Genomic DNA, 56176 nt, shown 5'->3' on the forward strand with positions numbered 1-56176 from the left:
CCCCTTGGACCCCAAAATCCACCTGTGTGACCCCAAAATCCCCCCGTTTCACCCCAAAATCCCCCCTTGGACCCCAATATCCACCTGTTTCACCCCAAAATTCCCCCGTGTCACCCCCAAATCCACTTGTTTTGCTCCAAAATCCACGTTTTGGAGCCCAAAATCCACTTGTTTCACCCCTAAATTCCCCCTTGGACCCCAAAATCCACCGGTTTCACCCCAAAAATTTCCTGTTTCACCCCTAAATCCCCCCTTGGACCCCAAAATCCACTCATGTCGCTCCAAAATCCACGCTTTGGACCCCAAAATCCCCCCATTTCCCCCCCAAATCCATCTGTTTCACCTCAAAATCCCCCCGTTGCACCCCAAATTCCCCTGTTTCACCCCAAAATTCCTCCTCAGACCCCAAAATCCACTCGTTTCGCTCCAAAATCCCCCCGTTTCACCCCTAAATCCCCCCCTGGACCCCCAAATCCACCTGTTTCACCCCAAAAATTTCCTGTTTCACCCCAAAATTCCCCCTCAGACCCCAAAATCCACCTGTTTCACCCCCAAATCCCCCAATTTCACCCCAAAATTCCCCCTTGGACCCCAAAATCCCCCCGTTTCATCTCTTAACTCCCCCCTTGGACCCCAAAATCCACCTGTTTCACCCCAAAATTCCCCCGTGTCACCCCCAAATCCACTCATTTTGCTCCAAAATCCACGTTTTGGACCCCAAAATCCACCTGTTTCACCCCAAAATTCCTCCTTGGACCCCAAAATCCACCTGTTTCACCCCAAAAATTTCCTGTTTCACCCCAAAATTCCCCCTCAGACCCCAAAATCCCCCCGTTTCACCCCTAAATTCCCCCTTGGACCCCAAAATCCACTCATTTCGCTCCAAAATCCACTCGTTTCACTCCAAAATCCACGCTTTGGACCCCAAAATCCCCCCATTTCCCCCCAAAATCCATCTGTTTCACCTCAAAATCCCCCCGTTGCACCCCAAATTCCCCCGTTTCACCCCAGAATTCCTCCTCAGACCCCAAAATCCACTCGTTTCGCTCCAAAATCCCCCCGTTTCACCCCTAAATCCCCCCTTGGACCCCAAAATCCACCTGTTTCACCCCTAAAGTCCCCCTTGGACCCCAAAATTCCCACATTTCACCCCAAAATTCCCCCTTGGACCCCAAAATCCACCTGTTTCACCCCAAAATCCCCCCATTTCATGCCAAAATCCCCCCTTGGACCCCCAAATCCCCACGTTTCACCCCCAAATCCTCCCGTTTCACCCCAAAATTCCCTGTTGGACCCCAAAATCCACCTGTTTCACCTCTAAATTCGCTCTTGGACCCCAAAATCCACCTGTTTCACCCCAAAATCCCCCCGTTTCACCCCTAAATTCCCCCTTGGACCCCAAAATCCCCCTGTTTCATTTCTAAATCCCCCCTTGGACCCCAAAATCCACCTGTTTCACCCCAAAATTCCCCTGTGTCACCCCCAAATCCACTCATTTTGCTCCAAAATCCACATTTTGGAGCCCCAAATCCCCCTGTTTCACCCCAAAATCCCCCCTTGGACCCCAAAATCCCCCCATTTCATGCCAAAATTCCCCCTTGGACCCCAAAATCCCCACGTTTCACCCCCAAATCCTCCTGTTTCACCCCAAAATTCCCTGTTGGACCCCAAAATCCACCTGTTTCACCCCTAAATTCGCCCTTGGACCCCAAAATCCACCTGTTTCACCCCAAAATCCCCCCATTTCCCCCCTATTTCCCCTCTTGGACCCCAAAATCCCCACGTTTCACCCCAAAATTCCCCCTTGGACCCCAAAATCTACCCGTTTCACCTCTAAACCCCCCCATTTCACCCCTAAATCCCCCCTTGGACCCCAAAATCCACTTGTTTCACCCCAAAATTCCCCCTTGGACCCCAAAATCTACCTGTTTCACCCCTAAATCCCCCCTGGAACCCCAAATCCACCTGTTTCACCCCTAAATCCTCCCGTTTCACCCCAAAATTGCTCCTTGGACCCCAAAATCCCCCCGTTTCATCTCTAAATCCCCCCTTGGACCCCAAAATCCACCTGTTTCACCCCAAAATTCCCGTGTCACCCCCAAATCCACTCATTTTGCTCCAAAATCCACATTTTGGAGCCCCAAATCCCCCTGTTTCACCCCAAAATCCCCCCTTGGACCCCAAAATCCACCTGTTTCACCCCAAAATCCCCCCATTTCATGCCAAAATCCCCCCTTGGACCCCAAAATCCACCTGTGTGACCCCAAAATCCCCCCGTTTCACCCCAAAAATCCCCCCTTGGACCCCAAAATCCACCTGTTTCACCCCAAAATCCCCCCTTGGACCCCAAAATCCACCTGTTTCACCCCAAAATCCCCCCATTTCACGCCAAAATCCCCCCTTGGACCCCAAAATCCCCACGTTTCACCCCCAAATCCTCCCGTTTCACCCCAAAATTCCCTGTTGGACCCCAAAATCCACCTGTTTCACCCCAATATCCCCCCATTTCCCCCCTATTTCCCCCCTTGGACCCCAAAATCCACTTGTTTCACCCCAAAATTCCCCCTTGGACCCCAAAATCTACCTGTTTCACCTCTAAATCCCCCCTGGAACCCCAAATCCACCTGTTTCACCCCTAAATCCTCCCGTTTCACCCCAAAATTCCTCCTTGGACCCCAAAATCCACTCGTTTTGCTCCAAAATCCACGCTTTGGACCCCAAAATCCACCCTTTTCACCCCAAAATCCCTCCTCGGACCCCCGAATCCCCCCGTTTCACCCCAAAACTCACACCTGGGGGCAGTGGAGCTGCTTGGGGGGCACTGGGAGGAGGGACGCAGAGTACTGGGAGCACTGGGGGGATACTGGGATGGAGAACGGGGTTACTGGGAGCACTGGGAGGCAGTTGGGGGGATACTGGGATGGAGAACGGGGTTACTGGGAGCACTGGGAGGCAGTTGGGGGGATACTGGGATGGAGAACGGGGTTACTGGGAGCACTGGGAGGCAGTTGGGGGGATACTGGGATGGAGAATGGGAGTAGGGCTGGAGGCACCGCCCGGACTACATTTCCCGGCAGACCCTGCAGGCCCGTGACGTCATCAGGCGGCGACAGCACGCGGCTTCCACGTGGTCCTAGCGCTCCCCCCGCGCGCCCAGTCCCGGGTCCCAATGGCCTCCGAGAGCCTCCCCCGGGCCCCTATAACCCCCATAGCTCCCCTGTATTTTATGCTATACGTCCCCCTATAGGCCCCTAGAGACCCCTATAAGCCTGTAGTTCCTCCTATAGGTTCTATATAGGCCTCCATAGACCCTATAATTCCTGCTGTAGGCCTTATATAGGTCTTTGTGAGACCTTATAGGCCTGTGTTTCATTATATACATCCCCATAAATCTATACTTTCTTCTTAGAGTTTTATATAGGTGCTTATAGGCTGCTATGGTGCTTCACAGTTCCTGCTGTAGGCCCGATACAGGTCCCCATAAGCCCCTATAGGCCTGTATTTCATTCTATAGATCTCCGTAAGCCTGTTTTCCCTCGTATAGGTCCTATACAGGTCCTTATAGACCCCTATGGCGCCCCGTAATTTTTGCTATAGGTCCAATAAAGCTTCTCATGAGCTTCTATACATATTTATTTCGTTCTATGGACTCTCACAAGTCTATAGCTCTTTTCAGGGCTTCTATATAGGTCACTATAGGCCCCTATGGTTCTCCATAGCACTCTGTAACTCTCTCTATAGGCCCTGTATAAGTTCTCTTAAGTGCCTATAGACTTATATATCGTTGTATACATACCTATGCGGCTATAGATCTTCCTATAGATTCTGTATAGGCCCCTATAGCACTCCATAATTCCTGCTATAAGCCCGATACAGCTTCTCATGAACCCCTGTAGGTGTATATTTCGTTCTATAGATTCTCATAAGCCTATAATTCCTTCTATAGGTTCTATACACGTCGCTATAGGCCCTTATGGCTCCCCACAGCACCTTATAACTGCTGTTATAAGCCCTACATAGGTCTCTATAAGCCTCTATACATCTATACTTTTTCCTATAGGTCCCCATAAGGCTACATTTTCTCCTATAGGTTCCCTATAGGTCCCTATAGGCCCCTACGGCGCCCTATAGGCTCCCATTACCCCCCCCCACCCATTGCGCCCTCAGCCCCGTGTCCCCTCGCGGCCGCCGTCGCCTCCGCGCTGTGTCACGAGGCCCCGCCCCTTGCGCCGCATCCGGGTCTTTTGGCTCCCCCTCCCCTCCCGCCTTCCCGCTCCAGCCAATCAGCGCGCGTCGCCGGGCAGCGAGGGGGAGGGGCGCTCCCCGGAGGGGGCGTGGCCAGAGGCCCCTCCAGCCAATCAGCGCGCGTCTCCGGGCGGCGGCGGCCAATGGGGAGCGGCGGGGGGCGGGGCCCGGAGTGGGGGGGCGGGGCCCGCGGGGAGGGGGCGGCGGGGAGGCAGCGGGCGCGGCCGCCATCTTGTCGCCGAGGAGCCGAGCGGAGCGGGCGGGACCCGGCGGCGGGGCCTGGACAGCATCATTGGTGAGGGGGGAACGGGGGGCACCGCGACCGGGACCGGCGAGGAAAGGGCGGGGAGGGGAACCGGGACCGGTGAGGGAATTGGGGGGGGGAGCCGGGACCGGTGAGGAAAGGGGCGGGGGGGGAACCGGGGCCGGTGAGGAAATGAGGGGGGAGTGGGGACTGGGATTTGTAAGGGAATGAGGGGAAAACTGGGACCAGTATAGGAACGGGGGGGGAACTGGGATTTGTAAGGGAATAAGGGACCGGGACCAGTAAGGGAATGAGGGGGGGTACTGGGACCAGTAAGGGAATGAGGGGGGAATGGGACCAGTAAGGGAATGAGGGGGGAATGGGACCAGTAAGGGAATGAGGGGGGATTGAGGACTGGGACCAGTATAGAAATGGGGCGTGTACTGGGACCAGTAAGGAAATGGGGAGGGGGAAACTGGGATTTGTAAGGGAATGGGGGACTGGGACCAGTAAGGAAATGGGGGGGGAATGGGGACTGGAGTGGACATGGGGGACTGGGACCAGTAAGGAAATGGGGGGGAAAACTGGGACCAGTAAGAAAAGAGAAGGGAACTGGGACGAGTAAGGAAATGGGGAGGGGGAACTGGGATTTGTAAGGGAATGAGGGGGACTGGGACCAGTAAGGAAATGAGGGGGGAACTGGGGCCAGTAAGGAAATGAGGGGGGAATGGGGACCAGTAAGGGAATGGGGGACTGGGGCCAGTAAGGAAATGGGGGGGATATTGGGACCAGTAAGGAAATGGGGAGGGGGAAACTGGGACCAGTAAGGAAATGAGGAGGGAATGGGGACTGGTGTGGACATGGGGGACTGGGACCAGTATAGAGATGGGGGGGGCCTGGGACCAGTAAGGAAATGAGGGGAAAACTGGGATCAGTATAGGAACGGGGAGGGAACTGGGATTTGTAAGGGAATAAGGGGGACTGGGACCAGTAAGGAAATGAGGGGGGGGAACTGGGACGAGTAAGGAAATGAGAGGGGAATGAGACCAGTAAGGAAATGGGGAGGGGGGACTGGGCCAGTAAGGAAATGAGGGGGGAACTGGGATTTGTAAGGGAATGGGTTACTGGGACCAGTAAGGAAGTGGGGGGGGAACTGGGATTTGTAAGGGAATGGGGAGTACTGGGACCAGTAAGGAAATGGGGGGGGTATGGGGACTGGTGTGGACATGGGGGACTGGGACCAGTATAGAGATGGGGGGGGACTGGGATCAGTAAGGAAAGAGAAGGGAACTGGGATGAGTAAGGAAATGAGGGGGGAAAACTGGGACCAGTATAGGAACAGGGGCGGAACTGGGAGTGGTAAGGGAATAAGGGGGACTGGGACCAGTAAGGAAATGAGGGGGGGAATGGGGACTGGAGTGGAAATGGGGGACTGGGACCAGTGTAGAGATGGGAGGGAACTGGGAGTGGTAAGGAAATGGGGGACTGGGACCAGTATAGGGATTGGGGGGGAACTGGGACCTGTAGGGAAATGGGGGGAGGAACTGGAGTCAGTAAAGGGGGGGGGGGAACGGGGACACACGCCTCCATTGTCCCCAACCGTCCTCCCAATGTCCCCTAGTGCCACCTCCGTGTCACTCAGTGTCCCCCAGTGTCCCCCAGTGACCCCTAGTGCCACCCCAGTGTCCCCCGATGTCCCCTAGTGCCACCCCAGTGCCACTCAGTGTCCCCCGATGACCCCTAGTGCCACCCCAGTGACCCCCAATGTCCCCTAGTGCCACCCCAGTGTCCCCCAGTGACCCCTAGTGCCACCCCAGTGTCCCCTAATGCCGCCCCAGTGACCCCTAGTGCCACCCCAGTGTCCCCCGAGGTCCCCTAGTGCCACCCCAGTGTCCCCTAATGCCACCCCAGTGTCCCCCGATGTCCCCTAGTGCCACCCCAGTGTCCCCTAATGCCACCCCAGTGTCCCCCGATGTCCCCTAGTGCCACCCCAGTGTCCCCTAATGCCACCCCAGTGTCCCCCAACGTCCCCTAGTGCCACCCCAGTGTCCCCCAGTGTCCCCTAGTGCCACCCCAGTGTCCCCTAATGCCACCCCAGTGTCCCCCAGTGACCCCTAGTGCCACCCCAGTGTCCCCCAATGTCCCCTAGTGCCACCCCAGTGCCACTCAGTGTCCCCCGATGTCCCCTAGTGCCACCGCAGTGTCCCCCGATGTCCCCTAGTGCCACCCCAGTGTCCCCCAGTGACCCCTAGTGCCACCCCAGTGTCCCCTGATGTCCCCTAGTGCCACCCCAGTGACCCCTAGTGCCACCTTAGTGCCACCCCAGTGACCCCTAGTGCCACCCCAGTGTCCCCCGATGTCCCCTAGTGCCACCCCAGTGTCCCCTAATGTCCCCTAGTGCCACCCCAGTGTCACTCAGTGTCCCCCAGTGTCCCCTAGAGCCACCCCAGTGTCCCCCGATGTCCGCTAGTGCCCCCCCAGTGTCCCCTCCCTTGTCCCTTCCCATCCTGCTCCCTCCCTCGTTGTCCCCCGTGTCCCCCGGTGTCCCCGGTGTCCCCTGACGTGTCCCCCCGCAGATGTCCAGCTCCCCGCTGTCCAAGAAGCGCCGCGTCTCCGGGTCCGAGGCACCGCCGGGCGCCCCCCGCGCCCCCCCTCCCGCCGCGTCCCCCGCTGTCACCCCCGCCAACGTGAGTGCCACCTCGGGGACACCCAGGGCCGCTTCGGGGTCACCTGCTGCCACTTTGGGGTCACATAGTATCACCTGCTGCCACTTTGGGGTCACCCAATGTCAGCTATTGGTGCTTTGGTGTCACCTGCTGTCACTTTGGTGGCACCCGGTGTCACCTACTGGTGCTTTGGTGTCACCTGCTGCCACTTTGGTGTCACCCAATGTTACCTACTGGTGCTTTGGTGTCACCTGCTGCCACTTTGGTGTCACCTGATGTCACCTACTGGTACTTTGGTGTCACCTGCTGCCACTTTGGTGTCACCCAATGTCACCTATTGGTGTTTTGGTGTCACCTGCTGTCATTTTGATGGCACCTGGTGTCACCAACTGCCACTTTGGTGTCACGTGATGTCACCTACTGGTGTTTTGGTGTCACCTGCTGTCACTTTGGTGTCACCTGATGTCACCTACTGGTGTTTTGGTGTCACCTGCTGTCACTTTGGTGGCACCCGGTGTCACCGACTGCCACTTTGGTGTCACCCAATGTCACCTACTGCCACTTTGGTGTCACCTGGTGTCACCTACTGCCACGTTGGTGCCACCCAGTGTTGCCTGATGTCACTTACTGCCACTTCGGTGTCACCCAGTGTCACCTGGTGCCACTTTGGTGCCACCTGGTGTCACCTATAGGTGCTTTGGTGTCACCAAGTGTTGCCTGATGTCACTTGGTGGCACCTGCTGCCACTTTGGTGGCACCTGGCATCACCTACTGCCACTTTGGTGCCACCTGGTGTCACCGAGTGCTGCTTTGGTGTCACCCAGTGTTGCCTGATGTCACTTGGTGTCACCTGCTGCCACTTTGGTGACACCTGGTGTCACCTACTGCCACTTTGGTGTCACCCAATGTCACCGACTGCCACTTTGGTGTCACCCAATGTCACCGACTGCCACTTTGGTGTCACCTGGTGTCATCTTCTGCCACTTTGGTGTCACCCAGTGTTGCCTGATGTCTCTTACTGCCACTTTGGTGTCACCCAATGTCACCTGTTGCCATTTTGGTGTCACCTGCTGCCACTTTGGTGCCACCTGGTGTCACCTATTGGTGCTTTGGTGTCACCCAGTGTTGTCTGATGTCACTTGGTGTCACCTGCTGCCACTTTGGTGCCACCTGGTGTCACCTACTGGCACTTTGGTGTCACCCAATGTCACCTACTGCCACTTTGGTGGCACCTGGTATCACCTGCTGCCACTTTGGTGTCAGCTGCTGCCACTTTGGTGTCACACAATGTCACCTACTGCCACTTTGGTGTCACCTACTGGTGCTTTGGTGTCACCCAATGTCACCGATTGCCACTTTGGTGGCACCTGGTGTCACCTACTGGTGCTTTGGTGTCACCCAGTGTCACCTGTTGCCACTTTGGTGTCACCTGGTGTCACTTACTGCCACTTTGGTGTCACCCAGTGTCACCTGCTGTCACTTTGATGTCTCTTGGTGTCACCTATTGCCACTTCGGTGTCACCCAATGTCACCTGCTGCCACGTTGGTGTCACCCAGTGCCATTTTGGTGTCACCTGGTGATCCCTCCTGCCACTTAGGTGGGACTTGGTGTCACCTACTTGTCCTTTGGTGTCACCTGCTGTCACTTTGGTGTCACCTGGTGCCCTTTGTTGTGCGCAGGGCATGGCGAAGAACGGGGGCGAGGCCGAGATCGATGAGGGGCTCTACTCCCGACAGCTGTGAGACACCCCCGGGGGACCCTATAGAGCGGGGGGGGACCCTATAGACCGGGGGGGGACCCTATAGACCGGGGGGGGCACCTATAGACCGGGGGGGGGACCCTATAGACCAGGGGGGACCGTATAGACTGGGGGGGACCGTATAGACCGGGGGGGAACCTATAGACCAGGGGACCCTATAGACCGGGGGGGGACCCTATAGACCGGGGGGGATCCTATAGATTGGGGGGATTCATGGAGCTGGGGGGGGGATCCTATAGACCTCAGAGGGCCCTATAGATCTGGGGGGGCCCTATAGATCTGGGGGGGGGGATTCTATGGCTCTGAGGGAGTCCCTATGAGTTTGAGAGGTTCCTATAGATTTGAGGGGTCTCTATGGCTTTAGGGGGCATCCCTATGGCTTTGGGGGGGATCCTATGGCTTTGGGGGGGTCCCTATGGATTTTGGGGGGGTCCCTATGGCTTTGGGGGGGCTCCCAGGTTGCTTGGGTCCCTCCTGGGGCTCCCTATGGACCTGAAATGTCTCCATGGGTTTGGGGGGGCTCCTATGGCTTTGAGGGCTCCCTATGAAATCGAGGAGCTCCTTATAGATTCAGGGGGGTCCCTATGGATTGGGGGGGGCTCCCTATGGCTTGGGGGGGGCTCCTATGGATTATGGGGGGGTCTCTATGGATTTGGGGGGGCTCCCAGGGCGCTTGGATCCCCACATCTCCATGCACTCGAGGAGCTCCCTGTGGACTCGAGGAGCTCCCTATGGATTCAGGGGGGTCCCTATGAATTCGAGGGGCTCCCTATGGATTGGGGGGGGTCCCTATGGATTGGGGGGGGTCCCTATGGATTTGGGGGGGCTCCCCATGGACGTGGGGGGCCCCCCCAGGTACGTGCTGGGCCACGAGGCCATGAAGCGGATGCAGACGTCCAACGTGCTGGTGTCGGGGCTGCGCGGCCTCGGGGTGGAGGTGGCCAAGAACCTGGTGCTGGGGGGGGTCAAATCCGTCACCCTCCACGACCCCCAGCCCGCCGCCTGGGCCGACCTGGCCTCCCAGGTGAGCTCGTTAGCGCCCGGCCTCGTTAACCCGCCCCCGCGGCTAATTAAGCGCCCCCCGCCACGAGCCTGAGCGGCTCGAAGTGCAGCAAAACCCCCTCTTGAGGCGCTGAATTCACCCTCAGAGTCGTTATTATGGGTCGTTAGGGTTGATAAACACACCCCTGAGTTATTAATTAAGCTGGGGTGGGCTTGATTAGTTAATTAATGAGTCTAGAGAATGATTAGCCCTCATTGGGTTTTGGGGTGCGAGCCTGAGCGGCTCAAAAAGCAGCAAAACCCCTTCTTGAGGCGCTGAATTCATCCTCAGAGTCGTTATTATGGGTCGTTAGGGTTGATAAACACGCTCCTGAGTTATTAATTAAGCTGGGGTGGGCTTAATTAGCTAATTAATGAGTCTAGAGAATGATTAGCCTTGATTGGGTTTTGGGGTGTGAGCCTGAGCGGCTCAAAAAGCAGCAAAACCCCCTCTTGAGGCGCTGAATTCGTCCTCAGAGTCGTTATCAGGGCTCGTTAGGGTTGATAAACGTGCTCCTCAGTTATTAATTAAGGTGGGGTGGGCTTAATTAGCTAATTAATGAGTCTAGAGAATGATCAGCCCTCATTGGGTTTTGGGGTGCGAGCCTGAGTGGCTCAAAAAGCAGCAAAACCCCTTCTTGAGGCGCTGAATTCGTTCTCAGAGTTGTTATCAGGGCTCGTTAGGGTTGATAAACATGCCCTGGAATTATTAATTAAGGTGGGGTGGGCTTAATTAGCTAATTAATGAGTCTAGAGAATGATTAGCCCTCATTGGGTTTTGGGGTGTGAGCCTGAGCAGCTCAAAAAGCAGCAAAACCCCTTCTTGAGGCGCTGAATTCATCCTCAGAGTCGTTATTATGGGTCGTTAGGGTTGATAAACACACCCCTGAGTTATTAATTAAGCTGGGGTGGGTTTGATTAGTTAATTAATGAGTCTAGAGAATGATTAGCCTTGATTGGGTTTTGGGGTGTGAGCCTGAGCGGCTCAAAAAGCAGCAAAACCCCTTCTTGAGGCGCTGAATTTAGTTTCAGAGTCGTTATCAGGGCTCGTTAGGGTTGATAAACGTGCTCCTCAGTTATTAATTAAGCTGGGGTGGGCTTAATTAGCTAATTAATGAGTCTAGAGAATGATTAGCCCTCATTGGGTTTTGGGGTGCGAGCCTGAGCGGCTCAAAAAGTAGCAAAACCCCTTCTTGAGGCGCTGAAATCGTTCTCAGAGTCGTTATCGGGGCTCATTAGGGTTGATAAACTTGCCTTTGAGTTATTAATTAGGCTTGGGTGGCATTAATTAGTTAATTAATGAGTCTAGAAAGCGATTAGTTCTCATAGGAAGTTGGTTTTTTTCACTCAAGGGAGTGAAATGCCCCCCTTGGGGTAATTAACCCACCCTCGTAATCGTTATTGGGGTTTGTTATGGGAAATAAACATCTTCCATGGGTTAATTAATTAGTCTAGAGCACAATTAATTAATTGAGGGGGGTAATTAAGCCTGGGGGGGGGGTTGATGGGGTTCCTCGGGGGGGCGCGACACCCTTTTTGGGGTGATTAACGCCATCGCGGCGTCGGAGCCGGGGAGGAAGCGGGGTGGTTCGTTAGCCGTGGGGTCATTAACGAGGGCGGGGATTAATTAAGGGGGGTTTCCCTCTCTAGTTCTACCTGCGGGAGGAGGACGTGGGGCAGAACCGGGCGGAGGCGACGCTGCCGCGTCTGGCCGAGCTCAACGCCTACGTGGCCGTCAGCAGCGCCCGGCAGCCGCTCTCCGAGGACTTCCTGGCGCCCTTCCAGGTAACCCCGACAGCTGGAGGGGGTCCCCAACAGCTGGAGGGGGTCCCCACAACATCTGGAGGGGGTCCCCAAAACAGCTGGAGGGGGTCCCCAAACTCGTACGGGGCCCCGGAGGCGCCTGGGCCCAACGGAGCTGGTTGAGGCTCTCGGGTCTTCAAGCATTTGTCTCCGTGGCCGACGTCTGGATGGGGGTCCACCACATCTGGAGGGGGTTCCACAGCATCTGGAGGGGGTCCCCAGCATCTGGAGGGGGTCCACCACATCTGGAGGGGGTCCCCAGCATCTGGAGGGGGTTAACAACATCTGGAGGGGGGGGTCCACCACATTTGGCTGATGGTGATGGGTGGATGAAGGAGAGGTGGATGATGGATGATGATGAAGGACAGATGGATGAGAATGATAAGTGGAAGATGATGATTAATGGAAAATGATGACAGATAAGGAGTCAAAGATGATGATGGTGATGATGAGTGGAAGATGATGGTAAATAACGATTGGAAGATGATGATGGATCGAAGTCGATAAATGGAAGATGGTGGTGGTAACGAATGGAGGATGATGACGATGATGATGGATAATGAGTAGAAGATGATGATGATGAATGCAAGATGGTGATGGTGAAGGTGGTGTTGGAGAACGGGTGGAAGATGATGATGGGTGGAAGATGACGATGATGGATGGAAGATGATGATGGATGGAAGATGAGGGGGGATGGAAGTTGATAAATGGGAGATGATGACGATAACGAATGGAAATAATGATAACGATGGTGGTTAATGGGTGGAAGATGATGATGGTGGCGATGATGAGTGGAAGATAACAAATGGAAGATGATGATGGATGGAAGGTGATGATGATGATGAATGGAAGGTGGTAATGATGAAGGGGAGATAACGACCGGAAGGTGATGAGGATGGATGTTGAGTGGAAGATGATGATAGCGATGAGTGGAAGGTGATGATGATGATGGAAAGTGATGGTGATGATGGTGGACGGACAACGTTCGGATGATGGAGCAGGGATGGATGGATGGATGGAGGATGATGACGTTAGAGAGTGAAAAACAATGATGAACAACGGGTGGAAGATGATGGTGATGGGAGGATGAAGGACAGATGGACGATGGATGGATAGTGATGGATGGAAGATGATGGTGATGGATGGATGAAGGACGATGGATGGAAGATGATGGTGATGGATGAAGGACAGATGGACGATGGATGGAGGATGATGATGGATGGAAGGTGATGGTGATGGATGGATGAAGGACAGATGGACAACGATGATGGATGGAAGATGATGGTGATGGGTGGATGAAGGACAGACGGACAATGGATGGATGATGAGGATGGATGGAAGATGATGATGATGGATGGATGAAGGACAGATGGATGGATGATGATGGATGGAAGATGATGGATGGAAGATGATGGTGATGGATGAAGGACAGATGGACGATGGATGGAAGGTGATGATGGATGGAAGGTGATGGTGATGGATGGAAGATGGATGGATGATGATGGGTGGAAAATGATGGTGATGGGAGGATGAAGGACAGGCGGACGATGGGTGGATAATGATGATGGTTGGATGAAGGATGGATGGACGATGGATGGAGAACGATGGTGGTGGTGATGATGATGGACGATGTATGGATGATGGATCAGGGATGGATAGAGGGATGGTGAGGATGGATGGATGAAGGACAGCAGGACAAGGGGCTTGACGTTGCGGTGTCCCCCCCCGGCAGGTGGTGGTGCTGACCAACTCCCCGCTGGAGGAGCAGCTCTGGGTGGGCGACTTCTGCCACAGCCGCGGCATCAAGCTGGTGGTGGCCGACACGCGGGGCCTCTTCGGGTGAGACGAGGCCACCGGCCGGCGCCCCTCCCCGCCCCGAGAGCCTGCGGAAGGGCCCCCATCTTCTCAACCCCCCGAAACCCTCGTCTTTAGGCAGCTCTTCTGCGACTTCGGGGATGACCTGGTGGTGACGGACCCCAACGGGGAACAGCCGCTCAGCGCCATGGTCTCCATGGTCACCAAGGTTGGGGGCTCCTCAGCTTCATCTCTGGGTTGGGGGCTCCTCAAGTTCATCTCTGGGTTGGGGTCTCCTGGACTTTATCTCTGGGTTGGGGTCTCCTCAGATTCTTCTCTGGGTTGGGGTCTCCTCAGCTTCATCTCTGGGTTGGGGGCTCCTCAAATTCTTCTCTGGGTTGGGGTCTTCTGGGCTTCATCTCTGGGTTGGGATCTTCTGGGGTTCCTCACGCTCTGGGGTCTCCTGGGGTCCCTCACGCTCTGGGGTCTCCGGGTTGGGGTCTCCTGGGGTTCCCCACACTCTGGGGTCTCTGGGTTGGGGTCCCTCACGCTCTGGGGTCTCTGGGTTGGGGTCTCCTGGGGTCCCTCACGCTCTGGGGTCTCTGGGTTGGGGTCTCCTGGGGTTCCTCACGCTCTGGGGTCTCTGGGTTGGGGTCTCCTGGGGTCCCTCACGCTCTGGGGTCTCTGGGTTGGGGTCTCCTGGGGTCCCTCACGCTCTGGGGTCTCTGGGTTGGGGTCTCCTGGGGTTCCCCACGCTCTGGGGTCTCTGGGTTGGGGTCTCCTGGGGTTCCTCACGCTCTGGGGTCTCTGGGTTGGGGTCCCTCAGGCTCTGGGGTCTCTGGGTTGGGGTCTCCTGGGGTCCCTCACACTCTGGGGTCTCTGGGTTGGGGTCTCCTGGGGTTCCTCACGCTCTGGGGTCTCTGGGTTGGGGTCCCTCACACTCTGGGGTCTCTGGGTTGGGGTCTCCTGGGGTTCCTCACGCTCTGGGGTCTCTGGGTTGGGGTCTCCTGGGGTCCCTCACGCTCTGGGGTCTCCGGGTTGGGGTCTCCTGGGGTCCCTCACACTCTGGGGTCTCTGGGTTGGGGTCCCTCACACTCTGGGGTCTCTGGGTTGGGGTCTCCTGGGGTTCCTCACGCTCTGGGGTCTCTGGGTTGGGGTCCCTCACACTCTGGGGTCTCTGGGTTGGGGTCCCTCATGCTCTGGGGTCTCTGGGTTGGGGTCTCCTGGGGTCCCTCACGCTCTGGGGTCTCTGGGTTGGGGTCCCTCACACTCTGGGGTCTCTGGGTTGGGGTCTCCTGGGGTTCCTCACGCTCTGGGGTCTCTGGGTTGGGGTCCCTCACACTCTGGGGTCTCTGGGTTGGGGTCCCTCATGCTCTGGGGTCTCTGGGTTGGGGTTCCCCACGCTCTGGGGTCTCTGGGTTGGAGTTCCTCACGCTCTGGGATCTCTGGGTTGGGGTCTCCTGGGGTTCCTCACGCTCTGGGGTCTCTGGGTTGGGGTCCCTCACACTCTGGGGTCTCTGGGTTGGGGTCTCCTGGGGTTCCTCACGCTCTGGGGTCTCTGGGTTGGGGTCTCCTGGGGTCCCTCACGCTCTGGGGTCTCCGGGTTGGGGTCTCCTGGGGTTCCTCACGCTCTGGGGTGTCTGGGTTGGGGTCTCCTGGGGTCCCTCACGCTCTGGGGTCTCTGGGTTGGGGTCTCCTGGGGTCCCTCAGGCTCTGGGGTCTCTGGGTTGGGGTCTCCTGGGGTCCCTCAGGCTCTGGGGTCTCTGGGTTGGGGTCTCCTGGGGTTCCTCACGCTCTGGGGTCTCTGGGTTGGGGTCCCTCACACTCTGGGGTCTCTGGGTTGGGGTCTCCTGGGGTCCCTCAGGCTCTGGGGTGTCTGGGTTGGGGTCTCCTGGGGTTCCCCACGCTCTGGGGTCTCCGGGTTGGGGTCTGCTGGGGTTCCCCACGCTCTGGGGTCTCTGGGTTGGGGTCCCTCACGCTCTGGGGTCTCTGGGTTGGGGTCTCCTGGGGTTCCTCACGCTCTGGGGTCTCTGGGTTGGGGTCCCTCATGCTCTGGGGTCTCTGGGTTGGGGTCTCCTGGGGTTCCTCACGCTCTGGGGTCTCTGGGTTGGGGTCCCTCATGCTCTGGGGTCTCTGGGTTGGGGTCTCCTGGGGTTCCTCACGCTCTGGGGTCTCTGGGTTGGGGTTCCTCACGCTCTGGGGTCTCTGGGTTGGGGTCCCCCACGTTTCGGGGTCTCTGGGTCGGGGTCCCTGATGTTTCGGGGTCCCCCAGGGCTGTCCCGGGGAGGTGACGTGTCTGGACGAGGCTCGTCACGGCTTCGAGACCGGGGACTTCGTCACCTTCACCGAGGTGGAGGGGATGGACGAGCTCAACAAGTGCGGCCCCATGGAGATCCGCGTCCTCGGTCAGAGCGGGACTGGGGGCACCGGGAGGGACCTCGGGGGCACCGGGAGGGACCTGGGGGGCACCGGGAGGAGCTGGGAGGGAGCTGGAGGGCACTGGGATGGACTGGGAGGGACTGGGAGGGACCTGGGGGGCACTGGGATGGACTGGGAGGGACTGGGGGGGCACTGGGAAGGACCTGGGGGGCACTGGGATGGACTGGGAGGAACCTGAGGGGGACTGGGATGGACTGAGAAGAACTGGGAGGGACCTGAGGGGGACTGGGATGGACTGAGAAGAACTGGGAGGGACCTGAGGGGGACTGGGATGGACTGAGAAGAACTGGGAGGGACCTGAGGGGGACTGGGATGGACTGAGAAGAACTGGGAGGGACCTAGGGGGCACTGGGAGGAACTTGGAGGGAGCTGGGGGGCACTGGGAGGGACTGGGAGGAGCTGGGAGGGACCTGGGAGGGACTGGAAGGGACCTGGGGGGCACTGGGATGGACTGGGAGGGACCTGAGGGTCACGGGGAGGGATCTGGGTGGAACTGGGAGGGACCTAGGGGGCACTGGGATGGACTGGGAGGAACCTGGGGGGCACTGGGAGGGACCTGGGATGGACTGGGAGGGACTGGGAGGAACTGGGAGGGACCTGAGGGGGACTGGGAGGAACTGGGAGGCACCTGAGTGTCACTGGGAGGAACCTGAGAGGCACTGGGATGGACTGGGAGGGAGCTGGGGGGCACTGGGAGGGACCTGGGGGGCACTGGGATGGACTGGGAGGGAGCTGGGGGGAACTGGGAGGGAACTGGGGGGCACTGGGATGGACTGGGAGCACTGGGAGGGACCTGGGAGGCACTGGGATGGACTGGGAGGGACCTTGGGGGCACTGGGAGGCACTGGGAGGCACTGGGAATGATCTAGGGGGCACTGGGATGGACTGGGAGGGACCTGGGGGGTACTGGGATGGACTGGGGGGCACTGGGATGGACTGGGAGCTGCCCCCCCGCAGGCCCCTACACCTTCAGCATCGGCGACACGAGCAGCTTCGGGGACTACGTGAGGGGGGGGATCGTCACCCAGGTCAAGATGCCCAAACACGTCCGCTTCGTGAGTCACTGGGAGCACTGGGAGGGGACTGGGAGGGGACTGGGAGGGACTGGGAGGGACTGGGGGGGACTGGGAGGGACTGGGAGGGGATTGGGAGCACTGGAGGGACTGGAGGTGTGTTGGGAGGGACTGGGAGGGGACTGGGAGCACTGGGAGGGGACTGGGAGGGACTGGGAGGGGACTGGGAGCACTGGGAGGGACTGGAGGTGCAGTGGGAGGAGACTGGGAGCACTGGGAAGGGACTGAGAGCACTGGGAGGGGACTGGGAGGGACTGGAGGTGGATTGGGAGGAGACTGGGAGTGGACTGGGAGCACTGGGAGGGACTGGAGATGGGTTGAGAGGGGGCTGGGAGGAGACTGGGAGCACTGGGAAGGGACTAGGAGCACTGGGAGGGACTGGAGATGGATTGGGAGGCACTGGGAGCACTGGGAGGGGACTGGGAGGGTCTGGAGATGGATTGAGAGGGACTGGGAGGGGACTGGGAGCACTGGGAGGGGACTGGGAGCACTGGGAGGGGACTGGGGGGCACTGGGAGGGGACTGGGAAGGGACTGGGAGCACTGGGAAGGGACTGGGAGGGACTGGAGATGGATTGGGAGGGACTGGAGGTGGACTGGGAGGGGACTGGGAGCACTGGGAGGGGACTGGGAGGGACTGGAGATGGATTGGGAGGGGACTGGGAGGGGACTGGGAGCACTGGGAAGGGACTGGAGGTGGATTGAGAGGGACTGGGAGGGGACTGGGAGGGACTGGAGGTGGATTGAGAGGGACTGGGAGGGGACTGGGAGCACTGGGAAGGGACTGGGAGCACTGGGAGGGGACTGGGAGGGACTGGAGATGGGTTGAGAGGGGGCTGGGAGGAGACTGGGAGCACTGGGAGGGACTGGAGGTGGATTGGGAGGGGACTGGGAGCACTGGGAGGGGACTGGGAGGGACTGGAGATGGATTGGGAGGGACTGGAGGTGGACTGGGAGGGGACTGGGAGCACTGGGAGGGGACTGGGAAGGGACTGGAGATGGATTGGGAGGGGACTGGGAGCACTGGGAGGGGACTGGGAAGGGACTGGAGATGGATTGGGAGGGGACTGGGAGCACTGGGAGGGGACTGGGAGGGTCTGGAGGTGGACTGGGAAGGGACTGGGAGCACTGGGAGGGGACTGGGAGCACTGGGAAGGGACTGGGAGGGACTGGAGGTGGATTGGGAGGGACTGGGAGCACTGGGAGGGACTGGAGATGGACTGGGAGGGGACTGGGAGCACTGGGAGGGGACTAGGAGGGACTGGGAGCACTGGAGGTGGGTTGGGAGGGGTCCGTACTGGTCTGTACTGGCCCATACTGGTCTGTACTGGGGGCCGGCGCGGCTGCAGGAGGCGCTGGGGGGGACATTACCGATCTGTACTAGGCCATGCTGGTCCGTACCGGCCCGTACTGGTCCATACTGGTCTGTACTGACCCGTACTGGTCCATACTGGTCCGTACTGGTCCTGACTGGTCTGTCCTGGCGTCAGGCACGGCTGCGGGAGGCGCTGCAGGAGCCGCGGGTGGTGCTGACGGACTTTGCGAAGGCGTCGCGGCCGCGGCAGCTGCACCGGGGCTGGCAGGGGCTGCACCGCTTCCTGCAGCAGCACGGCCGCCCGCCCCGGCCCCGCAACCAGGTGGGGACACCGCGGGGACAGGGGGGGACAGCGGGGACGCGGGGGACATCGAGGCCTAGTTCATCATGGCCGCCCCGCGGGGCCTAGTTCATCATGGCCGCCCCGCGGGGCCTAGATCAACATGGCCGCCCCACAGGGCCTAGTTCATCATGGCCGCCCCACGGGGCCTAGTTCATCATGGCCGCCCCGCGGTGCTTGGTTCATCATGGCCGCCCCGCGGGGCCTAGTTCATCATGGCTGCCCCGCGGGGCCTAGTTCATCATGGCCGCCCCACGGGGCCTAGATCAACATGGCCGCCCCGCGGGGCCTAGTTCATCGTGGCTGCCCCGCGGGGCCTAGTTCATCATGGCCGCCCCACGGGGCCTAGTTCATCATGGCCGCCCCGCGGGGCCTAGATCAACATGGCCGCCCCACGGGGCCTACATCAACATGGCCGCCCCACGGGGCCTAGTTCATCGTGGCCGCCCCGCGGGGCCTAGTTCATCATGGCCGCCCCACAGGGCCTAGTTCATCATGGCCGCCCCACGGGGCCTAGTTCATCATGGCCGCCCCACGGGGCCTAGTTCATCATGGCCGCCCCGCGGGGCCTAGATCAACATGGCCGCCCCACAGGGCCTGGTTCATCATGGCCGCCCCACGGGGCCTAGTTCATCATGGCCGCCCCGCGGGGCCTAGTTCATCATGGCCGCCCCGCGGGGCCTAGTTCATCATGGCCACCCCACGGGGCCTAGTTCATCGTGGCCGCCCCGCAGGGCCTAGTTCATCGTGGCCGCCCCATGGGGCCTAGTTCATCATGGCCGCCCCGCGGGGCCTAGTTCATTATGGCCGCCCCACGGGGCCTAGATCAACATGGCCACCCCGTGGGGCCTAGTTCATCGTGGCCGCCCCACGGGGCCTAGTTCATCATGGCCGCCCCGCGGGGCCTAGTTCATCATGGCCGCCCTGTGGAGCCTAGGCCATAATGGCCGCCAGTCGAGGTCCCCCTCCTGTGTCCCTCGATGTTCCCTCAGGCCCAGGTGGTGGCCCTGGAGGCCTCAGGTTCCCCTCACGTGTGACACGGTGGCCCTGGAGGCCTCAGGTCCCCTTGACGTGTCCCCTCAGGCCAAGGTGGTGGCCCTGGAGGCCTCAGGTTCCCCTCAGGTGTCCCTTGTGTCCCCTCAGGCCAAGGTGGTGGCCCTGGAGGCCTCAGGCTTCTCTCCTGTGTCCCTTTATGTCCCCTTAGGGTGACACGGTGGCCCTGGAGGCCCCAGGTTCCCTTCATGTGTCCCCTCAGGGTGACGTGGTGGCCGTGGAGGCCTCAGGTTCCCCTCAGGTGTCCCCTCAGGCCCAGGTGGTGGCCCCGGGTCCCCCTGACATGTCCCTCGTGTCCCCTCAGGCCCAGGTGGTGGCCCCAGGTCCCTCTCCTGTGTCCCTCGATGTCCCCTCAGGGTGACATGGTGGCCCTGGAGGCCTCAGGTTCCCTTGACGTGTTCCCCATGTCCCCTCAGGCCCAGGTGGTGGCCCTGGAGGCCCCAGGTTCCCCTCAGATGTCCCCTCAGGGTGACGTGGAGGCCCCAGGTCCCCCTCCTGTGTCCCTCAGATGTCCCCTCAGGGTGAGGTGGTGGCCCCAGGTCCCCCTGAGGTGTCCCTGATGTCCCCTGAGGTGGCAGTGGTGTCCCCGCAGGGTGACGCGGCCCAGGTGGTGGCCCTGGCGCGCGAGGCGGCTCCGGGCGAGGAGCTGGACGAGGAGCTGCTGCGGGAACTCGCCTTCCAGGCCACCGGGGACCTGGCGCCCGTCAACGCCTTCATCGGGGGCCTCGCCGCGCAGGAGGTCATGAAGGTAGTGCCCGCCGGGTCCCACCTGGGTGTCACCTGGACATCAAGGTCAACCTTGAGCCCCTGGGTTCCCTCTTAATGATCTGGGTTCCCTCTTGATCACCTGGGTCCCAGCTGGTCACCTGGGTCCTACCTGATCTCCTGGTCCCACCTGGATCCTCGGGTTCCTCCTGGTCCCACCTGGATCCTTGGGTTCCTCCTGGGTTCCTCCTGGGTTCGTCCTGGGTTCTTCCTGGTCCTCCCTGGATCCTTGGGTTCCTCCTTGTCCCACCTGGATCCCTGGGTTCCTCCTGGTCCCACCTGGATCCTTGGGTTCCTCCTGGTCCCACCTGGATCCTTGGGTTCCTCCTGGTCCCACCTGGATCCTCAGGTTCCTCCTGGTCCCACCTGGATCCTTGGGTTCCTCCTGGTCCCACCTGGATCCTCAGGTTCCTCCTGGTCCCACCTGGATCCCTGGGTTCCTCCTGGTCCCACCTGGATCCCTGGGTTCCTCCTGGTCCCACCTGGATCCCTGGGTTCCTCCTTGTCCCACCTGGATCCTTGGGTTCCTCCTGGTCCCACCTGGATCCTCAGGTTCCTCCTCATCTCCTGGTCCCACCTGGATCCTGGGTTCCTCCTGGTCCCTTGTGGATCCTGGGTTCCTCCTGGGTTCCTCCTGGATCCTTGGGTTCCTCCTGGGTTCCTCCTGATCCCCCCTGGATCCCTGGGTTCCTCCTGGTCCCACCTGGATCCTTGGGTTCCTCCTTGTCCCACCTGGATCCCTGGGTTCCTCCTGGTCCCACCTGGATCCCTGGGTTCCTCCTTGTCCCACCTGGATCCTTGGGTTCCTCCTGATCCCCCCTGGATCCCTGGGTTCCTCCTGGTCCCACCTGGATCCTTGGGTTCCTCCTGGTCCCACCTGGATCCTCAGGTTCCTCCTCATCTCCTGATCCCCCTGGGTTCTTTTTGGGTTCCTCCTGATCCCCCCTGGATCCTTGGGTTCCTCCTGGGTTCCTCCTGATCCCCCTGGGTTCCTCCTGGATCCTTGGGTTCCTCCTGATCCCACCTGGATCCTTGGGTTCCTCCTGGTCCCTTGTGGATCCTTGGGTTCCTCCTGGGTTCCTCCTGGTCCCACCTGGATCCTCAGGTTCCTCCTGGTCTCCCTGGATCCTGGGTTTCTCCTCATGTCCTGATCTCCCTGGGTTCTTCTTGGGTTCCTCCTGATCCCCCTGGGTTCCTCCTGGGTTCCTCCTGGATCCTTGGGTTCCTCCTGGGTTCCTCCTGGATCCTTGGGTTCCTCCTGGGTTCCTCCTGGGTTCCTCCTGATCCCCCTGGGTTCCTCCTGGATCCTTGGGTTCCTCCTGGTCCCACCTGGATCCTCAGGTTCCTCCTCATCTCCTGATCCCCCTGGGTTCCTCCTGGGTTCCTCCTGGGTTCCTCCTGATCCCCCTGGGTTCCTCCTGGATCCTTGGGTTCCTCCTGATCCCACCTGGATCCTTGGGTTCCTCCTGGTCCCTTGTGGATCCTTGGGTTCCTCCTGGGTTCCTCCTGGGTTCCTCCTGATCCCCCTGGGTTCCTCCTGGATCCTTGGGTTCCTCCTGGTCCCACCTGGATCCCTGGGTTCCTCCTGGTCCCACCTGGATCCTCAGGTTCCTCCTCATCTCCTGATCCCCCTGGGTTCTTTTTGGGTTCCTCCTGATCCCCCCTGGATCCTTGGGTTCCTCCTGGGTTCCTCCTGGATCCTTGGGTTCCTCCTGATCCCCCTGGGTTCCTCCTGGTCCCACCTGGATCCTCAGGTTCCTCCTGGTCCCACCTGGATCCTTGGGTTCCTCCTGGGTTCCTCCTGATCTCCTGGCTCCCACCTGGATCCTGGGGTTCCTCCTGGGTCCCCGTTGGGTGCTGTCCCCCCCGTGACGGGCGCTGTCCCCAGGCGGTGTCGGGGAAGTTCACGCCCATCACCCAGTGGCTTTACTTCGACGCCCTCGAGTGTCTCCCCGAGGAGGACAAGGACTCGCTTCTCACCGAGGAGCAGTGTCGCCCGGTCAGCAGCCGCCCCCGGGACCTCCTGGCCTTGGGGTCTTCTCGGGGTCCCCCGGGGGTTGGGATCATCTCAGGATCTCTTAGGGCTTGGGATCTTCTCAGGTTGGGATCTTCTCGAGGTTCCTCGCGGGTTGGGATCATCTCAGGATCTCTTAGGGCTTGGGATCTTCTCGGGTTGGGGTCTTCTCAAGGTTCCCCATGGGTTGAGGTCATCTCAGGATCTCTTAAGGGTTGGGATCTTCTCGGGTTGGGATCTTCTCAAGGTTCCCCTGGGCTGGGAGCTCATTGGAGTCTCTTAGGGGTCACGATCTCCTTGGGTTGGGATCTTCTCGAGGTTCCTCATGGGTTGGGGTCATCTTAGGATCTCTTAGGGTTTGGGATCTTCTCGGGTTGGGATCTTCTCGAGGTTCCCCTGGGCTGGGATCTCCTGGGGGTCTCCTGGGGGTCGGGATCTCCATGGGTCGGGGTCTCCTGGGGTTCTCCATGGGTCGGGATCTCCTGGGGTTGTGGTGTCGGTGACGGGGCCGTGTCCGTGTGTCCCCAGCGCAACAGCCGCTACGACGGGCAGGTGGCCGTCTTCGGGGCGGAGCTGCAGGCCAAGCTGGGCGCCCAGAAGTATTTTGTGGTCAGTGACCCTCGCGCGGCCCCAAGACTCCATGGTCACCTCAGGCTTCAGCCTGGAGTGGCCCCAGGTGGCCCTCAGGTGGCCCCAGGCATCTCCAGGTCTCCAAGGCCACCCCAGGCTCCATCCTGGGGTGTCCTCGGGTGGCTCTAGGTGTTCCTCAGGTGGCCCCAAGATTCTTCAGGTGTCCCTCAGGTGTCCCTCAGGTGTCCCCAAGCATCTCCAGGTCTCCATGGCCACCTCAGGCTTCGTCCTGGAGTGTCCCCAGGTGTCCCCAGATCTCCATGGCCACCTCGGGTTCCATCTTGGAGCATCCTTAGGTGTCCCCAAGCGTCCCTAGGTGTCCCCAAGCATCTCAAAGTCTCGCTGGCCACCTCAGGCTTCATCTTGGAGTGTCCTCAGGTGTCCCCAGGTGTCTCCAGGTCTCCATGGCCACCTCGGGCTTCATCCTGGAGTGTCCCCAGGTGTCCCCAAGTGTCCCCAGGTGTCTCCTGGCCTCTGTGGCCACCTCAGGCTTCATCCTGGAGTGTCCCCAGGTGTCCTCAGGTGTCCCCAAGCATCTCCAGGCCTCCATGGCCACCTCAGGCTCCCTCCTGGAGTGTCCTCAGGTGTCTCTAGGTGTTCCTCAGGTGTCCCCAAGGTTCTTCAGGTGTCCCCAGGCCTCCATGGCCACCTCGGGCTCCGTCCTGGAGTGTCCTCAGGTGTCCCCAAGGTTCTTCAGGTGTCCCCAAGTATCCCCAGGTGTCCATAAGTGTCCCTACATGTCCCTCAGGTGTCCCCAGGCCTCCATGGCCACCTCGGGCTTCATCCTGAAGCATCCTCAGGTGTCCCCAGGTGTCCCCAAGCCTCCAAAGCCACCTCAGGCTTCATCCGGGAGTGTCTTCAAGTGTCCCCAGGTGTCCCTCAGGTGTCCCCAAGCATCTCCAGGTCTCCATGGCCACCTCGGGCTTCATCCTGAAGCATCCTCAGGTGTCCCCAGGTGTCCCCAAGCCTCCAAAGCCACCTCAGGCTTCATCCTGGAGTGTCTTCAAGTGTCCCCAGGTGTCCCTCAGGTGTCCCCAAGCATCTCCAGGTCTCCCTGGCCACCTCAGGCTTCCTCCTCGAGCTTCCCCAGGTGTCCCTAGGTGTCCTCAAGCCTCCAAAGCCACCTCAGGCTTCATCTTAGAGTGTCCTCAGGTGTCTCTAAGTGTCCTCAGGTGTCCCCAGGTGTCCCTAGGTCTCCATGGCCACCTCGGGCTTCATCCTGGAGTGTCCCCAGGTGTCCCCAAGCATCTCCAGGTCTCCATGGCCACCTCAGGCTTCGTCCTGGAGTGTCCCCAGGTGTCCCCAGATCTCCATGGCCACCTCGGGTTCCATCTTGGAGCATCCTTAGGTGTCTCTTAACTGTCCCCAGGTGTCCCTCAGGTGTCCCCACACATCTCCAAGTCTCCATGGCCACCTCGGGCTTCATCCTGGAGTGTCCCCAAGCGTCCCCAGGTGTCCCCAAGCATCTCAAAGTCTCGCTGGCCACCTCAGGCTTCATCCTGGAGTGTCCCCAGGTGTCCCCAAGCATCTCCAGGTCTCCATGGCCACCTCAGGCTCCATCCTGGGGTGTCCTCAGGTGTCCCCAAGGTTCTTCAGGTGTCCCCAAGTGTCCCCAAGCATCTCCAGGTCTCCATGGCCACCTCGGGCTTCATCCTGGAGTGTCTCCAGGTGTCCCCAAGCATCTGCAAGTCTCCATGGCCACCTCAGGCTTCATCCTGGAGTGTCCCCAGGTGTCCCTAGGTGTCCCCAAGCCTCCAAAGCCACCTCAGGCTTCATCCTGGAGTGTCCTCAAGTGTCCCCAGGTGTCCCCAGGCATCTCCAGGTCTCCATGGCCACCTCAGGCTCCATCCTGGAGTGTCCTCAGGTGTCTCTAGGTGTCCCCAAGCCTCCAAAGCCACCTCAGGCTTCATCCTGGAGTGTCCCCAGGTGTCCCTAGGTGTCCCCAAGCCTCCAAAGCCACCTCAGGCCGCATCCTGGAGTGGCCCCAGGTGGCCCTCAGGTGGCCCCAGGCATCTCCAGGCCTCCAAGGCCACCTCAGGCTCCATCCTGGAGTGTCCTCAGGTGTCTCTAGGTGTTCCTCAGGTGTCCCCAAGGTTCTTCAGGTGTCCCCAGGCCTCCATGGCCACCTCAAGCTCCCTCCTGGAGTGTCCTCAGGTGTCCCCAAGCGTCCCCAGGTGTCCCCAGGCCTCCATGGCCACCTCAAGCTCCCTCCTGGAGTGTCCTCAGGTGTCCCCAAGGTTTTTCAGGTGTCCCCAAGTATCCCCAGGTGTCCCTCAAAGTGTCCCCAGGTGTCTCCAGGTCTCCCTGACCATCATAGGCTTCATCCTGGACCTTCCCCAGGTGTCCCTCGGTGTCCCTACATGTCCCTCAGGTGTCCCCAGGCCTCCATGGCCACCTCGGGCTTCATCCTGAAGCATCCTCAGGTGTCCCCAGGTGTCCCCAAGCCTCCAAAGCCACCTCAGGCTTCATCCTGGAGTGTCTTCAAGTGTCCCCAGGTGTCCCTCAGGTGTCCCCAGGCATCTCCAGGTCTCCAAGGCCACCTCGGGCTTCATCCTGGAGTGTCCCCAGGTGTCCTCAGGTGTCCCCAAGCATCTCCAGGTCTCCCTGGCCACCTCAGGCTTCCTCCTCGAGCTTCCCCAGGTGTCCCTAGGTGTCCCCAAGCCTCCAAAGCCACCTCAGGCTTCATCTTGGAGTGTCCTCAGGTGTCTCTAAGTGTCCTCAGGTGTCCCCAGGTGTCCCTAGGTCTCCATGGCCACCTTGGGCTTCATCCTGGAGTGTCCCCAGGTGTCCCCGAGCATCTCCAGGTGTCTCTCAGGTGTACCCAAGCATCTCCAGGTCTCCATGGCCACCTCAGGCTTCGTCCTGGAGTGTCCCCAGGTGTCCCCAGATCTCCATGGCCACCTCGGGCTCCATCTTGGAGCATCCTTAGGTGTCTCTTAAGTGTCCCCAGGTGTCCCTCAGGTGTCCCCAGGCATCTCCAGGCCTCCATGGCCACCTCAGGCTCCCTCCTGGAGTGTTCTCAGGTGTCTCTAGGTGTTCCTCAGGTGTCCCCAGGTGTCCCTCAGGTGTCCCCAAGCGTCCCCAGGTCTCCATGGCCACCTCAGGCTCCCTCCTGGAGTGTCCCCAGGTGTCCCCAGGTCTCTATAGCCGCCTCAGGCTTCATCCTGGAGTGTCTTCAAGTGTCCCCCGGTGTCCCCAAGCGTCCCTAGGTCTCCCTGGCCACCTCAGGCTTCCTCCTCGAGCTTCCCCAGGTGTCCCTAGGTGTCCTCAAGCCTCCAAAGCCACCTCAGGCTTCATCTTGGAGTGTCCTCAGGTGTCCCTAGGTGTCCCCAAGCCTCCACGGCCACCTCGGGCTCCATCTTGGAGTGTCCTCAGGTGTCTCTAAGTGTCCCCAGGTGTCCCCAGGTCTCCATGGCCACCTCGGGCTTCATCCTGGAGTGTCCCCAGGTGTCTCTCAGGTGTCCCCAAGCATCTCCAAGTCTCCATGGCCACCTCGGGCTCCATCTTGGAGCGTCCTCAGGTGTCTCTAAGTGTCCTCGGGTGTCTCCAGGTGTCCCCAAGCCTCCATGGCCACCTCGGGCTCCGTCTTGGAGCATCCTCAGGTGTCTCTAAGCGTCCTCAGGTGTCCCCGGGTTGCCCCCAAGCGTCCCCAGGTTGTCCCCCGGTGTCCCCACGCGTCCGTGTCCCCGCGGGGCAGGTGGGGGCGGGCGCCATCGGCTGCGAGCTGCTCAAGAACTTCGCCATGATGGGCCTGGGCTGCGGCCCCGAGGGCTGCGTCACCGTCACCGACATGGACACCATCGAGAAGTCCAACCTCAACCGGCAGTTCCTCTTCCGGCCCTGGGACGTCACGGTGAGAGACGGAGACCGCGGGGTGGGGTGGGAGAGCTCGGAGGGACCACGGGGGGGGCGCGGGGCTTGAGGATCCAGGGATGGAGACCAGGAGGTGGAGATGGTGGTGGGAGCCACCTCGGAGATGGAGAAGTTGGGTTGTTCGTCACCTAGAGTTGACGTTGGGTTGGGTTGGGAGAGGTTTGAGAGGGTGGGATGGAGACCAGGAGGTGGAGATCGTGGTGGGAACCATCTCAGGGATGGAACCGTTGGGTTGGTGAAGGTCAAGGGTTGATGTTGGGTTGGGTTGGAGAGGTTTGAGAGGGTGGGATGGAGACCAGGAGGTGGAGATCGTGGTGGGAACCATCTCAGGGATGGAACCGTTGGGTTGTTCGTCATCAAGGGTTGATGTTTGAGAGGGTGGGATGGAGTCTTGGGGGTTGAGGATCAATGGATGGAGACCAGGAGGTGGAGATCGTGGTGGGAGCCACCTCGGAGATGGAGAAGTTGGGTTGGTGGAGGTCAAGGGTTGATGTTGGGTTGGGTTGGGAGAGGTTTGAGAGGGTGGGATGGAGACCAGGAGGTGGAGATCGTGGTGGGAACCACCTCAGAGGTGGAGAAGTTGGGTTTGTGGAGGTCAAGGGTTGATGTTGGGTTGGGTTGGAGAGGTTGGAGGGAGCAGGATGGAGTCTTTGAGGTTGAGGATTGATGGATGGAGACCAGGAGGTGGAGATGGTGGTGGGAACCATCTTGGAGATGGAACCGTTGGGTTGTTCATCATCAAGAGTTGATGTTGGGAGAGGTTGGAGGGAGCAGGATGGAGTCTTTGAGGTTGAGGATCGATGGATGGAGACCAGGAGGTGGAGAACATGGTGGGAACCATCTCGGAGATGGAACCGTTGGGTTGTTCGTCATCAAGGGTTGATGTTTGAGAGGGTGGGATGGAGTCTTGGGGGTTGAGGATCAATGGATGGAGACCAGGAGGTGGAGATCGTGGTGGGAACCATCTCAGAGATGGAACCGTTGGGTTGTTTGTCATCAAAAGTTGACGTTGGGTTGGGTTGGGGAGGTCCAGGGGGGTCGTGGAGGTGGGTGGGGACCCGGTGGGACGCGTCGTCTCGCCCTCCAGAAGCTGAAGTCGGAGCGAGCGGCGGCCGCCGTGCGGGAGATGAACCCGTCGCTGCGCGTCAGCAGCCGCCCCGACCGCGTCGGCCCCGACACCGAGCGCGTCTACGACGACGACTTCTTCGAGGCCCTCGACGGCGTCGCCAACGCCCTCGACAACGTGGACGCCCGTGAGAGGCCGGGGGAGCGTCTCGGGGGGGGTTGAGGGCACCTCGGGGGGGTTTGAGGGCATCTCGAGGGGTTTGGGGGCATCTTGAGGGGGTTTGAGGGCATCTTGAGGGGGGTTGAGGGCATCTCAGGGGGGTTTGAGGGCGTCTTGGGGGGGTTGAAGGCATCTTGAAGGGGTTTGAGGGCATCTCGAGGGAGTTTGAGAGCATCTTGAGGGGGTTTGAGGGCATCTCGAGGGGATTTAAGAGCATCTTGAAGAGATTTGAGGGCGTTTTGGGGGGGTTGAAGGCATCTTGGGGGGGTTGAAGGTATCTTGAGGAAGTTTGAGGGCATCTTGAGGGGGTTTGAGGGCATCTCAGGGGGGTTTGGGGGCATCTTGAGGGGCTTGGGGGCACCTTGAGGGGATTTGGGGGCATCTTGAGGGGGTTTGGGGGCATCTTGAGGGGGTTTGAGGGCATCTCAGGGGGGTTTGAGGGCATCTCGGGGGGGTTTGAGGGCATCTCGAGGGAGTTTGAGAGCATCTCGAGGGAGTTTGAGAGCATCTTGAGGGGGTTTGAGGGCATCTCGAGGGGATTTCAGAGCATCTTGAGGAGGTTTGAGGGCATCTTGGGGGGATTTGAGGGCATCTCGAGGGGGTTTGGGGGCACCTTGAGGGGTTTGAGGGCATCTTGAAGGGGTTTGGGGGCATCTTGAGGGGTTTGGGGGCATCTTGAGGGGGTTTGAGGGCATCTCGAGGGGTTTGGGGGCATCTTGAGGGGTTTGAGGGCACCTTGAGGGGCTTGGGGGCACCTTGAGGGGGTTTGGGGGCATCTTGAGGGGGTTCGGGGGCATCTCGGGGGGGTTCGGGGGCATCTCGGGGGGGTTTGAGGGCATCTGGGGGGGGTTTGAGGGCGTCTTGGGGGGGTTGAAGGCATCTTGAGGGGGTTTGAGAGCGTTTTGGGGGGGTTGAAGGCATCTTGGGGGGGTTGAAGGTATCTTGAGGAGGTTTGAGGGCATTTCAGGGGGGTGGAGGGCATCTTGAGGGGGTTTGAGGGCACCTTGAGGGGGTTTGGGGGCATCTTGAGGGGCTTGGGGGCACCTTGAGGGGGTTTGGGGGCATCTTGAGGGGGTTTGAGGGCATCTTGGGAGGGTTTGAGGGCATCTCGGGGGGGTTTGGGGTGTCCGGGAGCCCCCCTGGGAGCCGCAGCCCGCGCCGTGTCCCCCCCCAGGGCTCTATATGGACCGACGCTGCGTCTATTACCGGAAGCCGCTGCTGGAGTCGGGGACGTTGGGCACCAAGGGCAACGTGCAGGTGGTCATCCCCTTCCTCAGCGAGTCCTACAGCTCCAGCCAGGACCCCCCCGAGAAGGCCATCCCCATCTGCACCCTCAAGAACTTCCCCAACGCCATCGAGCACACCCTCCAGGTACCCGGGGGGGCATCTAGAGGGGCTTTGGGGACATCTGGAGGAGCTTTGAGGGCATCTGGAGGGGCTTTGGGGGCACCTGGAGGGGCTTTGAGGGCATCTGGAGGGGCTTTGGGGGCACCTGGAGGGGCTTTGAGGGCATCTGGAGGGGCTTTGGGGGCACCTGGAGGGGCTTTGAGGGCATCTGGAGGGGCTTTGGGGACACCTGGAGGGGCTTTGAGGGCATCTGGAGGGGCTTTGAGGGCACCTGGAGGGGCTTTGAGGGCATCTAGAGGGGCTTTGGGGGCGTTGAGGGGCTTTGAGGGCATCTAGAGGGGCTTTGAGGGCATTTAGGGGCTTTTAGAGGGGCTTTGAGGCCATCTAGAAGGGCTTTGAGGGCATCTAGAGGGGCTTTGGGGGCGTTGAGGGGCTTTGAGGGCATCTAGAGGGGCTTGGAGGGTGTTTAGGAGCTTCTAGAGGGGCTTTGAGGGCATCTAGAAGGGCATTGAGGGCATCTAGAAGGGCTTTCTGGGCTTCTAGAGGACTTTGAGGCCATCTAGAGGGGCTTTGAGGGCATCTAGAAGGGCTTTGAGGGCGTTTAGGGGCTTCTAGAGGGGCTTTGAGGGCATCTAGAGGGGCTTTGGGGGCGTTGAGGGGCTTTGAGGGCATCTAGAGGGGCTTTGAGGGCATCTAGAGGGGCTTGGAGGGTTTTTAGGAGCTTCTAGAGGGGCTTTGAGGGCATCTAGAAGGGCATTGAGGGCATCTGGAAGGGCTTTCTGGGCTTCTAGAGGACTTTGAGGCCATCTAGAGGGGCTTTGAGGGCATCTAGAAGGGCTTTGAGGGCATTTAGGGGCTTCTAGAGGGGCTTTGAGGGCATCTAGAGGGGCGTTGGAGGTGTTGAGGGGCTTTGAGGGCATCGAGAGGGGCTTTGAGGGCATCGAGAGGGGCTTTGAGGGCATCTAGAAGGGCTTGGAGGGCGTTTAGGGGCTTCTAGAGGGGCTTTGAGGGCATCTAGAAGGGCTTTGAGGGCTTCTAGAAGGGCTTTGAGGGTTTTTAGGAGCTTCTAGAGGGGCTTTGAGGGCATCTAGAAGGGCATTGAGGGCATCTGGAAGGGCTTTCTGGGCTTCTAGAGGACTTTGAGGCCATCTAGAGGGGCTTTGAGGGCATCTAGAAGGGCTTTGAGGGCATTTAGGGGCTTCTAGAGGGGCTTTGAGGGCATCTAGAGGGGCTTTGGAGGTGTTGAGGGGCTTTGAGGGCATCGAGAGGGGCTTTGAGGGCATCGAGAGGGGCTTTGAGGGCATCTAGAAGGGCTTGGAGGGCGTTTAGGGGCTTCTAGAGGGGCTTTGAGGGCATCTAGAAGGGCTTTGAGGGCTTCTAGAAGGGCTTTGAGGGCTTCTAGAGGGGCTTTGAGGGCTCCTAGAAGGGCTTTGAGGGCATCTAGAGGGGCTTTGAGGGCTTCTAGAGGGGCTTTGAGGGCATCTAGAAGGACCTTGGGGGCATCTAGGGGGGTTTAGGGGCTTCTAGAAGGGCTTTGAGAGCATCTAGAAAGGGTTTGGAGGCATCGAGAGGGGTTTTGAGGGCACCTGGAGGGACTTTGTGGGTATCTAGAAGGGCTTTTGGGGCTTTCAGAGGGGCTTTGAGGGCGTCTAGAAGGGCTTTTTGGGCTTCTAGGAGGCTTTGGAGCCTCTAGAAAGGGTTTGGAGGCATCTAAAGGTGCTTTGAGAGCATCTAGAAAGAGTTTGGAGGCACCTAGAGGGGTTTGAGGGCACCTAGAAGGGCTTTGAGGGCATCTAGAAGGGCTTGGGGGGCTTCTAGAAAGGGTTTGGAGGCATCTAGAGGGGCTTTGAGGGCGTCTAGAAGGGCTTTGAGAGCATCTAGAAGAGGTTTGGAGGCACCTAGAGGGGTTTGAGGGCACCTAGAGGGGCTTTGAGGGCGTCTAGAAGGGCTTTTTGGGCTTCTAGGAGGCTTTGGGGCCTCTAGAAAGAGTTTGGAGGCACCTAGAGGGGTTTGAGGGCACCTGGAGGGGTTTGAGGGCACCTGGAGGGGGTTTGGGGTCACCTGGAGGGGCTTTGAGGGCACCTAGAGGGGCTTTGAGGGTGTCTAGAAGGGCTTTGAGAGCATCTAGAAGAGGTTTGGAGGCACCTAGAAGGGCTTTGAGGGCATCTAGAAGGGCTTTGAGGGCGTCTAGAAGAGGTTTGGAGGCACCTAGAGGGGTTTGAGGGCACCTGGAGGGGTTTGAGGGCACCTGGAGGGGGTTTGGGGTCACCTGGAGGGGCTTTGAGGGCACCTAGAGGGGCTTTGAGGGTGTCTAGAAGGGCTTTGAGAGCATCTAGAAGAGGTTTGGAGGCACCTAGAGGGGTTTGAGGGCACTTGGAGGGGCTTTGGGGACACCTGGAGGGGCTTTGAGGGCACCTAGAGGGGCTTTGGGGACACCTGGAGGGGCTTTGGGGTGACCTGGGGCCCCGTTTCTCGCAGTGGGCGCGGGACGAGTTCGAGGGGCTCTTCAAGCAGCCGGCGGAGAACGTCAACCAGTACCTGACGTGGGTGTCACCGGCCCCCGTGGCCCCCTGGCCCCCCGGCCCCCTGGCCCCCTGGCCCCCTGGCCCCCTGGCCCCCAGTCGTAGCCCAGTCACAGGGGGTGGTGGCCCAGCCACCCTCAGTGGTGGCCCAGCCGCTGTGGTTGGTGGCCCAGCTGCCCTCAGTGGTGGCCCAGTCACAGGGGGTGGTGGCCCAGCCACCCTCAGTGGTGGCCCAGCCGCTGTAGTTGGTGGCCCAGCCACACTCAGTGGTGGCCCAGCTGCTGTGGTTGGTGGCCCAGTCACCCTCAGTGGTGGCCCAGCCCCTGTGGTTGGTGGCCCAGCTGCCCTCAGTGGTGGCCCAGGCACTGTGGTTGGTAGCCCAGCCGCCCTGGTTGGTAGCCCAGCCGCCTTGGTTGGTAGCCCAGCTGCCATGGCTGATAGCCCAGCTGCCCTGGTTGGTAGCCCAGCCGCCATGGTTGATAGCCCAGCCACCTTGGTTGATAGCCCAGCCACCATGTTGGTAGCCCAGCCACCATGGCTGGTAGCCCAGCCGCCATGGTTGGTAGCCCAGCTGCCCTGGTCGGTAGCCCAGCCACTATGGTTGGTAGCCCAGCCGCCGGGTTGGTAGCCCAGCCACTGTGGTTGGTAGCCCAGCTGCACTCAATGGTGGCCCAGCTGCTGTGGTTGGTAGCCCAGCCGCACTCAGTGGTGGCCCAGCCGCTATGGTTGCTAGCCCAGCTGCCCTGGTTGGTAGCCCAGCCGCCCTGGTTGGTAGCCCAGCCGCCATGTTGGTAGCCCAGCCACCACGTTGGTAGCCCAGCCACTATGGTTGGTAGCCCAGGCGCCATGTCGGTAGCCCAGGCGCCGTGTCGGTAGCCCAGGCGCCCTGGCTGGTGGCCCAGCTGCCCGTGTGGCCGGCAGGGACCCGCGGTTCGTGGAGCGGACGCTGCGGCTGGCGGGGACGCAGCCGCTGGAGGTGCTGGAGGCCGTGGAGCGCAGCCTGGTGAGCGAGCGGCCGCGCGCCTGGCCCGACTGCGTGGGCTGGGCCTGTCGCCACTGGCACCGCCAGTACAGCAACAACATCCGCCAGCTGCTCCACAACTTCCCCCCGGGCCAGGTGAGACCCTCGGGGGGACCTCGGGGACCTCGGGGACCTCGGGGGGGCACCTCGGGGGGACCTCGGGGGGCGGGACGGCTCGGCGCGGCCTGAGGAACCTGCAGCCACTCGACGTTGAGGAGCTCCATGTTCGAGGCTTCGTGGACCAGCTCGTCGTTAACCAACTCTCCACGTTCAACTCTCTATGTTGGACTCTTCGTCAACCAGCTCTTCGTTAACCAACTCTCCATGTTCAACTCTCTATGTTGGACTCTTCGTCAACCAGCTCTTCGTTACCCAACTCTCCATGTTCAACTCTCTATGTTGGACTCTTCGTCAACCAGCTCTTCATTAACCAACTCTCCACGTTCAACTCTCTATGTTGGACTCTTCGTCAACCAGCTCGTCGTTAACCAGCTCTTCGTTAACCAACTCTCCACGTTCAACTCTCTATGTTGGACTCTTCGTTAACCAGCTCTTCGTTAACCAGCTCTTCGTTAAACAACTCTCCACGTTCAACTCTCTATGTTGGACTCTTCGTTAACCAGCTCTTCGTTAACCAGCTCTTCGTTAACCAACTCTCCACGTTCAACTCTCTATGTTGGACTCTTCGTTAACCAGCTCTTCGTTAACCAGCTCTTCGTTAACCAACTCTCCACGTTCAACTCTCTATGTTGGACTCTTCGTTAGCCAGCTCGTCGTTAACCAACTCTCCACGTTCAACTCTCTATGTTGGACTCTTCGTTAACCAGCTCTTCGTTAGCCAACTCTCCACGTTCAACTCTCTATGTTGGACTCTTCATTAACCAACTCTTCGTTAACCAGCTCTTCATTAACCAGCTCTCCACGTTCAACTCTCTATGTTGGACTCTTCGTTAACCAACTCTTCGTTAACCAGCTCTTCGTTAACCAAGTCTCCACGTTCAACTCTCTATGTTGGACTCTTCGTTAACCAGCTCATCGTTAACCAACTCTCCACGTTCAACTCTCTATGTTGGACTCTTCGTTAACCAGCTCTTCGTTAACCAACTCTCCACGTTCAGCTCTCTATGTTGGACTCTTCGTTAACCAGCTCTTCGTTAACCAGCTCTTCGTTAACCAACTCTCCATGTTCAACTCTCTATGTTGGACTCTTCGTTAACCAGCTCTTCGTTAACCAGCTCTTCATTAACCAACTCTCCACGTTCAACTCTCTATGTTGGACTCTTCGTTAACCAACTCTTCGTTAACCAGCTCTTCGTTAACCAGCTCTCCACGTTCAACTCTCTATGTTGGACTCTTCGTTAACCAACTCTTCGTTAACCAGCTCTTCATTAACCAGCTCTTCATTAACCAACTCTCCACGTTCAACTCTCTATGTTGGACTCTTCGTTAACCAGCTCTTCGTTAACCAACTCTCCACGTTCAACTCTCTATGTTGGACTCTTCGTTAACCAGCTCTTCGTTAACCAACTCTCCACGTTCAACTCTCTATGTTGGACTCTTCGTTAACCAGCTCTTCGTTAACCAACTCTCCATGTTCAACTCTCTGTGTTGGACTCTTCGTTAACCAACTCTTCGTTAACCAGCTCTTCGTTAGCCAACTCTCCATGTTCAACTCTCTGTGTTGGACTCTTCGTTAACCAACTCTTCGTTAACCAGCTCGTCGTCAACCAACTCTCCACGTTCAACTCTCTGTGTTGGACTCTTCGTTAACCAGCTCTTCGTTAACCAACTCTCCATGTTCAACTCTCTGTGTTGGACTCTTCGTTAACCAACTCTTCGTTAACCAAGTCTCCACATTCAACTCTATGTTGGACTCTTCGTTAACCAGCTCTTCGTTAACCAAGTCTCCATGTTCAACTCTCTATGTTGGACTCTTCGTTAACCAGCTCTTCGTTAACCAGCTCTTCGTTAACCAACTCTCCATGTTAGATTCTCCACATTCGACTCTTCGTTAACCAACTCTCCATGTTGGATTCTCCACATTCGACTCTTCGTTAACCAACTCTTCATTAACCAACCCTCCACATTCACCTCTTCGTTAACCAACTCTTCATTGACCAACACACTACATTCAACTCTTGGTTAACCAACTCTTCCTTGACCAGCTCTCCACATTCAACTCATTAACCAACTCTTCATTAACCAACTCTCCACATTTGACTCTTCGTTAACCAACTCTTCATTAACCAACTCCACATTCAACTCTCCACATTGGACTCTTCGTTAACCAACTCTTCGTTAACCAACTCTTCATTGACCAACTCTCAATGTCCAACTCTCCGTGTCCAACTCTTCATTAACCAGCTCTTCGTTAACCAATTCTTCATTAACCAACTCTCCACGTTCGACTCTCCACATTCAACTCTCCACGTTCAACTCTTTGTTGACCGACTCTTCGTTAACCAACTCTTCGTTAACCAACTCTCTGTGTCCACCTCTCTGTGTCCAACTCTTCGTTAACCAGCTCTCCATGTCCAACTCTTCGTTAACCAGCTCTCCACATTCGACTCTCCACATTCGACTCTTCGTTAACCAACTCTTCATTAACCAACTCCCCACATTGAACTCTTCGTTAACCAACTCTTCGTTAATCGACCCTCCACGTTCAACTCTTCGTTAACCAACTCTTCCTTGACCAACTCTCCACATTCAACTCATTAACTAACTCTTCATTAACCAACTCTTCATTAACCAACTCTTCATTAACCAACTCTTCATTAACCAACTCCCCACATTGAACTCTTCGTTAACCAACTCTTCGTTAACCAACTCTCCACATTCGACTGCCCATGTTTGACTCATTAACCAACTCTTCGTTAACCAACTCTCCACATTGGACTCTTCGTTAACCAACTCTTCGTTAACCAACTCTCCACATTGGACTCTTCGTTAACCAACTCTTTGTTAACCAACTCTCCACATTCGACTCTTCGTTAACCAACTCTTCGTTAACCAACTCTCCGCGTTCGACTCTCCACATTTGACTCTTCGTTAACCAACTCTTCGTTAACCACCTCTTCGTTAACCAACTCTCCACCTTCGACTCTCCACGTTCGACTCTTCGTTAAGCGACTCCTCGTTAACGAGCTCTCCGTGTCGGACTCTCCAGGCCGAGCCGAGTTGTCCCGCCCGGGTTGGGGTGGGGGGGGTGGACGCGCCCCACCCCTCGTTACCCTAATTACCCCGTTAACCTCTAATTAGCTCCCTCGTTACCCTGTACCCCTTTAATGATGCGCATTACCCCTCGTTTGCCCCCCCCCCGCCTCGTTAATGCCCCTCATTAACCCCCCCCCCGCCCTCCCGGGACCCCGTCGGGCGGTTGCGGCCTCGTTAACGCTCGTTTCTCCTGCAGAAAACGAACTCGGGGACCTTGTTCTGGTCGGGGCCCAAGCGCTGCCCCCACCCCCTCGTCTTCAACCCCGACAACGTGAGTGGGGGGGCTGCTAACTGCCCCGGGGGGCCGCTAACTGCCCCTGGGGGCTACTAACTGCCCCTGGGGGCTACTAACTGCCCCGGGGGGGCCGCTAACTGCCCCTGGGGGCTACTAACTGCCCCGGGGGGCTACTAACTGCCCCGGGGGGCCCCCTGGTTGCCCCTTCACCCCCTTAGTTGCCTCCTTCACCCCCTTAGTTGCCCCCTCACCCCTCTAATTGCCCCCTTCACCCCCTTAGTTGCCCCCTCACCCCCTTAGTTGCCCCCTGACCCTCTCTAGTTGCCCCCTCACCCCCTTACTTGCCCCATGATCCCCTCTAGTTGCCCCCTCACCCCCTTAGTTGCCCCCTGACCCTCTCTAGTTGCCCCCTCACCCCCTTACTTGCCCCATGATCCCCTCTAGTTGCCCCTTCACCCCCCTAGTTGCCCCCTCACCCCCCTAGTTGCCCCCTCACCCCCTTAGCAGCCCCCTCACCCCTCTAATTGCCCCCTCACCCCCTTAGTTACCCCCTCACCCCTCTAGTTGCCCCCTTCACCCCCTTAGTTACCCCCTCACCCCCTTAGTTGCCCCCTGACCCTCTCTAGTTGCCCCCTCACCCCCTTACATGCCCCATGATCCCCTCTAGTTGCCCCCTGACCCTCTCTAGTTGCCCCCTCACCCCTCTAGTTGCCCCCTCACCCGTCTAGTTGCCCCCTGACCCTCTCTACTTGCCCCCTCACCCCCTTAGTTGCCCCCTCACCCCCTTACTGGCCCCATGATCCCCTCTAGTTGCCCCCTCACCCCTCTAGTTGCCCCCCTCACCCCCTTAGTTACCCCCTCACCCCTCTAGTTGCCCCCTGACCCTCTCTAGTTGCCCCCTCACCCCTCTAGTTGCCCCCTGACCCTCTCTAGTTGCCCCCTCACCCCCTTACATGCCCCATGATCCCCTCTAGTTGCCCCTTCACCCCCTTAGTTGCCCCCTTCACCCCCTTAGTTACCCCCTCACCTCCTTAGTTGCCCCCTGACCCTCTCTAGTTGCCCCCTCACCCCCTTACGTGCCCCATGATCCCCTCTAGTTGCCCCTTCACCCCCTTAGTTGCCCCCTCACCCCTCTAATTGCCCCCTTCACCCCCTTAGTTGCCCCCTCACCCCCTTAGTTGCCCCCTCACCTCTCTAGTTGCCCCCTCACCCGCTTACTTGCCCCATGATCCCCTCTAGTTGCCCCCTCACCCCTCTAGTTCCCCCCTCACCCCCTTAGTTACCCCCTCACCCCTCTAGTTGACCCATCACCCCCTTTGTTGCCTTCTCACCCCCTTAGTTGCCCCCTGACCCTCTCTAGTTGCCCCCTCACCCCTTTACTTGCCCCATGATCCCCTCTAGTTGCCCCTTCACCCCCCTAGTTGCCCCCTCACCCGTCTAGTTGCCCCCTGACCCTCTCTACTTGCCCCCTCACCCCCTTAGTTGCCCCCTCACCCCCTTACTGGCCCCATGATCCCCTCTAGTTGCCCCTTCACCCCTTTAGTTGCCCCCTTCACCCCCTTAGTTCCCCCCTCACCCCTCTAGTTACCCCCCTCACCCCCTTAGTTGCCCCCTCACCCCCTCATTCCTCCCTCCAAGTTGCCCCAAACCCCCTTTAGTTGCCCCCTCACCCCCTTAGTTACCCCCTCACCCCCTCTAAGTGCCCCCTTCACCCCCTTAGTTGCCCCCTCACCCCCTTAGTTACCCCCTCACCCCTCTAGTTGCCCCCTTCACCCTCTTAGTTGCCTCCTTCACCCCCTCAGTTGCCCCAAACCCCCTTCTAGTTGCCCCAAACCCCCTTTTACTTGCCCCCAACCCCCTTTACTTGCCCCAAACCCCCTTTTACTTGCCCCAAACCCCCTGTACTTGCCCCAAACCCCCTTTTACTTGCCCCAAACCCCCTTTAATTGCCCCAAACCCCCTTTTACTTGCCCCAAACCCCCTTCTAGTTGCCCCAACCCCCTTTAATTGCCCCAACCCCCCTTTTACTTGCCCCAAACCCCCTTTAGTTGCCCCCAACCCCCTTTAATTGCCCCAAACCCCCTTTTACTTGCCCCAAACCCCCTTCTAGTTGCCCCCAACCCCCTTTAATTGCCCCAACCCCCTTTAATTGCCCCAAACCCCCTTTTACTTGCCCCAAACCCCCTTTAGTTGCCCCCAACCCCCTTCTAGTTGCCCCTCTCACCCCTCCAATCGCCCCCCCAAGCCCTCTAATTGCCCCAAGAGCCCTCTAATTGCCCCCCCGAGCCCTCTAATTGCCCCCCGAGCCCTCTAATTGCCCCCCGAGCCCTCTAATTGCCCCCCGAGCCCTCTAATTGCCCCCCAGAGCCCTCTAATTGCCCCCTGAGCCCTCTAATTGCCCCCTGAGCCCTCTAATTGCCCCCCGAGCCCTCAAATTGCCCCCCGGAGCCCTCGAATTGCCCCCCGAGCCCTCTAATTGCCCCCCCGAGCCCTCGAATTGCCCCCCGAGCCCTCGAATTGCCCCCTGAGCCCTCGAATTGCCCCCCGGAGCCCTCGAATTGCCCCCCCGAGCCCTCTAATTGCCCCCTGAGCCCTCGAATTGCCCCAAGAGCCCTCTAATTGCCCCCCCGGAGCCCTCTAATTGCTCCCAGAGCCCTCTGATTGCCCCCTGAGCCCTCTAATTGGCCCCCCGAGCCCTCTAATTGCCCCCCGGAGCCCTCTAATTGGCCCCCCGAGCCCTCTAATTGCCCCTTGAGCTCTCTAATTGCCCCCCTGAGCCCTCCAATCGCCCCCCCGAGCCCTCTAATTGCCCCCTGAGCCCTCTAATTGCCCCAAGAGCCCTCTAATCGCCCCCCCAAGCCCTCTAATTGCCCCCTGAGCCCTCGAATTGCCCCCCCGAGCCCTCGAATTGCCCCCTGAGCCCCCGGCGTTGCCCCCCCAGCCCCTGCACCTGGACTACGTGGTGGCGGCCGCCAACCTGTTTGCCCAGAGCTACGGCATCGCGGGCTCGCGGGACCGGGCGGCGGTGGCCGAGCTGCTGCGGGGGGTGCGCGTCCCCCCCTTCACCCCCAAAGCCGGCGTCCGCATCCACGTCTCCGACCAGGAGCTCCAGAGCGCCAGCGCCACCCTCGGTGCGGGGCTACGGGGGGGGGGGCTGGGGCAGTTCGAGGGGGGAGTGGGGTGACTAGAAGGGGGTTTGGGAGCAATTAAAGGGGGTTTGGGGCAATTAATGGGGGTTTGGGGGTAATTAAAGGGGGTTGGGGTGACTAAAAGGGGGGTTGGGACAAGTAAAGGGGGTTTGGGGCAATTAAAGGGGGCTTGGGGTGACTAAAAGGGGGTTTGGGGTGACTAAAAGGGGGTTTGGGGCAATTAAAGGGGGTTTGGGGTGACTAGAAGGGGGTTTGGGGCAATTAAAAGGGGGTTTGGGGCAATTAAAGGGGGTGGGGGACAACGAAGGGGGATTTGGGTTAACTAGAAGGGGGTTTGGGGCAATTGAAGGGGGTTTGGGGGCAATTAAAGGGGGTTTGGGGCAATTAAAGGGGGGTTGGGGGCAATTAAAAGGGGGTTTGGGGCAAGTAAAAGGGGGTTTGGGGTGACTAGAAGGGGGTTTGGGGCAATTAAAGGGGGTTTGGGGGCAATTAAAGGGGGTTTGGGGTGACTAGAAGGGGGTTTGGGGCAATTAAAAGGGGGTTTGGGGCAATTAAAGGGGGGTTGGGGTGAGGAACTGGGGTTTGGGGGCAATTAAAGGGGGTTTGGGGCAATTAAAGGGGGTTTGGGGCAAGTAAAGGGGGTTTGGGGCAATTAAGGGGGGTTTGGGGGCAATTAAAGGGGGTTTGGGGTGACTAGAAGGGGGTTTGGGGCAATTAAAAGGGGGTTTGGGGTGACTAGAAGGGGGTTGGGGGCAATTAAAGGGGGGTTTGGGGTGACTAGAAGGGGGTTGGGGGCAATTAAAGGGGGGTTGGGGCAATTAAAAGGGGGTTTGGGGCAATTAAAGGGGGGTTGGGGGCAATTAAAAGGGGGTTTGGGGTGACTAGAAGGGGGTTTGGGGTGACTAAAGGGGGGTTGGGGGTGACTAGAAGGGGGTTTGGGGCAATTAAAGGGGGTTTGGGGTAACTAGAAGGGGGTTGGGGGCAATTAAAGGGGGTTTGGGGTAATTAAAGGGGGTTTGGGGCAATTAAAAGGGGGCTCGGGGGCAATTAAAAGGGGGTTTGGGGTGACTAGAAGGGGGTTTGGGGTGACTAAAGGGGGGTTGGGGGTGACTAGAAGGGGGTTTGGGGCAATTAAAAGGGGGCTTGGGGTGACTAAAAGGGGGTTTGGGGCAATTAAAGGGGGTTTGGGGCAATTAAAAGGGGGTTTGGGGCAATTAAAGGGGGGTTTGGGGCAATTAAAGGGGGGTTGGGATCCCCTGGAGGTCCCCTGGAGGTTCTGGGGGGTCCCCTGGAGGTTCTTGGGGTGCCAAGAGGTCCCCTGGAGGTTCTTGGGGGTCTCCAGGAGGTCCCCATGGAGGTTCCCAAGGTTCTTGGGGGTCTCCAGGAGGTTCTTGGGGTGCTGAGAGGTCCCCATGAGGTTCTGGGGGGTCCCCTGGAAGTTCTTGGGGTCCCCTGGAAGTTCTTGGGGTGCTGAGAGGTGTCCCCCCCCCCCCGCAGACGACGGGCGCCTGGAGGAGCTGAAGGCGTCGCTGCCGAGCCCCGAGGAGCTGCCCGGCTTCCGCATGTTCCCCATCGAGTTCGAGAAGGTGGGACCCGCACCCCAAAACCCCCTTCCTGCCCCCCGACATCTCCGTCCCACCCCACGGCTTCTTCTTCTTCTTCTCCTCCTTCTCCTCCACCCCAGGACGACGACACCAACTTCCACATGGACTTCATCGTCGCGGCCTCCAACCTGCGAGCCGAGAACTACGACATCCCCCCCGCCGACCGCCACAAGGTGGGGACCCCCGGGGGCACCTCGAGGGCTTTTGGGGTCCTGGAGGCCTCAGGGTCGGTTCCTCGAGGTGTTTTGGAGTCCAGGAGGCCTCAGGGTCGGTTTCTCGAGGTGTTTTGGGGTCTCGGTGGGGTCGGGGTCGGTTCCTCGAGGTGTTTTGGGGTCTCAGTGGGGTCAGGGTCGGTTTCTCGAGGTGTTTTGGGGTCTCGGTGGGGTCGGGGTCGGTTCCTCGAGGTGTTTTGGGGTCTCGGTGGGGTCGGGGTGGGTTCCTCGAGGTGTTTTGGGGTCTCGGTGGGGTCGGGGTCGGTTTCTCGAGGTGTTTTGGGGTCTCGGTGGGGTCGGGGTCGGTTTCTCGAGGTGTTTTGGGGTCTCGGTGGGGTCGGGGTCGGTTTCTCGAGGTGTTTTGGGGTCTCGGTGGGGTCGGGGTCGGTTCCTCGAGGTGTTTTGGGGTCCAGGAGGCCTCAGGGTTGGTTTCTCGAGGTGTTTTGGGGTCCAGGAGGCCTCACGGTCGGTTCCTCGAGGTGTTTTGGGGTCCAGGAGGCCTCACGGTCGGTTCCTCGAGGTGTTTTGGGGTCTCAGTGGGGTCAGGGTCGGTTTCTCGAGGTGTTTTGGGGTCTCGGTGGGGTCGGGGTCGGTTCCTCGAGGTGTTTTGGGGTCTCGGTGGGGTCGGGGTCGGTTTCTCGAGGTGTTTTGGGGTCTCGGTGGGGTCGGGGTCGGTTTCTCAAGGTGTTTTGGGGTCTCGGTGGGGTCGGTGTCGGTTCCTCAAGGTGTTTTGGGGTCTCGGTGGGGTCGGGGTCGGTTTCTCGAGGTGTTTTGGGGTCTCGGTGGGGTCGGGGTCGGTTCCTCGAGGTGTTTTGGGGTCTCGGTGGGGTCAGGGTCGGTTTTTCGAGGTGTCCCTCCCCGGTTTCAGAGCAAGCTGATCGCGGGGAAGATCATCCCGGCCATCGCCACCACCACGGCGGCCGTGGTGGGCCTGGCCTGCCTGGAGCTCTACAAGCTGGTCCAGGGCCACCGCCGCTTGGCCTCCTACAAGAACGCCTTCCTCAACCTGGCCCTGCCCTTCGTCGGCTTCTCCGAGCCCCTCGCCTGCCCCCGCAACAAGGTGGGCGCCGCGGGGGCCACCACGGGGCCGGGGTCGGGGTCTCGAGGTGGTTTGGGGTCTCGGTGGGGTGGAGGTTGGATTCTCGAGGTGTTTTGGGGTCTCGGTGGGGTCAAGGGTTGGGTTCTCGAGGTGGGTTGAGGTCTTGGTGGGGTCAGGGTTGGGTTTTCAAGGTCTTTTGGGGTCTCAGTGGCGTCTGGGTTGGATTCTTGAGGTGTTTTGAGGTCCTGGTGGGGTTGGGGTTGGGTTCTCGAGGTGTTTTGGGGTCTCAATGGGGTTGAGGTTTGTTTCTTGAGGCGGGTTGAGGTCTTGGGGGGGTCAGGGTTGAGTTCTTGAGGTCTTTGGGGGTCTTGGTGGGTTCAGGGTTGGATTCTCAAGGTTTTTTGGGGTCTCGGAGGGAATGAGGTTGATTTCTTGATGTCCTTTGGGGTCTTGGTGGGGTCGGGGTCAGGTTCTCAAGGTGGGTTGATGTCTTGGTGGGGTCACAGTTGGGTTCTCGAGGTGTTTTGGGGTCTCAATGGGGTCAAGGTTGGATTCTTGAGGTCCTTTTGGGTCTTGGTGGGCTCAGGGTTGGGTTCTCGAGGTGTTTTGAGGTCTTGGTGGCCTCAGGGTTGGGTTCTCGAGGTGTTTTGAGGTCCTGGTGGCCTCAGGGTTGGGTTCTCGAGGTGTTTTGAGGTCCTGGTGGCCTCAGGGTTGGGTTCTCGAGGTGTTTTGAGGTCCTGGTGGCCTCAGAGTTGGGTTCTCGGGGTGTTTTGAGCTCTCAGTGGCCTCAGGGTCGGTTTCTTGAGCTGTTTTGAGGTCTGGTGGGCTCAGGGTTGGGTTCTCGAGGTGTTTTGAGGTCCCTGCTTGCCCCTGGTGGCCGCCGGGTGTCCCCAACCGGTGGCCCTGCTCTCGTGTCAGTACTACGAGGTGGAGTGGACGCTGTGGGATCGCTTTGAGGTCCAGGGGCTGCAGCCCGACGGGCAGGAGATGACCCTGCGCCAGTTCCTCGCCTACTTCAAGGTACTGGGAGCACTGGGAGGGGCTCCGGGACCTCCTGGGACGCCCCCCACGGAGCTCCACGGAAGCCGGGGGAGATGTGGCCACCACCGTATCTGGTGGCCGGGGGGCCGGGGGGCGGCCGGGGGTCCCTGGGGGGCGGCCGGGGGGGCCGAGGGTCCCACCCCACGTCCCCCACCGTGTCCCCCCCTCTCTTCTCCGTGTCCCCCGCAGAAGGAGCACCGGCTGGAGATCACCATGTTGTCCCAGGGCGTCTCCATGCTCTACTCCTTCTTCATGCCGGCGGCCAAGCTGCGCGAGCGCCACGACCAACCGTAGGGACCGGGGGGGGCACCGGGGGGGGGGGCCCAGGGCCACAGACCCAGGGCTGAGGCCACCACGATGGGCTCCGTGGCCACGTCTCCATGGTTGGGGCCACCACAATGGTCTCCATGGCCTCATCTCTACGGTAGAGGCCACCATCTTGGTCCTCCATGATCTCATCTCTATGGTTGAGGCCACCATCTTGGTCCTCCATGACCCCTTCTCTATGGTAGAGGCCACCACGATGGTCTCCATGACCTCATCTCTATGGTAGAGGGCACCATCTTGGTCCTCCGTGATCATATCTCTATGGTAGAAGCCACCACGATGGTCTCCATGACCTCATCTCTATGGTAGAGGCCCCCACGATGGTCTCCATGGCCACATCTCTATGGTAGAGACCACCAGGATGGTCTCCAGAGCCATAATCCCATGATTGAGGTCACCATCTTGGTCCTCCATGATCATATCTCTATGGTAGAGGCCCCCATGATGGTCTCCATGGCCTCATCTCTATGGTAGAGACCACCATGATGGTCTCCATGACCACATCTTTATGGTAGAGGCCCCCACGATGGTCTCCATGGCCACATCTCTATGGTAGAGACCACCATGATCGTCTCCATGACCACATCTCTATGGTAGAGGCTACCATCTTGGTCCTCCATGGTTGTATCTCTATGGTAGAGGCCACCATCTTGGTCCTCCATGACCCCATCTCTATGGTAGAGGCCCCCACGCTGGTCCCCGCGGCCGCCATCTTGGTGCTGGAGGCCCTCACGGTGCCCCCCGTGTCCCTTTTTCCCCCCCCCCAGGATGACGGAGATCGTGACGCGCGTCTCCAAGAAGAAGCTGGGCCGCCACGTCAAGGCCTTGGTCTTCGAGCTCTGCTGCAACGACGAGAGCGACGCCGACATCGAGGTGCCCTACGTGCGCTACACCATCCGCTGACCCCCCTCCACTTCCGGCCACGCCCCTCCACTTCCGGCCACGCCCACTTCCGGTGTCCCCTCCTTTTCCTTCCCCCTCCCACTTCCTTTCCCCTTCCAGGTGTTGGCGTGGGGCGAGGCCACCAATAAACCAGACCTGGCACCACCCAGGGGACAAGATGGCGGCTCCGGGACACAAGGGGGGGGACAAAGATGGTGGCCTGGGGGCCTCAAGGGGTCGTGGCCACCAGGAGGTCCAAGAAGGACCAAGATGGCCACCAGGATGGTGGCCCCCAAGGGGTCGTGGCCACCAGGTGACGATGGAGGTGGCCCCAGGATGGTGACCTGGGGGCCTCAAGGGGTCGTGGCCACCAGGGGACGATGGAGGTGGCCCCAAGATGGCGGCCTGGGGGCTACAAGGGGTCGTGGCCACCAGGAGGTCCAAGAGGGACCAAGATGACCACCAGGTTGGTGGCCCCAAGGGGTTGTGGCCACCAGGGGACGATGGAGGTGGCCCCAAGATGGTGGCCTGGGGGCCTCAAGGGGTTGTGGCTACCAGGAGGTCCAAGATGGCCACCAGGTGACAATGGAGGTGGCCAAAGATGGTGACCTGGTGGCCTCAAGGGGTCATGGCCACCAGGGAACGATGGAGGTGGCCTCAAGATGGTGACCTGGGGGCCTCAAGGGGTCGTGGCCACCAGGAGGTCCAAGATGGCCACCAGGGGACAATGGAGGTGGCCCCAAGATGGTGGCCTGGGGGCTACAAGGGGTCGTGGCCACCAGGGGGACCAAAATGGCCACCAGGTGACAATGGAGGTGGCCAAAGATGGCGACCTGGGGGCCTCAAGGGGTCGTGGCCACCAGGGGACGATGGAGGTGGCCAAAGATGGTGACCTGGTGGCCTCAAGGGGTCGTGGCCACCAGGGGACGATGGAGGTGGCCCCACGATGGTGGCCTGGGGGCCTCAAGGGGTCGTGGCCACCAGGGGACGATGGAGGTGGCCCCAGGCTGGTGGCCTGGTGGCCCCGAGGTGGCAGCGCTGGGGACAGGAGATGACATCGAGGAGCCCTCGGCCACCCCAGCGACTTTATTGGGGGTCACCCAGGGGGGACCTCGGTGTCCTCCAAGGTCTCGGGGTCTCCTCCAGCCGCTGTCACACGAGGTCCGGGTGACCCCAGGGGTCCCTGTGTCACCTGTGGCCTCGGTGTCCTCCATGGTCTTGATGGTCCCAAGGATCTCGGGGGCCCCGGGGGCCTCGTCCCCACGGCTCGCGGTGTCCCCGGTGTCCCCAAGAGTCTCAGGGTCCCCATTGTCCCCAGAGTTCTTGGTGGCCCCAAAGCTCTTAAGTGTCTCCGTTGTCCCCAAGGCTCTCAGTGTCCCCAGGGCTCTTAGTGTCCCCGTTGTCCTTGTGGCTCTGGGTGTCCCCAAAGCTCTTGGTCTCCCCATGAGTCTCGGTGTCCTCGTTATCCTCGTAGCTCTTGGTGTCCCCAAAGCTCTTGGTGTCCCCAAGGCTCTTGGTGTCCTCAGGGCTCTGGGTGTCCCCAGGGTTCTCGGTGTCCCCAAGGTTCTCGGTGTCCCCAAGGCTCTCAGTGTCCCCGAGGCTCTTGGTGTCCTTGTTATTCTCAGGGCTCTGGGTGTCCCCAAGGTTCTCAGTGTCCCCAAGGCTCTCGGTGTCTTCATTATCCTCATGGTTCTTGGTGTCCCCAAAGCCCTTGGTGTCCCCAAGGCTCTCGGTGTCTTCAGGGTTCTCAGTGTCCCCAAAGCTCTTGGTGTCCCTGAGGCTCTCGGTGTTCTCAGGGCTCTGGGTGTCCCCAAGGTTCTTGGTGTCCCCAAAGCTCTGGGTGTCCCCAAGGTTCTCAGTGTCCCCAAGGCTCTTGGTGTCCCCGAGGCTCTTGGTGTCCCTGTTGTCTTTCTGGTTCTTGGTGTCCCCAAAGCTCTTGGTGTCCTCAGGGCTCTGGGTGTCCCCAAAGCTCTGCGTGTCCCCAAGGTTCTTGGTGTCCCTGAGGCTCTCGGTGTCCTCATGGCTCTGGATGTCCCCAAGGTTCTCAGTGTCCCTGAGGTTCTTGGTGTCCCCAAAGCTCTTGGTGTCCCCAAGGCTCTTGGTGTCCTCGTTATTCTCATGGTTCTGGGTGTTCCCAAGGCTCTTGGTGTCCTCATGGTTCTTGGTGTCCCCAAAGCTCTTGGTGTCCCTGAGGCTCTCGGTGTCTTCAGGGTTCTCAGTGTCCCCAAAGCTCTTGGTGTCCCTGAGGCTCTTGGTGTCCCCGAGGCTGTTGGTGTCCCCGAGGCTCTGGGTGTCCCCAAGGTTCTTGGTGTCCCTGAGGCTCTTAGTGTCCTCAGGGCTCTGGGTGTCCCCAAGGTTCTTGGTGTCCCTGAGGCTCTCGCTGTCTTCAGGGCTCTTGGTGTCCCCAAAGCTCTGCGTGTCCCCAAGGTTCTCAGTGTCCCTGAGGCTCTCGGTGTCCTCAGGGCTCTGGGTGTCCCCAAGGTTCTTGGTGTCCTCAAGGCTCTTAGTGTCTTCAGGGCTCTGGGTGTCCCCAAGGTTCTTGGTGTCCCTGAGGCTCTTGGTATGTTCAGGGCTCTTGGTGTCCCCAAGGTTCTCAGTGTCCCCAAGGTTCTTGGTGTCCCCGAGGCTCTCGGTGTCCCCGAGGCTCTTGGTGTCCTCAGGGCTCTTGGTGTCCCCAAGGTTCTTGGTGTCCCCAAAGCTCTTGGTGTCCCCGAGGCTCTTAGTGTCCTCAGAGCTCTGGGTGTCCCCAAGGTTCTTGGTGTCCCCGAGGCTCTCGCTGTCTTCAGGGCTCTGGGTGTCCCCGAGGCTGTTGGTGTCCCCGGGGGTGTCCCCGGGGGTGTCCCCGGGGGTGTCCCCGCGGTGCCGTCCCCGCTGTCCCCGCAGCTGGCGGTACCGTTGTGCGGCGAGGCTCACGGCCGCCTGCAGCCGCGCCAGCTCCACGGCCTCCGACACCCCTGGGGGGGGGACGGGGACACGGGGGCTGCTTGCGGGGACCCCCCCCATCTCGGGGACCCCCCCTCTGGGTTTCGGGGACACCCCAGCTGTTATTCCCCCCCCCCCCCACCTCGATTTTCGGGGTCCCCCCCCAAATTCTCTCCCCCTTTCCCCAGATTTTACTTCCCCACCTCAGACTTGGGGACCCCCCCTAGATTTTGGGGACCCCCCCTCATGTTTGGGGTCCCCCCTTGGACTTCCCCCCCCCCTCCCAGGACTTTAGGGACCCCCCCTCCTTAATTTTGGGGACCCCCCCTCAAGTTTGGGGCCCCCCCCTCGGGTTTTAGGGACCCTCTCCTGGGTTTTAGACACCCCCCCCCTTAGGTTTTGGGGACCCCCCCATAGGTTTGAGCCCCCCCCTGGGTTTAGGGACCCCCCGTCTTGGGGTTTAGAGCCCCCCTCAGGGATTTTGGGGACCCCCCTGGGTTTAGGGACCCTCTGTCTTGGGGTTTAGAGGCCCCCCAGGGTTTTTGGGGACCCCCCTGGGTTTAGGAACCCCTCGTCTTGGGGTTTAGAGCCCCCCCCAGGGTTTTTGGGGACCCCCCCATGGGTTTTAGCCCCCCCACCCCAGTTTTGGGGCTCCCCCCTTTGGGTTTAGGGCCCCCCCCCAGGGTTTTGACCCCCCCCACCCCATGGGTTTTGGGGTCCTCCCCCCCCTGGATTTTTGGGGTGTCCCCTCCCCCTGGATTTTTGGGGCCCCCCCCGGATTTTTGGGGCCCCTCCCTGGATTTTTGGGGTCCCCCCTCACCGTGCTGGAAGCTGCTCTGGGCTCGGCGCAGGCTCTGGGGCACCAGGACCCCGAACCACTTCAAGGGGTCGGGGGGGGCCCGGGGGGGGGGGGACCCCAAAACCCTCGGGGGGGGCTCGACGCGGACGCAGCCCTGGGGGGGGGGGGTGGGGAGCATCCATGGGACCCCCCAGCCCCATAGAGACCCCCCAAACCCCATAGAGACCCCCCCAGCCCCATAGAGACCCCCCCAGACCCATAGAGACCCCCCCAAACCCCATAGAGAGACCCCCAAACCCCATAGAGCCCCCCCAGCCCCATAGAGACCCCCCAAACCCCATAGAGACCCCCCCCAGCCCCATAGAGACCCCCCCAAACCCCATAGAGACCCCCCCCAGCCCCATAGAGACCCCCCAACCCCATAGAGCCCCCCCAGCCCCATAGAGACCCCCCAAACCCCATAGAGACCCCCCCCAGCCCCATAGAGACCCCCCAACCCCATAGAGCCCCCCCAAACCCCACAGAGCCCCCCCCTCACCATCTCCAGGCTCTTCGGGGTCCCCCCCCGTCACCTCCTCAAAGCTGGGGGGCCCCCCCGGCTCCTGCCTGTTTGGGGGGGGGGGGGGGGGGTGCAGAGGGGACAGGGCTGTCACCTCCCCCCTCCTGGGGACCCCCCAACCCCCCCCCCAGGGCCCCCCCCGGTCACCTCCTGGGGTTCCCCCCCATCCAAACCAGGGGGTCCCCGTGTCCCCCCGTCCGTCCCTCGTATCCCTGTGTCCTTGTGTCCCCATGTCTCTGGGTCTGTCCCCCTGTCCCCCTGTCTGTCCGTGTCCCCGTGTCCCTGTGTGCCCATGTGTCCCCATATCCCTGTCCCTGTGTCCGCGTCCCCGTGTCTCCGTGTCCCCATGTCTGTCCGTGTCCCCCTGTCCCCGTGTCCAGGTCCCCATGTCCCCGTGTCCCTGTGTCCCTGTCCCCATGTCTGTCTGTGTCCCCGTGTCTGTCCATGTCCCCCTGTCCCTGTGTCCCCGTGTCCCCATGTCTGTCTGTGTCCCTGTGTCCGTGTCCCCGTGTCCCTCCGTGTCCCTGTGTCTGTCTCTGTTCCTGTGTCCCCATGTCTGTCCGTGTCCCCCTGTCCCCGTGTCCAGGTCCCCGTGTCTCCCTGTGTCCCTGTCCCTGTGTCCGTGTCCCCCTGTCCCCGTGTCCCCCTGTCCCCGTGTCTGTGTCCCCGTGTGTGTCCATGTTCCTCTGTCCCCCTGTCCCTGTGTCTGTCTGTGTCCCTGTGTCCATGTCCCCGTGTCCCCCCATGTCCCTGTGTCCCCCCGTGTCCCTGTGTCTGTCTCTGTCTCCGTGTCCCCATGTCTGTCCGTGTCCCCCTGTCCCCGTGTCCAGGTCCCTGTGTCTCCCTGTGTCCCTGTCCCTGTCCCCCTGTCCCCCTGTCCGTGTCCCCGTGTCTGTCCATGTCCCCCTGTGCCTGTGTCTCTGTGTCTGTCCCTGTCCCTGTGTCCCCATGTCCCCATGTCTGTCTGTGTCCGTGTCCCCGTGTCCCCATGTCTGTCTGTGTCCCCCTGTGTCCCTGTCCCTGTGTCCGTGTCCCCGTGTCTGTCTGTGTCCCCATGTCCCCCTGTCCCCGTGTCTGTGTCCCCGTGTCTGTCCATGTCCCTCTGTCCCTGTGTCTGTCTGTGTCCCTGTGTCCGTGTCCCCGTGTCCCTCCGTGTCCCTGTGTCTGTCTCTGTTCCTGTGTCCCCGTGTCTGTCCGTGTCCCCCTGTCCCTGTGTCCAGGTCCCCGTGTCCCACTGTGTCCCTGTCCGTGTGTCTGTGTCCCTGTGTCTGTCTGTGTCCCCCTGTCCCCATGTCTGTGTCCTCATGTCCCCCTGTCCCCGTGTCTGTGTCCCCGTGTCTGTCCATGTCCCCCTGTCCCTGTGTCCCTGTGTCTGTCTGTGTCCCTGTGTCTGTCTCTGTCTCCGTGTCCCCATGTCTGTCCATGTCCCCCTGTCCAGGTCCCCGTGTCCCCGTGTCCCTGTCCCCATGTCCGTGTCCCCATGTCCCCCTGTCCCCGTGTCTGTGTCCCCGTGTCTGTCCATGTCCCCCTGTCCCTGTGTCCCCGTGTCCCCCCGTGTCCCTGTCCTCGTGCCCCTGTGTCTGTCCATGTCCTCGTGTCCTTGTCCCTGTCCCCATGTCTGTCTGTGTCCCTCTGTCCCTGTGTCCAGGTCCCCGTGTCTCCCTGTGTCCCTGTCCCTGTCCCCGTGTCCCCTTGTCTGTCTGTGTCCCCCTGTCCCCGTGTCCTCGTGTCCCTGTGTCTGTCCATGTCCTCATGTCCCTGTCCCCATGTCCCCGTGTCTGTGTGTCCCCATGTCTGTCCGTGTCCCCCTGTCCCTGTGTCCAGGTCCCCGTGTCCCCCTGTGTCCCTGTGTCCGTGTCCCCGTGTCTGTCTGTGTCCCCATGTCCCCCTGTCCCCGTGTCTGTGTCCCCGTGTCTCTCTGTGTCCCTGTGTCCGTGTCCCTGTGTCCCCCTGCAACCCCGTGTCCCTGTCCCCGTGTGTCCCCGTGTCTCTGTCCTCGTGTCCCTGTGTCCCCCTGTGTCCCCGTGTCTGTGTCCCCATGTCCCCCTGTCCCCGTGTCTGTGTCCCCGTGTCTCTCTGTGTCCCTGTGTCCTTGTCCCTGTGTCCCCCTGCATCCCCGTGTTCCTGTCCTTGTGTCCCTGTGTCTGTCCATGTCCTCGTGTCCCCATGTCCCTGTCCCCATGTCCCTGTGTCCTCCTGCATCCCCATGTCCCCGTCCCTGTCCCCATGTCCGTGTCCCTGTCCCCGTGTCCCCGTGTCCCCCCGTGTCCCCCCGTGTCCCCGTCCCCGTTACCTGGGGCGCAGGCGCACTCGGGGCTCCATGTGGGCCGCGAACTGCAGGGCCGAGACGCGGGAACAGCCCAGCGAGTACCGCGCCTGGGCCAGGGCCAGCCAGCCCTGCGCACGCACTGGGGTCACTGGGGGGGCTCTAAGGGGGACTGGGGGGCACTGGGAGGGACTGGGGGGCACTGGGAGGGATCTACGGGGGACTGGGGGGCACTGGGAGGGACTGGGGGGCACTGGGAGGGCTCTACGGGGGACTGGGGGGCACTGGGAGGGCTCTACGGGGGACTGGGGGCACTGGGAGGGATCTACGGGGGACTGGGGGGCACTGGGAGGGATCTAAGGGGGACTGGGGGGCACTGGGAGGGGATCTAGGAGGGACTGGGGGGCACTGGGAGGGAGTCTAGGAGGGACTGGAGGTCACTGGGAGGGACTGGAGGTCATTGGGAGGGGACTGAGAGGAGACTGGAGGTCACTGGGAGGGACTGGGGGTCACTGGGAGGGGGTCTAGGAGGGACCGGGGCTCACTGAGAGGGACTGGGAGACACTGGGAGGGGGTCTAGGAGGGACTGGGGGTCACTGGGAGGGGACTAGAGGGCACTGGGAGGGACTGGGAGTCACTGGGAGGGTCCAGGGATCACTGGGAGGGGACTGGGGGTCACTGGGAGGGGGTCTAGGAGGGACTGGGGTCACTGGGAGGGGACTGAGAGGGGACTGGAGGTCACTGGGAGGGACTGGGGGCACTGGGAGGGTCCAGGGATCCCTGGGAGGGGACTGGGGAACACCGGGAGGGATCTAAGAGGGGACCGGGGGTCACTGGGAGGGGGTCTAGGAGGGACTGGGGTCACTGGGAGGGAACTGGGGATCACTGGGAGGGATCTCAAAGAGACTGGAGGGCACTGGAAGGGACTGGGAGTCACTGGGAGGGTCCAGGGGTCACTGGGAGAGGACTGGGGGTCACTGGGAGGGATCTAAGAGGGGACTGGGAAGTATCTAAGAGGGAACTGGAGTTATTGGGAGGGACTGGGGGTTACTGGGAGGGGGTCTAGGAGGGACTGGAGGTCACTGGGAGGGACTGGGGGCACTGGGAGGGATCTGAGAGGGGACTGGAGGTCACTGGGAGGAGACTGGAGGTCACTGGGAGGGGACTAGAGGGCACTGGGAGGGGGTCTAGGAGGGACTGGGGGTCACTGGGAGAGACTGGGCAGGACTGGGAGGGCTCTAGGAGGGCACTGGGGGGACTGGGAGGGTGTTACTGGTGTTACTGGTGTTGCTGGGTCCCTCACCTGCTGCAGGTGCTGGCGCAGCCGCTCCCGCCCCTCCCCCAGCGCCTCGAGCGCCTCCAGCAGCTCCAGCAGCGCCGCGTCCAGCGCCGCCGGGGGGGCCCCTGCGCACCAGTGCGAACCAGTACAAACCAGTACAAACCAGTGCGAACCAGTACAAACCAGTACGAACCAGCGGCCTCCCAGCGCCACCGCGGACCCCTGGGGGACCACCAATTCCCCCCCAGTCCCTCCCCTGGGCCCTCCCAGTACCCCCAGTTCCCTCCCAGCGTCCTCAGCCCTTCCCAGTTCCTCCTCCCAGTGCCTCCCAGTTCCACCCCCCCCAGTGCCACCATGAAAACCTGAGGCCACCAGTCGTCGTCCCCAGTTCCCCTCCCAGTGCTCCCAGCTCCCTTCAGCGCCCCCAGTTCCCATCCCAGTCCTCCCAGTGCCCCCCAGTTCCTCTCCCAGTTCCCCTCCCAGTGCTCCCAGTTCCCTTCAGCGCCCCCAGTTCCCATCCCAGTCCTCCCAGTGCCCCCCAGTTCCCCTCCCAGTGCTCCCAGCTCCCTCCCAGCCCCCTCCAGCGCCCCCATTTCCCCTCCCAGTGCTCCCAGCGCCCCCCAGTTCCCCTCCCAGTGCTCCCAGCTCCCTCCCAGCCCCCTCCAGCGCCCCCAGTTCCCCTCCCAGTGCTCCCAGTGCTCCCAGTTCCCCCATCGATCCCTCACGCTCCATCCCGGCCGCCGCTCCCGTCCCGCTCCGCCTCCCCCTCACGCGGCGGCGCCAAGCGAGGGGCGGGGCTCAGCGAAGCCGCTGGCGCCATCTTGGTTAAGGGCAGCCCGTTTAACTTCCCGTCGGCCGCCATCTTGGTTAAGGGCAGCCCGCTTAACTTCCCATTGGCCGCCATCTTGGTTAAGGGCACCCCGTTTAACTTCCCGTCGGCCGCCATCTTGGTTGAGGGCGCCCGGCTTAACTTCCTGTTAGCCGCCATCTTGGTTGAGGGCGCCCGGCTTCACTTCCTGTTAGCCGCCATCTTTGTTGAGGGCGCGGCGCGTGGGGAGAGCGGAGCGGCGGCAACATGGTGAGGGGGCTCCGCGCCCCAGTTCCCCCAGTTCCCTCCCAGTGCCCCCAGTTCCCACTCCCAGTACCCCCTGTTCCCTCCCAGTGGCTCAATTCCCTCTCCAGTGCTCCCAGTTCCCTCCCAGTGGCCCAATTCCCTCTCCCAGTGCTCCCAGTTCCCTCCCAGTGGCCCAATTCCCTCTCCCAGTGCTCCCAGTTCCCTTCCAGTGCCCCCAGTTCCCTCTCCCAGTGCCCCCAGTTCCCTCTCCCAGTGCTCCCAGTTCCCTCCCAGTGGCCCAATTCCCTCTCCCAGTGCTCCCAGTTTCCCCAGTGGCCTCAATTCCCCTTCCCAGTTTCCTCCCAGTGTCCCCAGTTCCTTCCAAATGCTCCTAATTTCCACTCCCAGTTCCCCCAGTGCCCCAATTCCCTCTCCCAGTTCCCTCCCAGTACTCCCAGTCCCCTCCCAATACTCTCAGTTCTCTCCCAGTGCTCCCAGTTCCCCTCCCAGTGCCCCCAGTTCTCCCCTAGTGCCCCAATTCCCTCTCTCTGTTCCCTCCCAGTGCCCCCAGTTCCCCCTCCCTGTTCCCCAGTGCCCCCAGTTCCCTCCCAGTGCCCCCAGTTGCCCTCCCAGTGCCCCAACTCCCCCTCCCTGTTCCCCCAGTGCCCCCAGTTCCCCTCCCAGTGCCCCCAGTTCCCCTCCCAGTGCCCCCAGTTGCCCTCCCAGTGCCCCCAGTCGCCCCCCCTGACGTGGCGGCCCCCCAGCTGCGTCGCCAGGCGCGGGAGCGTCGCGAGTACCTGCAGCGCCGGGCGCAGGAGGAGCAGCAGCGCGGCCGCCAGGAGCGCAAGGAGCGGCTGCAGCGCGCGCTGGACGGTGAGGGGGGCAAATAGAGGGGGCTGGGGGGCAATTAGAGGGGGCTGGGGGGCAAATAGAGGGGGCTGGGGGGGGGGAATGGGGGGTAAGATGGGGGCTTGGGGGGTAAAAAGGGGTTTGGAGGGGGGAATTTGGGGTAAAATGGGGGTCTGGGGGGGTAAAAAGGGCCTTGGAGGGGGGAAGGGGGATAAAATGAGGGCTTGGGGGGTAAAAAGGGGTTTGGAGGGGGGAATGCGGGGTAAAATGGGGGCTTGGGGGGTAAAAAGGGCTTTGGAGGGGAGGAAGGGGGGTAAAATGGGGGCTTGGGGGGTAAAAAGGGTCTTGGAGGAGGGAATTTGGGGTAAAAAGGTGGGTCTGGGGGAAATGGGGGTAAAGGAGGGGTCTGGGGGGGTAAAAGAGGGGTCTGGGGGGGTAAAAAGGGCTTTGGAGGGGGGAATGGGGGGTAAAATGGGGGTCAGGGGGGTAAAAAAGGGTCTTGGAGGGGGGAATGGGGGGTAAATGGGGGTCTGGGGGGTAAAAAGGGTCTTGGAGGGGGGGAGGGGGGGAAATTGGGGTCTGGGGGGGTAAAAAGTGCTTTGGAGGGGAGGAAGGGGGGTAAAATGGGGGCTTGGGGGGAAAAAACGGTCTTGGAGGGGGGAATTTGGGGTAAAAAGGTGGGTCTGGGGGGGGAAATGGGGGTAAAAGGGGTCTGGGGGGGTAAAAAGGGTCTTGGAGGAGGAAGGGGGTTAAGATGGGGGTCTGGGGGGGTAAAAAGGGTCTTGGAGGGGGGAACGGGGGGTAAAATGGGGGCTTGGGGGGTAAAAAGGGCTCTGGAGGGGGGAATTTCGGGTAAAAAGGTGGGTCTGGGGGGAAAAATGGGGGTAAAAGAGGGGTCTTGGGGGGTAAAAAGGGTCTTGGAGGGGGGGAAGGGGGGTAAAATGGGGGTCTGGGGGGGTAAAAAGGGCTTTGGAGGGGGGAATGGGGGGTAAAATGGGGGTCAGGGGGGTAAAAAAGGGTCTTGGAGGGGGGAATTTGGGGTAAAAAGGTGGGTCTGGGGGGGAAATGGGGGTAAAAGAGGGGTCTGGGGGGGGTAAAAGAGGGGCCTGGGGGGGTAAAAAGGGCTTTGGAGGGGGGAATGGGGGGTAAAATGGGGGTCTGGGGGGTTAAAAAGGGCTTTGGAGGGGGGGGAAGGGGGGTAAAATGGGGGCTTGGGGGGTAAAAAGGGTCTTGGAGGGGGGAATTTGGGGTAAAAAGCTGGGTCTGGGGGGGGGAATGGCGGTAAAAGAGGGGTCTGGGGGGGTAAAAAGAGTCTTGGAGGGGGGAAGGGGGGTAAAATGGGGGTCTGGGGGGGTAAAAAGGGTCTTGGAGGGGGGGAATGGGGGATAAAATGGGGGCTTGGGGGGTAAAAAGGGTCTTGGAGGGGGGGAATGGGGGGTAAGGGGGTAAATGGGGTGTTTAGGGGTCAAAAAGAGCCCTGGAGAGGGGAAAATGAAGGGGTTTGGGGGGTAACA

General features: G+C 60.4%; 3 protein-coding genes across 6 annotated transcripts; 2 read left to right on the forward strand and 1 right to left on the reverse strand.

Moving 5' to 3' along the window:
* The first annotated feature begins 4443 nt into the window (after positions 1–4443).
* Positions 4444–45113, forward strand: UBA1 (ubiquitin like modifier activating enzyme 1). Its single transcript, XM_069882799.1, has 26 exons — positions 4444–4540; positions 7066–7176; positions 8836–8894; positions 9771–9939; positions 11607–11741; positions 13492–13598; positions 13692–13782; positions 15826–15958; positions 16950–17047; positions 18555–18701; positions 20365–20520; positions 22426–22536; positions 23080–23160; positions 26879–27034; positions 28142–28307; positions 29514–29710; positions 32165–32229; positions 33130–33325; positions 36642–36716; positions 39622–39811; positions 41327–41415; positions 41514–41606; positions 42514–42705; positions 43603–43704; positions 43915–44015; positions 44820–45113. Exons 2-26 carry the CDS (start codon positions 7066–7068, stop codon positions 44953–44955), a joined length of 3156 nt encoding a protein of 1051 aa, XP_069738900.1. The 5' UTR covers positions 4444–4540; the 3' UTR covers positions 44956–45113.
* LOC138734970 (SUMO-interacting motif-containing protein 1-like) lies at positions 23167–26872 on the forward strand. 4 transcript variants are annotated; one of them, XM_069882803.1, is made up of 5 exons: positions 23167–23878; positions 24054–24209; positions 24416–24715; positions 25170–25283; positions 25986–26872. In XM_069882803.1, the coding sequence occupies exons 1-5, from the start codon at positions 23586–23588 to the stop codon at positions 26119–26121; spliced, it is 999 nt and encodes a 332-aa protein (XP_069738904.1). In that variant the 5' UTR covers positions 23167–23585; the 3' UTR covers positions 26122–26872. The 4 variants fall into 4 exon arrangements, with proteins under 4 accessions (XP_069738904.1, XP_069738903.1, XP_069738902.1 ...); XM_069882802.1 differs by lacking the exon at positions 25170–25283 and having other exon boundaries at positions 24054–24435; positions 24551–24869; positions 25677–26872; XM_069882801.1 differs by having other exon boundaries at positions 25170–26872.
* An 892-nt stretch (positions 45114–46005) lies between the features above and the next one.
* On the reverse strand, positions 46006–53228 carry CCDC115 (coiled-coil domain containing 115). The gene is given in 6 exon segments (XM_069882806.1): positions 46006–47888; positions 48677–48795; positions 48797–48809; positions 49194–49261; positions 51508–51611; positions 52784–53228. Coding segments are annotated over 6 exon segments (2328 nt in total). The 5' UTR covers positions 53195–53228; the 3' UTR covers positions 46006–46275.
* Positions 53229–56176: the final 2948 nt, after the last annotated feature.

This window comes from Phaenicophaeus curvirostris, unplaced genomic scaffold, assembly GCF_032191515.1.
Source record: "Phaenicophaeus curvirostris isolate KB17595 unplaced genomic scaffold, BPBGC_Pcur_1.0 scaffold_356, whole genome shotgun sequence".
In the NCBI taxonomy this organism is placed as follows: domain Eukaryota; kingdom Metazoa; phylum Chordata; class Aves; order Cuculiformes; family Cuculidae; genus Phaenicophaeus; species Phaenicophaeus curvirostris.

Excerpts from the sequence above, each read along its gene's own strand:
- UBA1 (XM_069882799.1), top strand. The coding sequence starts at position 7,066 with ATGTCCAGCTCCCCGCTGTCCAAGAAGCGCCGCGTCTCCGGGTCCGAG. Across the intron at positions 27,035-28,141 it reads TCCGGCCCTGGGACGTCACG|AAGCTGAAGTCGGAGCGAGC; the intron begins GTGAGAGACGGA and ends CTCGCCCTCCAG. Across the intron at positions 33,326-36,641 it reads ACAACTTCCCCCCGGGCCAG|AAAACGAACTCGGGGACCTT; the intron begins GTGAGACCCTCG and ends TTTCTCCTGCAG.
- LOC138734970 (XM_069882800.1), top strand. The coding sequence starts at position 23,586 with ATGGCCACCTCGGGCTTCATCCTGGAGTGTCCCCAGGTGTCCCCAAGT. Across the intron at positions 23,879-24,053 it reads GTGTCCCCAAGGTTCTTCAG|GTGTCCCTCAGGTGTCCCCA; the intron begins GTGTCCCCAAGT and ends AAGTGTCCCCAG. Across the intron at positions 24,436-24,550 it reads GTGTCCCCAAGCATCTCCAG|GTGTCCCTCAGGTGTCCCCA; the intron begins GTCTCCATGGCC and ends AACTGTCCCCAG.